We start from the raw sequence: 72,089 nt of genomic DNA on the forward strand, positions 1-72,089 counted from the left end.
ACCTGGATTCTCATATTGGCTCCTGATACGTCTCCAATGTATCTATAATTTTTGATTGTTCCATGCTATATTATATTCTGTTTTGGACATTATTGGGCTTTATTATACACTTTTATATTATTTTTGGGACTAACCTATTAACCGGAGGCCCAGCCCAGAATTGTTGTTTTTTGCCTATTTCAGAGTTTCACAGAAAAAGAATATCAAACGGAGTCCAAACGGAATGAAACCTTCGGGAACGTGATTTTTGGAACGAACGTGATCCAGAGGACTTGGACCCTACATCAAGAAAGCAACCAGGAAGGCACGGGGTAGGGGGGCGCGCCTACCCCCCCCCCCCCCAGGCGCGCCCTCCACCCTCGTGGGGCCCACGTTACTCCACTGACGTACTTCTTCCTCCTATATATACCTACGTACCCCCAAACTACCAGATACGGAGCCAAAACCCTAATTCCACCGCCGCAACCTTCTATACCCGTGAGATCCCATCTTGGGGACTTTTCCGGAGCCCCGCCGGAGGGGGCATCGATCATGGAGGGCTTCTACATCAACACCATAGCCTCTCCGATGATGTGTGAGTAGTTTACCTCAGACCTTCGGGTCCATAGTTATTAGCTAGATGGCTTCTTCTCTCTTTTTGGATCTCAATACAATGTTCTCCCCCTCTCTTGTGGAGATCTATTCGATGTAATCTCTTTTGCGGTGTGTTTGTTGAGACCGATGAATTGTGGGTTTATGATCAAGTTTATCTATGAAAAATATTTGAATCTTCTCTAAATTCTTTTATGTATGATTGGTTATCTTTGCAAGTCTCTTCGAATTATCAGTTTGGTTTGGCCTACTAGATTGGTCTTTCTTGCAATGGGAGAAGCACTTAGCTTAGGGTTCAATCTTGCGGTGTCCTTTCCTAGTGACAATAGGCGCAGCAAGGCACGTATTGTATTGTTGCCATCGAGAATAACAAGATGGGGTTTATATCATATTGCATGAGTTTATCCCTCTACATCATGTCATCTTGCTTAAAGCGTTACTCTGTTCTTTTGAACTTAATACTCTAGATGCATGCTGGATAGCGGTCGATGTGTGGAGTAATAGTAGTAGATGCAGGTAGGAGTCGGTCTACTTGTCTCAGACATGATGCCTATATACATGATCATGCCTAGATATTCTCATAACTATGCTCAATTCTGTAAATTGCTCAACAGTAATTTGTTTACCCACCGTAATACTTATGCTCTCGAGAGAAGCCACTAGTGAAACCTATGGCCCCCGGGTCTATTTTCTATCATATTAATCTTCCATCAACAAGCTATTTCTTGCACCGTTTTTATTTTGCTTTATTTACTTTGTATCTTTATCATAAAACTACCAAAAATATTATCTTATCATATCTATCAGATCTCACTTTCGTAAGTGACCGTGAAGGGATTGACAACCCCTTTATTGCGTTGGTTGCGAGGATTTTATTTGTTTGTGTAGATGCGAGGGACTCGTGTGTGGCCTCCTACTGGATTGATACCTTGGTTCTCAAAAACTGAGGGAAATACTTACGCTACTTTGCCGCATCATCCTTTCCTCTTCAAGGGAAAACTAACGCAGTGCTCAAGAGGTAGCAGCTCCTACATATTCTACGAAGATCTTTATCGGTCAAACCGCACGACAACATACGTTGTTCCCTTTGTCATCGGTATGTTACTTTCCCGAGATTCAATCGTCGGTATCATCATACCTAGTTCAATCTCGTTTCTGGCAAGTCTCTTTACTCATTCCTTAATGCACCATCCCGTAACTAACTCATTAGTCACATTGCTTGCAAGGCTTATAGTGATGTGCATTACCGAGAGGGCCCAGAGATACCTCTCCGATACAAGGAGTGACAAATCCTAATCTTGATCTATGCCAACCCAACAAACACCTTTGGAGACACCTGTAGAGCATCTTTATGATCACCCAATTACACTGTGACGTTTGATAGCACACAAGGTGTTCCTCCTGTATTCGGGAGTTGCATAATCTCGTAGTCAGAGGAATATGTATAAGTCATGAAGAAAGTGATAGCAATAAAACTAAATGATCATAATGCTAAGCTAACGGATGGGTCTTGTCCATCACATCATTCTCTAATGATGTGATCCCGTTCATCAAATGACCACACATGTCTATGGTTAGGAAACTTAACCATCTTTGATTAACGAGCTAATCAAGTAGAGGCATCCTAGGGACAGTCTGTTTGTCTATGTATTCACATGTACTAAGTTTCCGGTTAATACAATTCTGGCATTAATAATAAACATTTATCATGATATAAGGAAATATAAATAACAACTTTATTATTTCCTTCCTTCAACCCCAATTCCACTCGACCAAGATAGAGTCACTCGACCACACGAAGAAACACTCGGAGTACAGAAGGTCTAAGGTCACCCGTGGATGGCAACGGTCAGGCGTTCACTCCGTAGCTTTAAAGATCATTTATAGTCATTCATAGCTAGCGTTACCAGTAACGCCCCTGCCTTAATGTACATTGAACCATGTGTAACTGAGGGCTGGAGAGGTTTGGTATGCTCTATATAAGCCACCCGCCTCCTCTGGCACAAGGGTTCACACCCCCTGTAACTCTCACGCATAATCCAGTCGACAAAGCCTCCGAGCACCGAGAGGTAGGGCTATTACTTCCTCCGAGAAGGGCATGAACTCGTAAATCTTGCGTGCACAACCTTGTCGTAGCTAGGGCCTTGCCTCCTCCTACGTACCCCCTATTCTTACTGTCAGACTTGCTCCCACGACATCACCCTAACAAATTCACTACCAATTGAATCCATATCAATCTCGATGACTGTTCCAAAGGGAGGTCCCCAATTCACACATTCCACCACTTGATATTCAGCGTGAATTACATGTCTATATGGGGAGCTTATATAGTCTAGGCGTACCCGACAAATGATCATGGCTACCCTTAAAAAGAGGAGGTGGGTGGGTAGAGAGCTAGGTCATTTTGTGTCCTTTAAAGGCCTCTAGTTGGGCTTGGAGGTGAGTTGTAGTCCATTAATGAGGGCATTTCATATACGGCGTGTTAAGCACCAATTAAAGTGTATTTCATACTTGGCGCACACCCCCTTCGCTCCGGGCTGGTCCATCTACTCCTTTTTTTCTTCTGTTTTTAACCCCAAAAAGGGCACTAGGTATGATTCGAACCCACGACCTCCGCGTCTAGTTTAGCTAAGTAGTCAACCAAACACACACTCCGATGTGATTAGTTACATCCTTTTTACTATTTTCTTCTTTCTTTTGCTTTTTTTCTTCTTCCTTATTTCTTCTATTCAAAATGCATGAACTTTTTTTTAATCAAAATCAACGACCTTTCTCAAATCCATGAACTTTTTTTCCAAATCCATTGAACTATCTTCAAATTTCCTGATTTTTTTAAATGGTGATTTTTAAATTCATGAGATATTTTTAAAAAACCATGAACTTTTTAAAATTTGATGAACTTTTTTAAAATTTGATGAACTATTTTTTTCAAAATCGATGAATTTTTTTCTCAAATTTGTGAACTTTTTTCCCTAAATCCGTGAATTTTTTTGGAATTTTCTTCGTGTTTTACATTTTTGCATTATTTTCAAAAGTCAATGGTTGACTGGTGAAATGCGATCGATTGCTCGCCTTCTACATAGGCCGGCCCAGTTGATTATGTGTGTGGGCACCAAGAAACTCAACCGGCGCCTAAGATGCCCAATAGGAGGTTCCATTAATGTAAAAATCCCCACATACTATTTGAAGGCCTCCTTGCTTGGAGTTGGGGCTCATGTTTGCCACAATTATTTTTTTAGAATTTTTTTAAAATATTACTGTTCATGCTAAGATCATAGGAGCTCAAACTTAGATGGTCACTTTCCAACAGTTTTGCCATGAATGCTAATGACATGCACATATAGGTGATGTTTTTCTGAACATTTTGGTATCTTATTTGAATTTTCCTGAGTTAGTATGACTTTGTTATGAAGTTTTGACAGTGACGGTCAAACGATCAGAACTGAGCTTTTTCTAGAAATTAGAGGTAAAACTGTCGAGTGGGACACAACGAAGGACATAAAATTAATTATTCCTTTTCTTTTAGGACCCTAATATGTGCCACACATGTGGCACGAACACATTGCAACTCCAAACGTTTTTGATATATTTAAGGGAGTTGGCACAAGTTCAAGCGTTTTAGGACTCTGATAATGCTTTATACCGTGACCCTTGTTTGGCACAAGTTCTGTATAGATTAAATCGTACGAATGGAGCTTCGAACTTCAAATGTGCAAATTGTCAACCGATTTCCTCTGCCTGTGACAGTCAACATTGCTAGAGTGCTACTCCCTCTGTAAACTAACATAAACGTTACAAGGGGAGTGCATTTGTTAGCCACATAAGAGAATTCCACGCAACCATAACTCTGTCCTTTATACTGGTGTTAATTTACATCTCTGACGCTAAGAGAGAGCTCAACTTGCTACGTATGTACAACCTCAGAAACTTTGTTTCCGAGAGAAAGAATATACTCCCTCTGTCTCATAATGTAATGTAAGAAACGTCATACATTATGGGACGGAGGGAGTAGCTACCGACAAAGAGCAAAAACGCAGCAACTGTAGCTTGCCATACTTGCTTTATCTACAGAAACAATTGATCGGGACAACGAAACCTTTTGGCTAAAACAGCAGCCCTAGCTCTGTGCAATGACAGAAAATTGATCAATCCTGCGACGTTGCCGAGTACTCGAAGAGAAGCCGATTGGACGGTGTGGATTGGAAGATGACGCGGAGTCTACTGGTTAGCTGGTATATCAGCGACCACTGCATCGCCATTTCTGAATCTTTCATTTGCCTCACAACAGAGGCCTGCATAACGACGGTGGTAATTCAGATCAGTTTCTATTCATGCAGCACACCGCGCAGTTCGGCTCAAATTGTTTATTAAGCTTTCAGGAAGACATAAAAGAACCATACCTGAACACGTTTTCCAAGCTGCACTTCGACCTCCGTAGCAAAAGAGATATTGTTTGCCAGTGATTTGAGTGGATCAACCGTTGGATCTACGGACAACAAACTTGGAATCTGCGGAGCATAAACCATCCGCCACCTTGCTTGTCCAAACTCACCCTTGCCTTCGATTCTTGGCATCAAAGTTTCTAGTGTTGCAGTTGCGAGTTTCTTGAATGCAAGCTGTCCGTCACCTTCCAATAGCGATTCCGCAAGCTGCGACTCAAAAACCTTTGCCGCCTATACCACAGCAAGAAACCAGAGTTGCAAGAGTTACACATAATTAGAAAAACAAAATAACTCAGGCTCAGTTAAGTCAATGTTTTAATCTCCTTATTCCACTCTTGAGTAGAGAACTGGCAAGCAACCAGCAAAAGGTTCACCAGGCAAAGGCAGATTTTAGCTAATCATAAAAACTGTTCAATTTTTAAGACAAGAAACTAAATCATGAGATTATCAGGACTACAACAAAGTTAAGCTGTAACTCATTTGTAGATGTATCTTACCTCACTAGGTGACAGAACATCCTGGTCCACGGAGCGAGTCGAGGTTACAACCAGATTATCTTGCCACATGCTGGCTCGACTCATGATTTTGAATTGCCATTCAGATCCAACAAGGACGAGATCCAGAACAGGATCTAAACCAAGATCAGGCTCAAACTTTGCTACATTTAAATGATCACTTTTAAGTCTAACCTGCAATCAGGTACAGAAATGTGAAACAACCCATTATAAACCATTTTCAAACTGGAAAAGAAAAAAGAACTTGTGCCAAACAAGGGTCACGCTATAAAGCTTACCTGAGTAGCTACCAAGTTGACCTCACCGTTTTCAAATGTTAATATACCCTTCGGTCTTATGTACTTTGGATGTACCATGCCATTAAGCTCAAGGTCACCACTGACAGCAAAGTTCAGAATTAAGGGATAAACAATTCTTAATTCTGGTCCCAGTGTGAGCTTCAAGTCATTGAGTCGGGCATCAATGTTTGGCTTAAAACTTCCATTCTCAAGAGTCCTTTCTGTTTCTGTTTGTTGACCAACGATGCAAAAAATTGAAAGCTCCAGTAAGCCCATAAAGAAAATTAGAAAAACAGCAGGACAGAGAGAGGGAGAAGCATACGCTTCTTTTAGATATTCACATCAAACGTAACGAATTGTCACATGTAACCAGTTAACTAGTTAAGCTATATGTATCGGTCAAGAACACTTGACCGATATTAGTCAATGTCAAATTAATGGAATACGTACTATCTTGCGAAGTTGACAATGCACCCAGGAAACGTGAGACATCCTGCGAAGTAGTTGTTTGACCAAAACCAGCAAGAAGATAGCTGGACTTGTTTGAAGCCAACCTAGTCGCCACAGCACCATTGCCTTTATCATGAGGCAAATATGCTTCACCATGGCTTAACCGGATCATCCCAGAGACATCTGGCCGCAATATTGAGCCTGTAACCTGCAGCTGGCTGTCTACTTGGCCACTGTACAAATCAAAACAAAAACAGTTTAGCAAATGATAAGAAGACATAATTTGGGATCCTACATATTGCATGTTCAATATGATTTTATGAGATGCTTTTCAGGTTTTGGCACAGTACTGTTAACTGTTTCCAAAAACCAGCTTTAGAAAACAATCAACCAGATCGTGGGGTGCTTTACATCACTCAGAAGCCGCTAGTCAGAAATTAAGCTTCTACATATAGTACAGAAATCTAAAAGGATAAAGTAGAAATAATTACCTTAAAACATTTTTTGCTCGTATATCCAGAACTTCACATTTCAACTCAATCTTATCACTAGCTGATGGCTCACTATTTTGCAGAGGTAGAGTCCCTTTCATTGACAATTTTCCTTTCCTCCCAACCCTGCTTTCCATGGAATTGATGAATAGTCTGTTGGATATAACATTAACATTACCAGCGAAATTCGTAAGCGGCGTCCGAAGGAAAGGAGAAGTCACAGTTGCTCGGTGAAATGATGCAGACCCATCAACAACAGGCTGATCAACAGTGCCTTTAACCTTCCATCCAAATGGCAAACAAAACAAGAGGAAAATGTTAATCAACTGCTTCATGTTATATCCAAAATAAAATAAAAAACTGTGGATTGCACAGGTGGAACAAAGAACTACCTATAAAACACAACATTTATGCTTCATAGTTTAAATCAACAGATATTTTCATCAATCACAGTTAATCTATGAAAAAATGTATGAAAAAAGAGCAATATGTTACGTTGTCCTTAGTGGAATTATGGGAATTAAAAAAGGATGGGCCACCTGAAGGAGCACATCAGCATAGCCTTGAAGCCAGTTTGCATAAGGACTAAGTGCAGTTATCAACATCATGCCACCATCCTTTATGTCTGCATTTACCCTCACTTCACCTGGTTCTAGCAAATTCCAACTTAAACCTTTTAGACTTTCAGCTAACTGAAATTCCCAACCATCCTCTGGCTTGTCCCTCACGATTCTTGTTTCACTGATATCATTAGATGATCCTCTGTCTTTCGCCCAAACAGGGATTCTTATAATACCCTGTTTACCATCTCCAGCTTCCAAATTTTCGTCCGTGGAGCTGCTGTCGACGTAAGTCACAGGAATACTACCTTGAATGTTTACATGTCCACTTTGTATAGTTGGTTCGAAATTTGCATCAAAAACAAAACGGCTTGTTGGGGTTACAGAAGCCAATACTTCAGCTCTTCCCAGATCAATGCCTCCAATGGTGCCATCAAGAAGTCTAATTTGAACATCACATTCTGGTTTTGCTAGAGTGCCTCTCAAATCTCCCTCCATGTGTAAAATACCTTTTATTGGTGTCACCCATTGCCTCAGAAAGTGAATTGAATCTGTAGTTGATGATTCTAGAGCCTGAACTAGAGCTGGTATAAGACCAACTGGGAAATTAAGCACAGCAAAGTGAAGATTTGTTAGCGGGCCAAGAATTGATCCGTCAGCATGAAGGGTGGCGTTATCCTTCTGAATAAATAACTTATCAAGACGCAGGCCATCATTATTGCTATAAGAACCAGATGCCAGAACGCGCTGTGTCTTGTATGTGCCCCATTCCCAATCTTCACCATTGAAATCAAAATCAGCCTGTATATATACATAAAGCCATTAGGAATCATGTTTACATATAATTCAGAGAAGATTGTCTTGCTGATAGTGTCATTTACAAAGTCAAGCTTCTGAGAAGTGTTAGTGTAAAGACCACTATTAGGAGTTCATCAATAATTACCGGGACAAAAGTCTGATAGAGTTAATATTTGAACATGCTCACCATAGTATCTCCATTCCCTCCTCCACTGGCATCAAGAGAACCACGCCAGTAACCTCTCAATTCAGCTAAGGCCGGAAGAGTTATATCTTCAATTGTATCATCATCCAACCAGTCGTGATACATTTCAACTGCCTGTTGCAAGCAATGGGATGAAGTTAATATAAGTAGCATGTCATAATAACAAGGGAACACACTAATAAGGGAAACCATAACTCTATGCCTGTGATACAATATTCCTAAACTCACTATCTTTAGTACCTTTATCTGGTCACGTAAACTTTCAGCATTGAACCCAACAGAATGCAAGCATTGCATGAAAAGTTCCTGCAAACAAATATAGGATCAAATGGCTGCTACCATCTAGCAGACCATAAACACCAACGAATATTATATCCAACAAAGGAAAAGAAAGATAGAATCACAAATACAGAACAAACTGCACACCTTCGATCTAGAACGAATAACTGGATCTGTACTTCGTGAAAGAAGTCTTGCCAGGGGAAGTATTTCAGCTACTTCAGCATCAGGAACTTCTAGTCTCATCCTCCACCTGCCCATTGAAGACATAATGCTACCAAGATGCCCTCCCATTGCTTTCTGTATGAATCCATTACCATGATTTTCCATAGGAAATCTATCACGTGTTCCTGGAAACACATACTCCCCTTGAAGCTCATACTTGCTATTAGGTTGCTCTAGGACTGACTTTTCCATTGTAATCTGGGTATTGAAAATACAAAGAATAGCTAGTAAGTCAACACAGCGAGGACTCACAACTAGCTATTAAAAATAAGATAAGAACCTCACTGGAATGTATAACTAGTGTCAAGAAAAACAACCAAAGCATGCTATACATCAATTGTTTTATGTTTGTCATCTGGGAAAGGCTAACATGGGGGATGCTAGGAACCATGAAACTGAGTTATAACAGTGTTTGAAGTTTCCTTACTCCAAAAATTCTACTAAACTACCAAAGAGGTGGCAAAATTCTTGATTACAAGTAATACCAAACGCCTGCTAAAGGTAACACATGAGATGTGGCTTCAACCACACAAAACAAGAAAATATATGTGGGAGAAAAAAAACTCACAACATCACCACTCCATCGAGCAGCTATATCAAGTGCTTCACCAAACACACCACTAAATTTGGGACGGACCACTGATAACAAACCATGACCTCTTCTTTTCTGGAAATTAAGCTGAACTTCTGCCTGTAACAACAAAAGATCTGTTACATTAGACATCATTGGTGGATTCTCCATTTAGCAATTGATCACAATTGATTTACAACAAATACTGGAGAATGGAGCCTCCACATTTATTTATTTTTTGAGCAGAATTGGAGCCTCCACATTCGATATATACAACTTCTCATGAAATGAAAGAAAAAAAAAAGGAAAATAGTATGACTACTTAGTTGTTACTTTAGGAGCAGAAGACCACGTTGTAGTTCAAAAAAGTTTACATCAATTACAGAAAATTTATACGGCACAGAATACATAAGCTATGGACAAATAGCATAGCATTAAATAGCAGAACAACAGAAGGTGCAGCACAGAAAATGACTGATGCACATTTTCAATCCAAAAACTCCATTAACTTAACATCAGCATAATATAACATTTTATTAGACTGCATCATGTAGTTAATTGAACTAACATCTCTCCTGCGAATTTAAATTGCAGAAGTGCTTTACTATCTGACGGTATGCAAGCATCATGACTAATTACAACTCACGTGTATGAGACATAGAATCAACCAACCAGAGCTACCAACAATACAGAACCTGAAAACAGATTACCTAACCAAAAAAACACGGAGTATACCATACTCTCATCTAGGAAAATATTACCTTCTGAACAAATCCACGTAATGAAGCAAGCTCCAGCTCGTCAAGTGGCAAATTCCGAACCTTTACGACCAGAAGAAAAGTATCAACAATATCGAAATGGACTCTACAAGTCTTATAATGTTCAAGAAAGATTGCTGGCAAGGAAAATACACACACTAACACAACACTAACACAACACTAACAGTAGTAGAGTACCTCCAAATTAGTCAAACTTTCAGGATGATAACATATATTAGACTTCAGCTGCCCCTTTTGGAGGAAAATTGATAGAAGCCTTTCATCTTGAATGGCCTCATTTGTACCAAAAAACAATGGCCCGTTCACTTCTATGGAAATCTTTTCATCAGGCCTGCCGGTAGCATTTAACTATGTTGCAGGGGAATAGAGATAGTAAGAGGAAGATGGAAGATGGAAGGGAAAGAGAACATGTAGTCTATGCAGATAAAAAATAATAAAAATCAACATAAATACCAAATGCATACAGCACTCTCTTCAATTATTTGGAAGGTACGCTTGACATAGAAAATCATCACATCATATATATCCAAGGAGAAAATCTTTATATCGTGTCGAACCGTGGAGTTAGAATTAAAGCCTCTTAAAGAGTTAAAGTTACTGAAATTATGCCCGTTGCTCGCATAAGTAAAATAGTTGCTGCCACAATAATTTACTTGGGTGAAAAATTGCTATAGTTTGTCAGAGTATGCTATTATTGCAATGCAATCTGTTAAGCAGCATAAAATGGTAACAGAAGTGAATCAATTTGGATAGCAAAGTGTACCTTTAAGTGGACGAATGGCCCTCAAGCCTTGGAAAAAATAGTGAATGTATTAAGTAGACATCCATTCTTTCTATTTTTATTTGGTTCTCGTTTTGTATTGCAAGGTAATGGGCACACATTTTAGTAATTTGAAGAAGTAAAAGACGGGAAGTGTTTAAATCCAAAATTCCACTTTACAGACTGTTGAGATCTGTCTCTGTGCATGTTACTATTGATGATCCAAATTATAGCACTTAGTGCACACAACCGAGGCATGTACAAACAAATTGAATTAGGCTATAAAATCACATACAAGCAATGCAAGTCAAATTCAGAGGACGAAACAACAAAACAGCAACTTACCATCACAGAATCTCGTGACAAGGAAAGAAAACCAGTAGACTGAGGTGCCAGCATGAGTTGGTTAAGTTTTATTCCTGACAGAGAAATCTCCCCAACAAGCCTTGACACATCACTCTCAAGCTTACTTTGGTCCATGATACTTTGTAAAGCACCATAAATCTTGTCCTCAACTACCTGGCTAGGTTTCACCACTTTTCCTTGAAATTTGACCCTTCCAGATGCTTTCAAATGTAATGGCCTTGGTGTATCAAAAGGTATTGAAGAAGCTATATGAGCAAATTCGAAGCCTCGCATACGTAAATCCAAATCAACACTCTCCACAACTAGTGGCATAATCTTTTTCATTTGATACATCTCCTTGTACAGCGAGTAGTCATCAATATATGATGTTTGAATACGAGTATTTAAGTCAAAGGAAACTGATGATGAGTTAACCATGATATAATCATGTGCAATAACAATATTGCCCCGTGCATCAGAAAAGGAATCTTCTGCATTTGGTGCAGCCCATTTGATATCAAATTTCCTGTCATAAGTTTTTGTTGTCATTAGAATACCAGAAAATACATAGCTTACTTGGCCATTAGGACTCCAGATGATAGATGTAAGATACTCACGGTCTAATAAGGGGGCCAGAAAGTCTAGTCTCTCCGTTGAGCTCCCCAATTTTCAGTGGGATCAGCTGAATGCCTCCAGGTATGTACCGATGCAAAACCTTATCAAGTAAAATGCTCCCAGATAAATTAATATCCATAGCAGAATCGTCACCTTCCCCCTGCAGAGATCTAAATATGTATTATACTTGCATAAGGTGGTAAATTTATTTTGCATCATAAGAACAGCAGAGTATCTATTGGATTTGTACAGCTGGTACAGCAAATTTGTGTGTAAGCTCTTAGGAATACGCTGCGAGTATTCCATTTATTTCGGTAGAGTACAGACTGATAAGTTATACACCCTCCGTCCCAAAATAAGTGCCGCTGATTTAGTACAAAGGACACTTATGTTGGGACGGAGGGAGTAGTTGCTATTTCCAATGTTCCAGGGGCTCAATAGTAGACATTCACTGTAAGCCCAGAGAAATAAACAAACAAATGGTTTAGCTAGGATGTAATTATCATGGCCGAAGTTGTGAATAATAGACCTAAGAGTTTGGAAGGTTCCTCATGAATGCATTTGCATAGTTTGTTTCCATATGTATTTTCAATTTACGAAGTCCTGATGTCTACTCTACGTTTTCGAATATCATTGTGATCTGAGATCTTCCATCTTATTCTTGATAATGATACAGAGAGAACAAATGCTTGGATGACTATAGATGTAGAAAAAAGTTGGCTGAAAATTAGCGCAAACATGAAAAGATGACTGGGTGGAAGTGTAATCAAATAATCAATAATCACAATACCTCTGGGCAAATCCATGCATTACCAGCCCCTCGAATTTCTCCACCATCCAAAAGGCATGCTCTAATACCATATAAGTCTGCAACCTGTAGCCAGTGATAACAAAGAGAAATTAGTTGTTCGAATTTCACAAATTTCAATAATGGAAAAAAAAATAGTGGCTCTATTTCTACTCACACAGTTGTCAAGGTTGAAAGTGAAATTCGCTGATACATGAGAGAAAGGAATATGATCAAACGCAGCAACTGCACCAGCCTCCTTGTTTTGAATCACAGCTTCAGAAGCTGCAGATGGAGGCATACCAGATACTGAAAGGGACTTCCTTGAGACAATACCACTTCCAACAAAAACAGGAGCATCAAGAGGTCCTTGACAATTAAATACAGCAGTAACAGCACCAGCCACCTAAATAAGATAAGAAGTGTACCAGCAGTTAAGTCTTAAAGGATGAACATCAAAATTTAGCCAAAAGATTTTTCTAAGCACATAGATCACTGATAGAGATCATCCTAAGCTATTGCTAAGAAACAAATGAGACAGAACTGCTTAAATGGTATTTCAGGCACAGTTTGCGGTTGCTGAACTGCGATGTGTGATCATATTTTAATATTTTATATGTACTGCAGTAAATAGCTCGCTTAAGAAGAATGACAAGCGTGACCAAAAATCAGTTTGGTTTCATGCCTGGGAGGTCGACCATGGAAGCCATTTTCTTGGTACGACAACTTATGGAGAGATATAGGGAGCAAAAGAAGGACTTGCATATGGTGTTCATTGACTTGGAGAAGGCCTATGATAAGATACCGCGGAATGTCATGTGGTGGGCCTTGGAGAAACACAAAGTCCCAGCAAAGTACATTACCCTCATCAAGGACATGTACGATAATGTTGTGACAAGTGTTCGAACAAGTGATGTCAACACCGATGACTTCCCGATTAAGATAGGACTGCATTAGGGGTCAGCTTTGAGCCCTTATCTTTTTGCATTGGTGATGGATGAGGTCACAAGGGATATACAAGGAGATATCCCATGGTGTATGCTCTTTGCAGATGATGTGGTGCTAGTTGACGATAGTCGGACGGGGGTAAATAGGAAGTTAGAGTTATGGAGACAAACCTTGGAATCGAAAGGGTTTAGGCTTAGTAGAACTAAAACCGAGTACATGATGTGCGGTTTCAGTACTACTAGGTGTGAGGAGGAGGTTAGCCTTGATGGCCAGGTGGTACCTCGGAAGGACACCTTTCGGTATTTGGGGTCAATGTTGCAGGAGGATGGGGGTATTGATGAAGATGTGAACCATCGAATCAAAGCCGGATGGATGAAGTGGCGCCAAGCTTCTGGCATTCTCTGTGACAAGAGAGTGCCACAAAAGCTAAAAGGCAAGTTCTACAGGACGGCGGTTCGACCCGCAATGTTGTATAGCGCGGAGTGTTGGCCGACTAAAAGGCGACATGTTCAACAGTTAGGTGTAGCGGAGATGCGTATGTTGAGATGGATGTGTGGCCACACGAGGAAGGATCGAGTCCGGAATGATGATATGCGAGATAGAGTTGGGGTAGCACCAATTGAGGAGAAGCTTGTCCAACATCGTCTGAGATGGTTTGGGCATATTCAGCGCAGGCCTCCAGAAGCTCCAGTGCATAGCGGACGGCTAAAGCGTGCGGAGTATGTCAAGAGAGGGCGGGGTAGACCGAATTTGACATGGGAGGAGTCCGTTAAGAGAGACCTGAAGGATTGGAGTATCACCAAAGAGCTAGCTATGGACAGGGGTGCGTGGAAGCTTGCTATCCATGTGCCAGAGCCATGAGTTGGTTGCGAGATCTTATGGGTTTCACCTCTAGCCTACCCCAACTTGTTTGAGACTAAAGGCTTTGTTATTGTTGTTGTTGTTGTTACTGCAGTAAATAGCTACAGAAAAAAGAAATGGTAATATTAAGCTGGTCAGACAAACGGGATTATCACTATCCACACGAGAGTGGTCATTTTGCTTCATCAAGAAGTTGATTTTTAATGCTAAGAACCATGATAACTGGTATTTTAAGATAAATCACAAGTGTCATTGTCGGGCAATTCAGATGAGTGGAATAAACCATCTATCATACACCTACATACAAAAGTCAGGTTGTGCAGTGCATTTTATATTAAAGTCAAACTTATTTTTCGTGTTGTGCCATATATGCAGTTTCAGTATAGCTAACTCCAGATATGAGTTCAGATGGATCATCACATTGAATCGGCTGTACAAAACAGAGTCTATTGTTTTTCGCTGCATGCAGGAATCTAGTATTTCCAAATAAGTCAAGTATGTCGAACCGGAAACATCAGAGGCTTCATTTTCACTGACTTCATAAGCGCGTTAACTTCAACAGATGGAACCTGGAAAAAAAAAGATATCAAGTAAATGTATGAGTTGCTTTTTAGGGGACTACATGTATATACAATGTAATTAGCAACTTAAAGATACCTGGCACATTAGATGGAACTCTCCATCCTCAGGATTTAAACCAAAATCGCCGGAAGTTTCAACCGGAACATCACCAAACCAACCACTTGCATTATGCAGAAATACTCTTTGACCACGGAATGACAGAGTTGCCACTATTTCCTGAATATGTTCAGGCTTCCATTAAAACTATAATCACTTGGAATGTTTGCAGCAGTAATATTTGGAAAGTAGTTACTGTTTGCATATCAAAGTACGGAAATTCGGAAGACATCTGAGCACATGTGGCCTAGTTTTCACATCAGAGCCAAATGTCAGCGTCTGAAATAGATGCTTAATTTGAAATGCTAATGACTGATCTGTTTCTTACTACACTGCAGATCAACAGCACCCACCCTGAGGCGCCCTGAGAACACGCTATATAGCAGGAGCAGCCGCTAATATGACAATATCGCTTCTCCAACACCTCATTCTTCAGTCTCTTTCTCCCTTAGCTAATACATTATGCCAGAAACTTGTGCATCCAGCATACATGTGTTGAAGTGTATGCCTAGCCCTTTCTGGCTTTCCATCAGTTCAGACTTTTGGTTGCGTTGGCTAGTGCATGAAGCTTAACATGGTATATGTGGATTGCCTAGCCCTTTCCATGAGTTCGGACTTTTGGTTGTGTTGGCTAGTGCACGAAGCTCAACACCATGGATATCATTTGTCAATACTGGAAACCATAAGTATAAAATGTTGCTTATAATGAAGTATGGCCAATTGTTGCACATCAAAATCCAAATGTTGGGTAGTCGATAAAATTTCCACGTTTTAGAAAATGCTAGGCAAACCCACATAGTACAGAAGTTCTTTCCAGGAAATTCAACAACAATTAAACTGGCCCACCTGATGATTCATCTATTATTCCTGGAAACCCTCATGAATTTCTAGATATACCCCTGATTCTAGTCATTTCAACAATATTCACCAGCGACCAATTGTGTTTACTTCTAAAGAAGTAACTAGGCACTCATTTTTCACCCGCAACACAACACTGTAGTTATTGGTAAAGTAAGGGGTCAATGACCTACGAGAATATTGGTAGCTCAGGTTAATGGCAAATCAACAAGAAGGCATTAAAGCCATGTTAATCTGTCTTGTGCCTATGAAAACTGATTCCTTGCAAGACCCTACTTATTACAAACATGCAGAATTGGAAAAACAAATGAGGTAAGGCATAAGTATACCGAAAATGATGAGGGAGCATCTAATATCTGAAAACCTAGGCCTTTCACATCAAGCTGGCCATGAATGCTCGGAAAGCTATCACCTTTCGACATACAGATATGCACCTGGAGAAGGAAAAGGAGAAATATTGATGTCTGCATTTAGTATCTCCAAGCATGAAAAAAAGCAGTTCTCATGAGGCATGTATGTCTAGAACTCTAGATGTAGCAATGTAGCATGAACCTTGTGGCAAGTTCAGTTATTCATTAAGTGCATGTGAAAGTCATGTCCAGGTATTGTCTAAATTGTATGCACAAGTGGCTGATATTAATAGTGAAATTGAACATGTAAGAGATTAAGTTTAGAAAAGCACCTCACCAGTTGCTCTTCCTTTGTGCCAGACAACTGGTATTTCTAGGATACGCTCAAACAGCTGCACATGAAAATTGTCCTTCAACACAAGAACTAAGAACTGTAGCATCTTGTATACATAATAAAAGTAGGTGCATTACCGGGGCAAAAGCATTGACTACATTTAGATTAGCATGCCATGTTTGCTCCGCTATGTCAACAAAGACATCTGTAGAAAGATAACCCCCTCCTTGAGAAGTTTGATCTTGTCTCCACTCCATGCAGTTCCCAGTGACATGCACATGTACACGATTATAAGAGTTTTTGAACTTGACGTGTCCATTAGCCTGTTTCATTTCCCTACAATAGTAAGGCAACGACTACAAACTTAGTTGACGTTCATTTATAATGCCGCAGTTGCACCGCAACCCCCTTTTGAAAGAGCCTATAATAATGCACTGAATAATACGAGTAAGATAAGTTGAAATATACTGTACCCTCATTACAGTAATTTACTTGACAATATAACTCCTGAAAATAAGAATTAACAATATAAATCCGAACACCGGTTATGAGAATATTTATTGTTCACAGAAATTTAATTGTTGGGGAATGCAGTAAATTCATGGGAAGGGACAGATGATCACAAAAATACCCCAATATAAGTTCCAACAGTGATACACTAATAGTCTAATACATTTTGAAAATGCACAAGAAAGGACAGAAGAGCATATATTTGCAATAGAAATGGCAAATGATGAGGTCAAACCTTGGTTCCTCATCACCGTATCCTAGAAGCATCAAGTTCCCTCCACTGAAATAAACAGAATCCAGTGTGATAGGAAGCATATGCTGAGCCCCACCAGGATTTATCTGGTCAACCCCTTCTACGAGTCCAGCAGGGGCGTCTTCAAGACCGATAGCAAATCGCGACTTCAACTTTTGAATTTCAACACCCAGAGAAGCATATGGTGCATTGAAGTTAACACGGGAGCCCTTTGCCTGCAAAGGCCAAAATGACTGACCAATATTATCTTCAGAAAGACTCTCAAATTCCTCCAACATGTGGCCTTGGTACAAGTTGCCCTTGCGATGCTGCACATCTTCCAAATGGTTGCATACCAACATTTTGTTATCGGAGTGATGCAAACTATGCTGTCTAGGTTGTTGATTATGAGAATGCTCCGCATACACATCATTTGCATCGATGATTGGCATTGCACTTGCAGATTTTCCTTCACCTAGACAGTCCAGACAACGACTACTATTTGGTGGCAATTCACCAGAATTCTCTGGTGCCGTATCAGAGCTGACAATTGGTGCATCATTTGAAGTGGCTTTGCCAGAACCAGCATTTGCATGACCTCCTCCGTTAAATGAATTATTATTCCCAGAACCAGGGGATGAGTTATCAGGATTACCACCATCCATGTTTTCAAAATATGCCACAGCAGCCTGTGCACTACGCCGAAGGATCCTTTCCTGAGAGGAATTGTCGATGCCCGATACCACCTTGCTGTGACCTTTTCTCCTGTACCTTCGCTTGGTAGGGTTCGGGATCATCCTAGACCAGAAGTTGATGCCCGGGATACGCGATTTCACACCGAACGATTTCTCCAAATCCGCATGCTTTGAGCTAGAGTCAATAATGCCTGGATCCATGTGTCGATCGTTCCTGTGCATCTCATCAGCACAGAGGGGCGGGCTACTGGATTTCCCATTTCCCACAGGCCCATCATCCTCCAGCATCTCGTCAGCCGAACGTGAAGTGGATTGGCCACTGGGAACTATGTATCCCCTTTGAGCAGACTCCCGAGCAGCTTTGTCCCTCTCCTCGTCCCACTGCCCCCCAGCCTTCTCCCTGGCGAGCCTCCTGGTCTTGGTACGGTAGTCAATGCCCTCCTCCGCCGAATTCCTCGTGGGCTTCCCCTCCTCGGACGGCGCGGGGATGCCCAGCCAGGAGAAATCCTTCCTCTGCGCGACGAGCGCGGTGGGGTCGGAGAGCAGGGCGTCGACGACGACCCGCCCCCGCCTGAGGCTGGCGAAGGGCCTGACCCTGATCTTCATGACGGGCACCTCGGCGCAGGAGAACTCGTCGGCGCGCGGGCCGACGGAGCAGGTGTGGAGCGTGATCCCGAGCGGCGAGACGCTGCGCGCGCCGCCGACGCGGACCTCCCGCTGGAGGTAGTCCCCGAGCGCGGCGCAGGCGGCGGGGAGGAGGCGCGCCTCGACGAAGGCCCGCGCGCGGTGCTGCGCGTACCAGGAGAGCGCGGCGGCGACGGAGAGCACGGCGGCGAAGGCGGAGCAGCGCACGAGGAAGAGGCCCTCCCGCCATACGGAGGCCAGGGAGCCGATCAGGGCCCGCAGCGGCGGCGGGCGGTGTTCGTGGCCGTGGCTGGGGAGGCAGTTGCTCGAGTCGGAGACCCTGAGGCGGAGCAGCGGGGGCGGGTCGAGGCGAGCGAGGGTTAGGACGGGCCTCGGGACGTGGCGGCGGCAGCGCGCGCGGCGGGGCCGGCGGAGGAGGAGGGGCGGCGGCGCGAGGAAGGGCGAGACGCGGAGGCAGTGCGACATTGCGCCGGGCCTGGCCGCCTAGGTGACCATTTGCGTGCGGCGGGAGGAAGAGAGATGGGATGGGTGGGTGGAGTAGTAGTCACCGGCAGTGGGCGGGCCGAGAGAGAGAGATGGACGGGGAGAGATGCTTGCCTCTCGCTGGGGTCGTTGCCTACTTGCCGTGCTCGCTTCTTTTTGGATTTGCCGCAGATGATTTGTCTTCCCTTCGCCTCTTCTTGTCTCGCCTCCTCTTTGTGACGAAAGCGAAAGACAAGACAAGCTTATTCTTTCACTTCTCTTTTTCGTACAAAAAATGGCCTACCAGCAGCATATGGAATGAATGTTTTTCAGAGGGCAAAATAACAAAGATACTCCTACCAAAGAAGGCATCGGAAACCTAAAGACAACCATGAAGCATCATCCACAGAGAGACAGAGAAAGTACCCAAGAGGCCCTGTTGGCCATGTTGTTGTCTATCATAAGTTCAACCGGATCAACACAATTCAAAACACAATTACAACGACCGTTCTGGTGACCACGAAGGCCTTCCAGAATTCCGAAACCGAATATCAGAAAGGCGCTCCATGGTCACCATAAATACACAACTCTGGGGAGGACGGGACGGGGAAAAAGTTTATTGCGACGGGTCCAAAACGAACAAGGGGATCATTCATTATCGAAACTCAGAGCATCTCAAAACTTGGGCGGCCCGGCCCCTTTTTACCGCACGGGTTGCTGGTTGTAATGGCTCTTCTCCTTCTTCTTTGCCGCCGCGAGCCTCGCGGTCCTGGCTGCCGCCTCTGCCGCGGCGATCTTTGCAGCTGTGTCCGTCTCCTTGCCCGACTTCTTCTTCTTCATCGACGCCATCTTCTTTAGGCGCTCCTTGACATCCACAGCCGTGTCTTCCTCGGGTTCTGCACTGGCAGCCTCCTCCGACACCTCAGCTTCCTTTGCCTCCTTTGCGCTCTTGTCCTTCTTGTTCTTCTTCTTCTTGGCATTCTTGCTCTCTGAAGGGGCAGGTGTGTCTTCCTTTCTGTCTCCATCACCAGCTTGGCTCGCACCTTTCTTCTCAGCTGCAACAATGTTTATCATGTATAAGAAACAAAGTTTATAAAAGCAATGAAGCCACATATAGGTACTCAGCTTTATTAGTCCTCCACAGTGGAGCATTACCATTGTTGTTTCCATCTTGTGCAGCATCGCTTGTGTTTTCAGAAATTCCCAACTCAGCTAACACAGCATCAAGTTCAGCCAGTTCCTTCTTTTTCAACTCCTTTTTGGACAGCTGCCTTTCTGTCTCTTTAGGTGCTGCTGCAACTTTCTTCACATCAGGATCAGCAGCTTCCACTTCAAGCTCAGGTTCATCCTCAGCACCATCCTCAGCCTCATCATCATGCTCCTCATCCTCACTTTCAATTTCCTGCAGTATGTAGAAGCAATGCATCTAAGAATAGTATCACCAAGGCATACAGACACAACTATTGCCATGTTCCAACATCATGCGAACCTCTGGCCAACAAAGTTCAAACAAGATAAATTCTGGTAGAAATCTAGCAAGTAGAGGCAGTTCCTTATGACTTGCCTAGACAAGCTGAACAGAAACTTGGACCAAATTACTATCAATCAATTTTGAATATATGTTCTCATTGTGTCTGGGGTGCTTGAACTCAAAAAGAATTACAGGGGCCATAACCTCTCCCTGACTTCAATTGCTCCAAAAACACCTATGTCAAAACTCTCAACAACTATCCATAAAAACTACCAAAAGAACAGCATGACATCGTCAATAAAGAATAAGTGAGAGATACTGATGGCATCAAATAGGTAGTCTTTCATTGCATTTTTTTGTGGGCATTATGTGCCTCTACACACTAGTCACAAAGTTGTTATATCTAGTGTGCAACGTGGATAAAAACACTAGTACATCAATGAGTGGTAAGTACAGGAAATGCTACAATGTTAATGCATAACATGCCTACACTTACCATGTGCAATAATAAATTAACAAATAATATACTGACAAAAAAGTAATATCACATCAATGCAAATAGAAATTCACAGGCCGTAAATGCACCAAAAGGCCGAAGTAAATACACTCACTTATAACCCATTTGTCGCACTGAACATCCATTCCGAAATAACAGGGGATACCGTTCACAAAATTAATCTGGCAGGAATTAGTACAGCACAGCCTACAGGATGCCCCCTGACCTCACTTCGACAACTCTCCCACCATACAGACAGTGTAAAAATTCTTGTCACGACGCACCACTTCCATAACAAGACCTAACTTGAAACTCCTTGCCCGCTGAACATACGTCACATGGCGATGGGGATACCGTTATCAATAATCCCCCAGTCACTGAACATATGTTACACAACGATGGGGATGCCGTTATCAATAATCCCAGGAGTCATTGAACATACGTCACACAACGATGGGGATACCATTATCAATAATCCCAGTATCCCACAGTCACTGAACATACGTCACACAACAATGGGGATACCGTTATCAATAATCCCACAGTCACTGAACATACGTTACAGAACGATCGAGATACTGTTTTCAATAATCCCGCAGTCTTGTCCCCTGCCTCAACTCAACCAAACAAGCACACACCAATACGAACACCATACGGAATACAGCTAAGCCGCTTCCGATTCGGATTCGCTGCTTCAAATAATAACTACAGACATAATTCAAAGCCCAATTGTCCACTGGGCACACATTGTGAATCAATGGTTGAAAGCGTTCACAATTAACCCAGCAGGCATCAGTATACTCAATAGTCTACAGATGCCTCCCTGCCCCACTCAATCCAACATCTGCATATCAACACTACCACCATAGGCAAACTAATCAGCAATCATATGGGCGTTGCACAACAGCACAGTTCTCATCTCGAGCAAAATAAACAGATCATGAACAGCACAAACAGATAAACATGGGCGTGCGTAACAGGGAGAGAGAATAGACCTCAGGCAGGGCGGCGTGGACAGCATCGACCTCGTCCTCCTCCTCCTCCTTGGCCGTCTTGGCGGCGGCGTGGTCGTTCCCCCAGATGGGCGCGGGGGGCGCGGTGGTGGCGAAGTAGTCGTCGTCGTCGTCGTCCTCGACGTCGGCCCACGACTTGGTGTTGAGCGGGGCGGGGGCCCAGAAGAGCTCCTTCTGCTGCTGCGGCGTGGGGTCGTCGCCCTGCTTCCCTCCCTTGGAGGAGCCCCCCTTGGCCTTGTCGCCCTTCTTCTTCTTCTTGAGGGTCTCGAGCGCCGCGAACACGTTGCCGGTGTTGAGCTTGGCCTCGTCCGCCGCGCCTCCCCTCCTGCCTCCGCCCACCATGCTCACTCCTACCTTGCCCGGGGACGCGAGGAAAATCCCGGCGGCTGGGGGCCCCGAAATCGGAATCTAAATCTAACCCCCCGGCGGCCCACGGTCGCGGTGGACGGCCGCCGATCTGCGCGCGACGGGCCGGGGCGGGCGTGCGTACGGAGCGGCGGCCGGATAGGGGGGCTGCCTGTCGTCGGCTTGATCGGCGGCGCCGCGGCGGCGTTGGGATTAGGGTTTTGAGACGGGAGGGTGGGGTGGGGTGGGGTGGGGTTGGGTTGGGTTGCGGTGGTGTGTCGAGAGAGGTAAAACGGCGTGTGCTCTGTTGCTGGTTTATAGAGAGCGAGGGGTGGGATGGGATGAGACGGACGGACGGGTAGCCGTTTCTGGTCTGCGCTGCGCTCCTGCAGGGGGGTTGTGGCCTGCCCGCCCGCCCAGCTTATCTTTCCGCAGCGAGCGAGCGAGCTGAGGTCTATCCGTCCGGCCACGCGCAAGCGCGACCCGGAGCCGTGTCGTGGGATGCCTGCCTACGTCCTCGTGTTTTTGTTACGGTCTGCAGCGTCTGCACGTGTACTCCGTCCGATGCACAGGGCACGGTGAAACCGGTTTCAGCTGCTGCTGCTGTTGGGAAATCTGCCACCGTTCTCTTCGACTGGCACCGGACGTACTGGAAAGTGGAAAGGGGGTTCGAAACAGGACGCGGCAGGCAGAACCGGCGCTGCCTATACTAGTACATCGTTTGAACCAAAACAGAAAAGGTTTCTGAGCCAAAAGGACGACTAAGGGGGCAGATTTGGCGACACATGGAGAGCCGGAATTAGAGAGACAGAGAGCGCAAAAGAGCAGGACCGACAGAGGATTTTATTATCAGCAACAAACATTTTCAGCAAAGATTACACGACCTATATCACCGCACGCCATGAGACCGTATCATAAAACATACTGTAATAAAAATATAATACCACCGCCCGGTCGGTAGTAACAACAGATCCATCCTGGATGTTCCTCCCAATTTACATGACCACAGAGGCTACTAGACTGCCTGACGCTTATCATCATCATCATCCCAGTGAAAATTGTGTACATGGTGTATGTAGTTCGGTAAAAATTAAAGAATATACTTGCACACAACATGCGTTACAAGGGGTGGGGATCATGCCACGAAGAATATGAAGATCATGAGGAACACCATCAGCACGAAGAATATCTTCATCATCAGCCACCTGTTTGACGAGATGCTGTTGAGGTACTTCAGGAGTTGACCCTGCGCTCCCTCGACGTTGGCTACCGTCTCCTCCATGTTCTCATCGATTCTGCCATACATAGCACATGAGCACACATTTAAGGGAAGACTCTTAACCCAATTGGAATAAAAGAAAAGAAAAACATGAACTAAGTTTGGCGCACAAAACCTAGTCTCCTCCATCTGAGATAATTTTACCATGAACAAAGGACTCCCTCCGTTTCATAATGTAGTGCGTATAGATTTTTTGACTTGTTAAACTTTGCAAACTTTGACCAAGTTTATAGAGAAAACCATTTATATGTACAATACCAAATATATAAAATATGAAACTACATCTTATGATGAATCTAATGATATGTGTTTTGTATTCTAGATGTAAATGTTTTTCTCCCAAAATTTGGTCAAAGTTTATGAGGTTTGACTTTTCAGAAAATCTATATGCGCTACATTATGGAATGGAGGGAGTATTGGCACAGAAAACATAGTCTACTGGAGATAATCCATCTGAACTAATTTTATCATGAATAATAAAGAATATTTATGCCTAGCTAGCTTAATAATACTTGATCAACAGATCAGGGACCAGAATCTTGTGCTGCGGTAGGGGGCATACTAAAGTAGTCAATTAAGAAATCAGGAGAAGCGCCTACACAAACATTACATACTCCCTCCAATCCATATTAATCAGCGCTCAAGCGGATGTATCTAACACTAAAACATGTCTAGGTACATCCATTTCAGCGACAACTAATATGGATCAGAGGGAGTACCATGTATCCTTCTGATTTAAAGATAACTCAAGTGAGACCATCATGCAAAACAACTAAGATTCATCACTATTTTAAGAAAATGCATTATAATGGGATTCTCTAGGGTGTGATCAAGTCCGACATCTTGAAGCTGTAAATAATTATTCAAAATGAAATATGAATACGACTCAAAGTCTAAGATTGCCTACTCCTGAAAATATATACAACAAACTTAGTTTGCGTAAAGTTCACCTGATTGCTAGCTCTCCCTGCTGAGACACCATGGTTGCCAGCTGGGTAAAGATGTTGCTCAGCTCATGGATGGTTGATTCCACATTTTGAAGAGCCTCAGCTCTGCTCTGCATGTAACTATCCTGCTGTACTGCCAATTGCTGCTGCTGCATGAAAGCAGGAGACGACGACGACGATGATGATGCTCCATGATCTCCATTAGTCTTCTTCCTGGTGAACAGAAGCAGAAGATTCAAAACCAAACTCGTGAAGCACGCTGCAATACTTGCAGAGCTTTATATGGTTAAGCAACAGTAACGCAAGAGTAGTCCAATTCGATTGCATTAGTTCGTTAAGGTCAGATCTGCGTGTATATATTTGTTGGTTTAGTATTCCATTGTTTAACAGACAGTTATATGAGCCTTGGAGTATTGCATTTCTAATATAGAAATGGAATAACTGTTCTATCATGCTACCCTTGCATGACAACATCCTTTTCCTACCTTCCTTCTCCTTGGACACCATTCAGTCAAGGTTCCATCATGGCACGTGGGCATCAGGGTTCAGGGTCTCAACCCCATAATACTCATAAGTATTAATAAAGGTGCAATTTCAAAATACTACTGGCTCTATTAGGGGCAGGGAATTGTTTTGCAAAACTTTGTCTATACCATTTATTAGGAGTGTCATGTTCTGCAAAACAGACACCTAACAATAAGAAGCACCAAGCGTTTGGCGGTGCAATCTCTGACTAGCATAGCATGTGAAGGCCTAAGCTAAGGTGGTTGTGCATAACTGCTCACAATGTTAGTACACACTGATCAAACTGAATGCTTGCAATGGTACCTCTGAAACAATGGCGTAGTTGCAGAGTCACTGGCCCATGGTGCTGGGGGTGCAGCGTCGGATGCCTCTCTGGGAACAAGGGGCCGCTGACGAATGAATGGATTTGATGCATCTTTTGCAGCTGAGGACGAGAACATTTGCCTTCTGTTTTCATGGACCTTTAAATTCTGCACATTCAGGGAGAAACACATTTAGTGTGCCATTTATAATGAAGACACTATCCAAAGAAAAAGGAAACATGGTGACAATATATTTGAATCAGGAAAGCATTTACTATTTTTATCTGACCTCTGTCCGCATTGTAAGGACTTCTTTGAATTCTTTCGTTGCACTCATCAGTCGATTTTTCAGGTTGTCCACAACGGTAGTGGAATGATTTGTTGTATCCTTGGAAAGATTGCCACTCTCATTTTGTGAATTGCACAGAACTTGTAAGTCCATAACAGCATTATTCAAAGCACCAATATCCTTCTTAACAACTGCAGTCAACTCTTGTATCTCTAAGGTAGGGTCATCAAAAACAGATGTCTTCTTTGCCACTGTAAACAATCATGCTGTAAAATCAGCAACGATCCATACTTTATACTGTAAATATACACAGAGCAAGTGTTGACATAATTGGTACTAGTGTAACTAGATCTCAAGTTAGCACCTTACCAGATCAACACTTCATAGTTCAATATGGTAACTTGCTGACGGGTGAAATAAAAAAGCAGTACATAACTATGAATGTTACTTTCTCAGTCAATAGTATCAAGAGGTCATTTAGAAAATTTGAACTGATAGTACTTGTAAATTTTACAACCAATAACTTTGCATCAAAGTGCGAGGAAGCAGCTAAGCCATCACACTGCTATTAAGATACTACTTAGGTGGGAGGCCAAACTGATAAAAAAATGGTAAGCTTCATCCAGTGCTTATGAATACAAAGAAGGTGCAAATAAGTAGAAACTATGTTCAATGCACATTTGGCAGTGGTAGGCATACATCTATCTACATTTTCTACCTTCATGCAGTGTTACCAATGCAATGCAATGCAGAAAGTGCAGTCAAATCTTCTGAGGAAGGTATTAACCAACCAAAGACATCTAAAGCGGAGACAAGCACTCTAAAAGTGGCAACAGAATGAGTAGTACAGGCATACATACTAGTACAAATGATTATAAAAAAGGAACAATCAGTGAGCCCTCACTGCACAGCACTTGAGAAGATATGCAGACATTTCATATATCACTGAGAGACCAAGGTACCAGTTTACATTCAATACACATGCACATCGCTGATGCATATAATCCCATTGAGACTGCTATTCTCTATCTAACTTCATTCTTCAGTACATGGTAATGGCCAAAAGAAGCATCTTACTAGCAAGTACTAGAATATATCAGATGTAGTAATTCATAAACAGGCACAAAATGAGGCAGATGTGATCACTGCTATCATCGCAACAGGTGCAGAACAACCATCCGGATATCAACAAAGCAAACTACATGGCAGCGCAATTTCAGTAAGTACACAAACACTGAAAGATTAAGAAAAATGGCACGCATCTAATCCAAATGTCATAGGAGCACTAGGTAAGAAACAAGCATGCTTCGTACAATATACTATATACATGGCCATTCATGCACGTTGACATCTCCTCAGGCTACGACTTAATCAAGCATGAGCTCTACAGTCTACACCTCGGGCGTTCCGAGATCCCAACCAAACAGCCCGGAGGGGGCACAACGCAAACACGAAGGTAGTTTGGTATAGGAGTAAATGGAAATGCAACAAAGGGGGGGAGCTAGTTAGTTATACATTTGGCGAGGCGGGCGAGCTTCTGGGAGGTCTGGTGGATCCCGAGCCCGATCTTGGAGGCGCGGCGGTTGAACTCGGAGTGCGCCGACGCGGCGGAGCGCGAGTCGTCGAGGGGCCCGGCGCTGCCGCTGGCCGACGCGGCGGCCGGGGAGGGTGCGACGTGGCGGCGTGCGCTCTCGACGGCGGAGCGGAACTCGTTGGTGCGGTCCCGGAACGACGCCGGGGCGGACCGCGACGGGTTCATGGCCGCCGCCGACGCCGGATCTGGATCTGGGCCGCCGCGTCGGTTGGGCTCGGGGGCGCGGGCGGGCGGGTGGGTGAGAGGGGGATTGATGGCGGGTGAGGTCGCGGTGCTGCTTTTCCCCACCGAGGATTATTGGGGGGGAGGGGGGAGACGCGGTGGAGGGGATGGGGGATTTGGTGGGAAGGAATGGGGAATCGAGCTGGAAACTGGGCAGAGGGATCGGTGGCTTGATTGTTTTCCCCTTCTTGTGACGAGAGACGAGACGAAGGGAGAGATGAGTCTGAGATTCGCCGGGTCCAGACTTCACCGCGTTTCTCTTCTTCTGGTCGCGTTGCTGCGACGGTTCAGATCGAGCCGTAGCAGCATCCACGGTTGTGGCCAACCTGGTGACGAAGGTACGATCGAGTCGTCCACCTGTCGAGCGTGGGCCCTGTTCACTATTTCATTGTTTATTTTCTCTTATTTTTAGCATATACTTCCTATGTTCCAAAATGTAGTGTTTCCTCTATTCCCGTGCTTCAACTCTGACCATAGATTTAACCAACGAGACGGACTACGGCGGGAGCAAAAGTTATACCAGTGAATTCGTATTCAAATGAAGTGTTCAATTATATAAAAATTTTCTCCCGCCGCAGTCAATCTCGTTGGTTAAATTTATGGTCAAAGTTGGATCTCGGAAAGCGCGGACGCATTATATTTTGAAATGAAGGGAGTATGTTCGTGCTTTACAACGGGAGAGAAATTATTGTGTCCATCGAAACAACCGCCAGCTGACATAATAGCATTCGAATTACCACAGAGGTAATATGTTTGTGCGTTGCAACGGGTTAAAAAATCACCACACTCTCCTATCCCAGTAAGCAAGTGAGGACTTAAGCCTAAACACGGCCTCAAACATAGGTGATGATCTGATAAATGTTTTGTGTGCTTGTAGAAATTTATCATGAAATAATACTTGTAGAAGGCGTGGTAAAAAAAACAATGGTCCTAAAATGCTACTTCCTCCGTTTGGGTTTATTAGACCAAGTTTCACCATTTATTTTACTAACAAAACGTAAATTACATGATACAAAAAGCATACTTTTGAAAGAGACTTTCAATGGTATAATTTTTGTGACATGTAGTTCAAATTTTATTAATTAAATCTATGATCAAAATTTAGCCCAAGATGAGAGGAGACCAAATAAACCCGGACAGAGGGGGTATTTTTTAAAGCATTTTGGAATTAAAAAAATCTGCCATGACTTCCACGGATGTCATTGCATGAGGAAAATTTTCAAACAGTCAAAACATTTGTCAAAGTTTATCACAAAAAACTTCAGTTTTTTAGTTTTTTCATTCTTTTTTGGGTTTTACCCTTCATCACGAGCTCATTTGAAATCGGGAGCAGAAGAGGAGCTTCGGAAGGTTTTAGACTTGTGTTACACAAGTACTACATTACTAAGTACCACCCATTTTCTTTTGAGCATCATTTTTTTATATGTTTTTTCCATGGCAAATCAATCCGCATTCCAAGCAATAAACTTCTTCAGTAACCTGCTTTTTGCGATCATTGTCAAACCAAGTTTGATAGTCATTTTCTGACTATCTTTTTGTTTTTCTGCAAATGTCATGCCTTATCTACAAGTGTTGTGATAGAAATTCTTTAGGTTTATTGGGTCATCGGGTTTATTTACATTTGTCATGGGAAGGGTAAGGCGACCTTGTTTGTTCATTTATTTTTGTTGATTGCTTCAAAAGTTCTTCCAATGTTTTGACACATGGGACGACACTAGCTCTGTGTTATTTTTGTTTTTTATTTCTGATCGTTTTTTGGGTACAAACAAATCTCATTCACCACACTCTCACAAATGGCATGCCAAGTTTGCTTCTCGAATACACCAACAATGATGCAACAAAGCGCATCATATTAGCTGGTGACTTTGAAAAATCTATGCTAATAATTTGCGCAAATACTCATGTTTTTGTACTCCCCCTTTTAAACTCTCATCACTTTATTCTTGTTGCACAAAAAGAATTTGTAGGATCAAAGTTGTCGACCACAAGAGGGTGAATGGGAAATTTTAACAAATTCCCCAAAAAATCTAAATGCTTGGGTAACTGGTGGCGCACAGGCTTTGTCCGGCGATGCACCATTGAGGTTTATGACGACCAATTAGCATATTTTACACCAATAATAGGTGTTTCAAAATCAATGCTCGAAATCTCCTACTTCTTTGGGATTCTGATGAAATTAGTCAATAAGGGGCGCGTGAATGTTGTAGTATATGAAAAATCATACATCTACAATGCAAAATGATAAGGAAAATGTAAGTGCATTTAGTGCCCCTTAGTGATTTTGGTGTATTGAAGACTTATAGGTTAAGTGACTGATGCGTTTGTGAGTATACACAGGTCTATAAGTCTATGAGAAGTTTGATATTTACAGAGAAAGTCGACCCTTAAAAATGAAGTCTTCGACTGAAGACTTTGGATTTCTGAAGACTTTCTGAAAACTTTGAAAGTGAAAAAATTGGTGTGATCCTGAAGACGTGGTATTCATTCAAGGAACATGAAGCATGAAGAATTTTGTTTTCGTAATTTCATTTTCTCTTTCTTGAGTCATAGAAAACACCGTACTGTTAAAGGGGGTCGAGGAAATACTAAGAAAAAATTTCCAAGTGATGCTCAACTCAAATCCTACATCTACCAATCCCTTAGAGTGAAGTCATTGGAAATCTCATACAGCTCAGTCAATTTCTTCAGTGACGGAGACGAAGTTCTTCTGGTCCCTGAGGAATTTGTTCTGACTGAGGAGTTAGGAATTCGCCAGTGCGGATTGCCTACACAGTGAGGAACATGATAGCCCTGAGAAATTTGCTACTCAAAATTCCAACCGTTGATGTGCTATGCGCCAGCTGTCCCAAAATATTTACCCACCTAACGGTCATATCATTGAAGGGCATTTATGTCTTATCATGTCGGGCTGCTCCCTAGGCTATAAATAGCCGCCCCCTACAACCACTAGTTGGTTGGCTGCTCTGAGAGAAACTGACACTTGTCATTTCAGAGCATCCCATCCTCCAAGGACTTTGAGTGAAAATCATCAAGTGAGGAAAACCCAAACCCAAACACCTACAAACCCAAAGTGATTAAGCATCACTGAAGAGATTGATCATGCGTGGATCTGACACTTGTTACCTTTGAAGACTGTGCATCTTCCAGACAGTTAGGCATCATGGTCTAGAGTATCCAAAAGGAAATTGTGGATCGCCGAGTGACCGAGTCTGTGAAGGTTTGGAAGTCACCTGAAGACTTACCATGAGTGATTGGGCGAGGTCTGTGTGACCTTAGCTTAAGGGGAATACGGTGAGGACTGAGTGTCCTGAGCTGCGTGTTCAGGACTAGGTGTCCGGGACTGTGTGTCCTCATGTTTAAATACCTAGCCGCCCTAACCAGACGTACTACTGCCACAATAGTTGGAACTGGTCTACCAAATCCTTGTCTTCACCAAGCTACCTGGTTCCAATTCCTCAACCCTTCTATTTCCTCATCTCTCTGTTGTGTGCTTGTTCATATCTGTTTGAAGACTTTGGCTGAAGACTTTCTTTATTTCCTCAGCTCAATTTCTTCAGCCTGTTTGTCTTCATTCTGTTTATCCTGTGTTTACGCTTTCTGTACCATGTGCTTGTTTTCATTTCATCATGAAGACCATGCTCTTATTCTGTTATGTTTACTTCTGAGTACTTATTCCGCTGCAAGTAGTTCTTCACTCAGGAATTTTCTCACCCGCAAATTCCTCAGTGAAGAATTCATAAAAATCGCCTATTCACCCCCCTCTAGTCGATATAACGCACTTTCAGAAAACATGATGCAAAATGCACTCATCATTCAAGCGTAGGTCTCATGTCGCCACACACGACAACGCTAAGCCAGCCACAAGAAACTGATGGAGAACGTAGTAATTTCAAAAATTTCCTACGCACACGCAAGATCATGGTGATGCATAGCAACGAAAGGGGAGAGTGTTGTCTACGTACCCTCGTAGACCGTTCGCGGAAGCGTTATATCTATGCGGTTGATGTAGTCGTACGTCTTCACGATCCGACCGATCCAAGTACCGAAAGCACGGCACCTCCGAGTTCTGCACACGTTCGGCTCGGTGACGTCCTCGCCTTCTCGATCCAACAAGAGGGGCGAAGTAGTAGATGAGTTCCGGCAGCACGACGGCGTGGTGATGGTGTTGGTGAAGAACAATCTTCGCAGGGCTTCGCCTAAGCACTACGAAAACTATGACGGAGGATAAACTAGAGGAGACGGGGTAGCCGGCACATGGCTTGGTGTTTCTTGATGTGTCTTTGGTGCTAGCCCTACCCCTCTATTTATATGTTGAGCCCTGGGGTCGAAACTTGGAGTAAAAGCCTCCTCAAAGTCGGTTTCACCCGAAAGGCAAGAGTCCTTCTCGGACTCGAGGGCTAGACGCCAGGGTTCCCGGCGTCTACCCCCTAGACGCCAGGGTTCCTGGCGTCTAGCCTCTGGTCTCCGCAAAACTTCCTTTTGCACTTTCCAAAAGCCTCGTGGGCTTTCCCCTTTGGCCCAGATAAAGTGTTCTCATGCCTAAACATTTCGGGAAACATCCGGAACCCCTTCTGGTGAATTCTGGAACCCTTCCGAAGATCAAACACTACTATCCACATATCAATCTTTACTTCCGGACCATTCCGGAGTTCCTCGTCATATCTGTGATCTCATCCAAAACTCCGAACAACATTCGGTCACCAACATACATAACTCATAGTACTATATCGTCAATGAAGTTAAGCGTGCGGACCCTACAGGTTCGAGAACTATGTAGACATGACCGAGACACCTCTCTGGTCAATAACCAATAGCGGGACCTAGATGCCCATATTGGCTCCTACATATTCTACGAAGATCTTTATCAGTGAGACCGCATAACAACATACTTGTTCCCTTTGTCATCGGTATGTTACTTGCCCGAGATTCGATCGTCGGTATCTCAATACCTAGTTCAATCTCGTTACCGGCAAGTCTCTTTACTCGTTCTGTAATACATCATCCCGAAACTAACTCATTAGCTACAATGCTTGCAAGGCTTATAGTGATGTGCATTATCAAGTGGGCCCAGAGATACCTCTCCGACAATCGGAGTGACAAATCCTAATCTCGAAATACGCCAACCCAACAAGTACCTTTGGAGACACCTGTAGAGCACCTTTATAATCACCCAGTTACGTTGTGACGTTTGGTGGCACACAAAGTGTTCCTCCGGTAAACGGGAGTTGCATAATCTTATAGTCATAGGAACATGTATAAGTCATGAAGAAAGCAATAGCAACAAACTAAACGATCAAGTGCTAAGCTAACGGAATGGGTCAAGTCAATCACATCATTCTCCTAATGATGTGATCTCGTTAATCAAATGACAACTCATGTCTATGGTTAGGAAACGTAACCATCTTTGATCAACGAGCTAGTCAAGTAGAGGCATACTAGTGACACTCTGTTTGTCTATGTATTCACACATGTATTATGTTTCCGGTTAATACAATTCTATCATGAATAATAAACATTTATCATGAAATAAGGAAATAAATAATAACTTTATTATTGCCTCTAGGGCATATTTCCTTCAGTCTCCCACTTGCACTAGAGTCAATAATCTAGATCACATCGCCATGTGATTTAACATCAATAGTTCACATCACCATGTGATTAACACCCATAGTTCACATCGTCATGTGACCAACACCCAAAGGGTTTACTTAGAGTCAATAATCTAGTTCACATCGCTATGTGATTAACACCCAAAGAGTACTAAGGTATGATCATGTTTTGCTTGTGAGAGAAGTTTAGTCAACGGGTCTGCAACATTCAGATCCGTATGTATTTTGCAAATTTCTATGTCAACAATGCTCTGCACGGAGCTACTCTAGCTAATTGCTCCCACTTTCAATATGTATCCAGATTGAGACTTAGAGTCATCTGGATCAGTGTTAAAACTTGCATCGTCGTAACCCTTTACGACGAACCTTTTGTCACCTCCATAATCGAGAAACATATCCTTACTCCAGTAAGGATAATTTTGACCAATGTCCAGTGATCTACTCCTAGATCACTATTGCACTCCCTTGCCAAACTCAGGGCAGGGTATACAATAGGTCTGGTACACAGCATGGCATATTTTATAGAACCTATGGCTAAGGCATAGGGAATGACTTTCATTCTCTCTCTATCTTCTGCCGTGGTCGGGTTTTGAGTCTTACTCAACTTCACACCTTTGTAACACAGGCAAGAACTCCTTCTTTGACTGTTCCATTTTGAACTACTTCAAAATCTTGTCAAGGTATGTACTCATTGAAAAATTTATCAAGCGTCTTGATCTATTTCTATAGATCTTGATGCTCAATATGTAAGCAGCTTCACCAAGGTCTTTCTTTGAAAAACTCCTTTCAAACATTCCTTTATGCTTTGTAGAATAATTCTACATTATCTCCGTATACTTATCAGAAATGATGTAGTGCTCCCACTAACTTTCTTGTAAATACATGCTTCACCGCAAGTCTGTATAAAACTATATGCTTTGATCAACTTATCAAAGCGTATATTCCAACTCCGAGATGCTTGCACCAGTCCATAGATGGATCGCTGGAGCTTGCATATTTTGTTAGTACCTTTAGGATTGATAAAACCTTCTGGTTGCATCATATATAACTCTTCTTTAATAAATCCATTAAGGAATGTAGTTTTGTTTATCCATTTGCCAGATTACATAAAATGCGGCAATTGCTAACATGATTCGGACAGACTTAAGCATAGATACGAGTGAGAAACTCTCATCGTAGTCAACACCTTGAACTTGTCGAAAATCTTTTTGCGACAATTCTAGCTTTGTAGATAGTAACACTACTATCAGCGTCCGTCTTCCTCTTGAAGATCCATTTAATCTCAATGGCTCGCCGATGAATGGGCAAGTCAATCAAAGTCCATACTTTGTTCTCATACATGGATCTCATCTTAGACTTCATGGCCTCAAGCCAATTCGCGGAATCTGGGCTCATCATCGCTTCTTCATAGTTCGTAGGTTCATCATGGTCAAGTAACATGACCTCCAGAACAGGATTACCGTACCACTCTGGTGCGGATCTCACTCTGGTTTACCTACGAGGTTCGGTGGTAACTTGATCTGAAGTTACATGATCATCATCATTAGCTTCCTCACTAATTGGTGTAGTAGTCACAGGAACAGATTTCTGTGATGAACTACTTTCCAATAAGGGAGCAGGTACAGTTACCTCATCAAGTTCTACTTTCCTCCCACTCATTTCTTTCGAGAGAAACTCCTTCTCTAGAAAGGATCCATTCTCAGCAACAAATATCTTGCCTTCGGATCTGTGATAGAAGGTGTACCCAACAGTTACTTTTGGGTATCCTATGAAGATGCACTTCTCCGACTTGGGTTTGAGCTTATCAAGATGAAACTTTTTCACATAAGCATTGCAACCCCACACTTTAAGAAACGACAGCTTAGGTTTCTCGCTAAACCATAGTTCATACGGTGTCGTCTCAACGGATTTAGATGGTGCCCTTTTTAATGTGAATGCAGCTGTCTTTAATGCATAACCCCAAAATGATAGTGGTAAATCGGTAAGAGACATCATAGATTGCACTATATCAAATAAAGTACGGTTATGATGTTCGGACACACCATTACGATGTGGTGTTCCAGGTGGCGTGAGTAGTGAAACTATTTCACATTGTTTTAACTGAAGGCCAAACTCGTAACTCAAATATTTTACTTCTGCGATCATATCGTAGAAACTTTTATTTTTGTTACGATGATTCTCCACTTCACTCTGAAATTCTTTAAACTTTTCAAATATTTCAGACTTGTGTTTCATCAAGTAGATATACTCATATCTGCTCAAATCATCTATGAAGACCAGAAAATAATGATACCTGTCGCGAGCCTCAATATTCATCGGACCACATACATCAGTATGTATGATTTCCAACAAATCTATTGCTCGCTCCATTGTTCTGGAGAACAGAGTTTTAGTCATCTTGCCCATGAGGCATGGTTTGCAAGCATCAACTGATTCATAATCAAGTGATTCCAAAAGCCCATCAGCATGGATTTTCTTCATGAGCTTTACACCAATATGACCTAAACGGAAGTGCCACAAATAAGTCGCATTATCATTATTAACTTTGCATCTTTTGGCTTCAATATTATGAAAATGTGTATCACCACGATCGAGATCCAACAAACCATTTTCATTGGGTGTATGACCATAGAAGGTTTTATTCATGTAAACAGAACAACAATTATTCTCTAACTTACATGAATAACCGTATTGCAATAAACATGATCCAATCATATTTATGCTCAACGCAAACACCAAATAACATTTATTTAGGTTCAACACTAATCCCAAAAGTATAGGGAGTGTGCGATGATGATCATATCAATCTTGGAATCACTTCCAACACACATCGTCACTTCACCCTTAACTAGTCTCTGTTTATTTTGCAACTCCCATTTCGAGTTACTACTCTTTAGCAACTGAACCAGTATCAAATACCGAGGGGTTGCTACGAACACTAGTAAAATACACATCAATAATCTGTATATCAAATATGCCTTTGTTCACTTTGCCATCCTTCTTATCCGCCAAATACTTGGGGCAGTTCCGCTTCCAGTGACCAGTCCCTTTGCAGTAGAAGCACTTAGTCTCAGGCTTAGGACCAGACTTGGGCTTCTTCACTTGAGAAGCAACTTGCTTGCCGTTCTTCTTGAAGTTCCCTTTTCTTTCCCTTTGCCCTTTTCTTGAAACTAGTGGTCTTGTTAATCATCAACACTTGATGCTCATTATTGATTTCTACCTTCATTGATTTCATCATCATGAAAAGCTCGGGAATCGTTTTCATCATCCCTTGCATACTATAGTTCATGACGAAGTTATACTAACTTGGTGATGGTGACTAGAGAATTCTGTCAATCACTATTTATCTGGAAGATTAACTCCCACTTGATTCAAGCGATTGTAGTACCCAGACAATCTGAACACATGCTCACTGCTTGAGCTATTCTCCTCCATCTTTTAGCTATAGAACTTGTTGGAGACTTCATATCTCTCAACTCGGGTATTTGCTTGAAATATTAACTTCAACTCCTGGAACATCCATATGATCCATGACGTTCAAAACGTCTTTGCAGTCCCGATTCTAAGCCGTTTAAGCATGGTGCACTAAATATCAAGTAGTCATCATATTGAGCTAGCCAAACATTCATAACGTCTGCATCTGCTCCTGCAATAGGTCTGTCATCTAGCGGTGCATTAAGGACATAATTCTTCTGTGCAGCAATGAGGATAATCCTCAGATCATGGATCCAATCCGCATCATTGCTACTAACATCTTTCAACTTAATTTTCTCTAGGAACATATCAAAAATAAAACAGGGAGCTAAACGCGAGCTATTGATCTACAACATAGATATGCTAATACTATCAGGACTAAGTTCATGATAAATTAAAGTTCAATTAATCATATTACTTAAGAACTCCCACTTATAAAGACATCCCTCTAATCTTCTAAGTGATCACGTGATCCAAATCAACTAAACCATAACCGATCATCACGTGAAATGGAGTAGCTTTCAATGGTGAACATCAATATGTTGATCATATCTACTATATGATTCATGCTTGACCTTTCGGTCTCAGTGTTCCGAGGCCATATCTGCATATGCTAGGCTCGTCAAGTTTAACCTCAGTATTCTGCGTGTGCAAAAACTGGCTTGCACCCGTTGTAGATGGACGTAGAGCTTATCACACCCGATCATCACGTGGCGTCTGGGCACGACGAACTTTGGCAACAGTGCATACTCAGGGAGAACACTTTTATCTTGAAATTTAGTGAGAGATCATCTTATAATGCTACCGTCAATCAAAGCAAGATAAGATGCATAAAAGATAAACATCACATGCAATCAATATAAGTGATATGATATGGCCATCATCATCTTGTGCTTGTGATCTCCATCTCCGAAGCACCTTCATGATCACCATCGTCACCGGCGTGACACCTTGATCTCCATCGTAGCATCGTTGTCGTCTCGCCAATCTTATGCTTCCACGACTATCGCTACCGCTTAGTGATAAAGTAAAGCATTACAGGGCGATTGCATTGCATACAATAAAGCGACAACCATATGGCTCCTGCCAGTTGCCGATAACTCGGTTACAAAACATGATCATCTCATACAATAAAATTTAGCATCATGTCTTGACCATATCACATCACAACATGCCCTGCAAAAAACAAGTTAGACATCCTCTACTTTGTTGTTGCAAGTTTTATGTGGCTGCTACGGGCTTAGCAAGAACCGTTCTTACCTACGCATCAAAACCACAATGATAGTTTGTCAAGTTGGTGCTGTTTTAACCTTCGCAAGGACCGGGCGTAGCCACACTCGGTTCAACTAAAGTTGGAGAAACTGACACCCGCCAGTCACCTGTGTGCAAAGCACATCGGTAGAACCAGTCTCGCGTAAGCGTACGCGTAATGTCGGTCCAGGCCGCTTCATCCAACAATACCGCCGAACCAAAGTATGACATGCTGGTAAGCAGTATGACTTATATCGCCTGCAACTCACTTGTGTTCTACTCGTGCATATTACATCAACGCATAAAACCTGGCTCTGATGCCACTGATGGAGAACGTAGTAATTTCAAAATTTTCCTACGCACACGCAAGATCATGGTGATGCATAGCAACGAGAGGGGAGAGTGTTGTCTATGTACCCTCGTAGACCGTTCGCGGAAGCGTTATATCAACGCGGTTGATGTAGTCGTACGTCTTCACGATCCGATCGATCCAAGTACCGAAAGCACGGCACCTCCGAGTTCTGCACACGTTCGGCTTGGTGACGTCCTCACCTTCCCGATCCAGCAAGAGGGGCAAAGTAGTAGATGAGTTCCGGCAGCACGACGGCGTGGCGATGGTGTTGGTGAAGAACAATCTTCGCAGGGCTTCGCCTAAGCACTACGAAAACTATGACAGAGGATAAACTAGAGGATACGGGGTAGCCGGCACACGGCTTGGTGTTTCTTGATGTGTCTTTGGTGCTAGCCCTACCCCTCTATTTATATGTTGAGCCCTGGGGTCGAAACTTGGAGTAAAAGCCTCCTCAAAGTCGGTTTCACCCGAAAGGCAAGAGTCCTTCTCGGACTCCAGGGCTAGACGCCAGGGTTCCCGGCGTCTACCCCCTAGACACCAGGGTTCCTGGCGTCTAGCCTCTGGTCTTCGCAAAACTTCCTTTTGCACTTTCCAAAAGCCTCGTGGGCTTTCCCCTTTGGCCCAGATAAAGTGTTCTCGTGCCCAAACATTTCGGGAAACATCCGGAACCCCTTCCGGTGAATTCCGGAACCCTTCCGGAGATCAAACACTACTATCCACATATCAATCTTTACTTCCGGACCATTCCGGAGTTCCTCGTCATATCTGTGATCTCATCCAAAACTCTGAACAACATTCGGTCACCAACATACATAACTCATAGTACTATATCGTCAATGAACGTTAAGCGTGCGGACCCTACGGGTTCGAGAACTATGTAGACATGACCGAGACACCTCTCTGGTCAATAACCAATAGCGGGACCTGGATGCCCATACTGGCTCCTACATATTCTACGAAGATCTTTATCGGTCAGACCGCATAACAACATACGTTGTTCATTTGTCATCGGTATGTTACTTGCCCGAGATTCGATCGTCGGTATCTCAATACCTAGTTCAATCTCGTTACCGGCAAGTCTCTTTACTCGTTCCGTAATACATCATCCCGCAACTAACTCATTATTTGCAATGCTTGCAAGGCTTATAGTGATGTGCATTACCGAGTGGGCCCAGAGATACCTCTCCGACAATCGGAGTGACAAATCCTAATCTCAAAATACGCCAACCCAACAAGTACCTTTGGAGACACCTGTAGAGCACCTTTATAATCACCCAGTTACGTTGTGACGTTTGGTGGCACACAAAGTGTTCCTCCGATAAACGGGAGTTGCATAATCTCATAGTCATAGGAACTTGTATAAGTCATGAAGAAAGCAATAGCAACAAACTAAACGATCAAGTGCTAAGCTAATGGAATGGGTCAAGTCAATCACATCATTCTCCTAATGATGTGATCCCGTTAATCAAATGACAACTCATGTCTATGGTTAGGAAACTTAACCATCTTTGATCAACAAGCTAGTCAAGTAGAGGCATACTAGTGACACTCTATTTGTCTATGTATTCACACATGTATTATGTTTCCGGTTAATACAATTCTAGCATGAATAATAAACATTTATCATGAAATAAGGAAAAAAAATAATAACTTTATTATTGCCTCTAGGGCATATTTTCTTCAGAAACCATGCCTTTGTGCCTTGATCCCGCACCACAGACATGAAGGCACTAGTTGCGCGTAGGGTTTGTCCGGCGATGCAATCTTGCGGCGGCGAGGCAAGCGGAAGAATGGGTAGCGGGGGTGGCCAGTGATTGAATTTTGCCCGAGTTGCTTCATGGGAGTGACGCGGAGGCTGGGGTTACTAACTCCCCCATTAGGCCGCTTTTCATAATAAACTTAGTTATCCTATTGTAATTCATTAGCCGGTTAGACTCTAAATAAATTCAAACAATAATTATAAAATGGAGGAGGGTAAGCATGTTCCCTCGATTATCATCGAAGCAGCTTCATCGTCCCTAACTATGTTAGCCGCCATGGATTCTTTGCTAGCGATGGTAGCCGCCATCGCACATAGAGGCATCAAATCAAATCGTGCAAGGAGGTTTTCTCAGCATCGTCATGCAGATAGACAACTCTATGAAATCGTGTGGCTGAGCTATGTTGAAGGCGGACGTGTTTTTGCAACATACACTGACTCCAACCCGTTGCTGAAACACAACTTTGATTGAACAAATGACTACGATGGGATTGATGGATGCACCAACACATATGGGTTCATTGAATACGACGCCCCATAAAAGCGTGCACATAAGTAAATCTAGAACGTCATGGAGATGCATACAAAATAAATTGTATGTATGGCTAAGCACCAAGATTTATTATTGGAGAGTGAAAACCATGATAATATTGAAGAGTATACTTGATACATATGCTATATATATAGTCGGTACAGAATATATATCGCAATGCTTTACAAAAAAGAGAAATATATAACGGTGAAGATTAATTATTGGAGAGTGAAAACCACGACAATATCGAAGAGTACACTCGATACATATGCTATATATATAGTCGGTACAGAATATATATCACAATGCTTTATCGAGAAAAGAGAGAAATATATCGCAATAATGGTGCAAGTTCAACCGCTGAATTACATCACAAAGTCGTACACATATTGCTAGAATTTTGTTTATTTTGGGCCTAGCCCAATAGCAGTTTCAGAAATTCTTAATAAATTCTAGAGGCCCACGCAACCCATTCGTGCAAGGCAAGAGGTGGAACTAAAGTTTAGTCCCACATTGCTAGTTTAGAGGGAGTTGGACCTCTTTATAAAGGAGGTTCTTTCTCCACATGTATAAACAAGAGAGACATCCACGCGCTTCTCCTCCGCCCCCGCCACGCCACGTCTCGTCACGACATGCCGCGAGTTGCGGGAATGACCAGAGCCGATGTCTAAATTTTTGTCACGCACGACAGGTATACGAAAGGTCACGCGGAAGCTGAAACGTTTTGCTACAGTGGAGATTGAATACGAACATCGCACCTCTTCACCTGCTGCCTGTTCATTTCGTCTTCCTCGTTCCCTTCAGTTCCGGGCGCAGCCTCTCGCCTCCTTCTCTTGCACCTATAAAAGGGAGGTCGCTCCTCTTAGAGAGACACACCAGAAAATTCTCTTCCTTTCGACACAAAGTTCCTGAGCACTACGCTGCTGCTACGATCTTCTCCATCCCGGCTTGCAGCGTGCACCGCAGGTCGGGACAGTAGGCCTCTGAAACTCCACCTCTTTGAGTCCTGTACGGGAGAAGGGTGATAAGGTTTTTGGGGAGCACTCAGCGCGACTACTGACTTCTTCGTCACGGATGCTCCGGACTCCGACGACTACTTCCTCGATGACGACTTCTTCCCCGGCGTCGACAACCTCCTCGACGACATGGCTGGCGAGGACACCGACCCCAAGTCCAGCGCTACTGCTGCTGCCATCCTGTACGTGTTCTTCCTCTTTCTATTAGAGGCCCTGCTACAGTTCTTTGTTCTAGTGTTTGCCCTAGATATGTTAGACTCTGTTTCATATATGCAACTTGTTATACTGTCTGCTCTAGATGTGTTTAGTTACAGTACATATATGAAGATGTTGTTTACCTTCTCTTTGTCAAATCGCATGACTTGTTTAATCGCTGCTATATGAGTCGTGCTTTATCTAGTATTTTTGTTAATAAAATCATTCGATAAATTGCTCATTGATACGTCTCCAACCTATCTATAATTTTTGATTGCTCCATGCTATTATATTATCTATTTTGGATGTTAATGGGTTTTATTTTACACTTTTATATCATTTTTGGGACTAACCTACTAACCGGAGGCCCAGCCCAAATTGCTGTTTTTTTGCCTATTTTAGGGTTTCGAAGAAAAGAAATATTAAATGGAGTCCAAACGGAATGAAACCTTCGGGAACGTGATTTTCTCAACAAACGTGATCCAGGAGACTTGCAGTGGGCGTCAAGAAACAACGGAGGAAGCCACGAGGCAGGGGGCGCGCCCTCCACCCTCATGGGCCCCTCGATGCTCCACCGACGTACTTCTTCCTCCTATATATATCCACGTATCCCCCAAACATCCAGGAGCACCATGAAAACCTAATTCCACCGTCGCAACCTTTTGTACCCGAGAGATCCCATCTCGGGGCCTTTTCCAGAGCTCCGCCAGAGGGGGCATTGATCACGGAGGGCCTCTACATCAACTCCATGGCCTCTCTGGTGATGTGTGAGTAGTTTGCTTCAGACCTACGGGTCCATAGTTATTAGCTAGATGGCTTCTTCTCTCTCTTTGGATCTCAATACAAAGTTCTCCTGGATTCTCTTGGAGATCTATTCTATGTAATCTTATTTTGCGGTGTGTTTGTCGAGATCCGATGAATTGTGAATTTATGATCCAGTTTATCTATGAACAATATTTGAATCTCCTTTGAATTCTTTTATGTATGATTGGTTTATCTTTGCAAGTCTCTTCGAATTATCAGTTTGTTTTGGCCTACTAGATTGATCTTTCTTGCAATGGGAGAAGTGCTTAGCTTTGGGTTCAATCTTGCGGTGCTCGATCCCAGTGACAGAAAGGGAACCGACACGTATTGTATTGTTGCCATCAAGGATAAAAAAATGGGGTTATATCATATTGCATGAGTTTATCCCTCTACATCATGCCATCTTACTTAAAGCATTACTCTGTTCTTATGAACTTAATACTCTAGATGCATGCTGGATAGCGGTCGATGTGTGGAGTAATAGTAGTAGATGCAGAATCGTTTCGGTCTACTTGTCGCAGACGTGATGCCTATATACATGATCATACCTAGATATTCTCATAACTATGCTCAATTCTATCAATTTCTCGACAGTAATTCGTTTACCCACCATAATACTTATGCTCTTGAGAGAAGTCACTAGTGAAACCTATGGCCCCGGGTCTATCTTCCATCATATTAATCTTCCAACTCTTAGTTATTTCCTTTGGCGTTTATTTTACTCTGCATCTTTATTTCTCTTTATAATAAAAATACCAAAAATATTATCTTATCATATCTATCAGATCTCACTCTCGTAAGTGACCATGAAGGGATTGACAACCCCTTTATCGCATTGGTTGCGAGGTTCTTATTTGTTTGTGTAGGTGCGTGGGACTCGAGCATGATCTCCTACTGGATTGATACCTTGGTTCTCAAAAACCGAGGGAAATACTTACGCTACTTTGCTGCATCACCCTTTCCTCTTCAAGAGAAAACCAACGCAGTGCTCAAGAGGTAGCACTCATATTTCCAACAATCCAAAAACCTTATTATAGGCAATTTACACCAAGTGGTTTTGCTGCTTCCATGAGACATCCTATGTTTGAGGGTATCCACTATAAGAGGTGGCGCGTGACATCAGTCTTACGGTTTCAAACCATGAGTTGCTATGACGCCACTCTTAGCAAACCTGAAGGGGAGCATGATGCACATCAGGAACAAACTTTTCAGAAAATGGATACTCTGTTTAAGGCTGCTCTCTTGAGTGTTCTTGGTGAGAACATAGTTGATGCGTATGCGTCAATTGACATTGGAAAAGATATGTGGGACGCACTCGAGGCCAAGTTTGGGGTCTCGAATGCTGGCACTGAGCTGTACATCATGAAGCAATTCTATGATTACGGGATGACTGAAGAGCGCTCCATGGTTGAGCAAGCTCATGAGATATAGTCATTTACTAGAGAACTTGAGCACTTCAATTGTATGCTACCAGACAAGTTTGTTGCCGGAGGTATCATCACTAAGCTTCCTCCTTCATGGAGGAACTTTGCTACCTTACTGAAGCATAAGAGACAGGAGTTTTCCGTTCCGGATCTCATTGGTACTCTTGATGTGGAAGAAAAGGCGAGAGCAAAGGACACACGTGCTCGGGGTATTGAGGGAGGATCTAGTGCCAATCTGGTACAGAAGCAGAACTTCCAGCCCCACAAGTTCAAGAACAAGGGCAAGTTTGATGGTAAATCAAAGTTTGATGGGAAGAACAAGGCTGTGCAGCACAAGAACTTCAAGAAGAAGAATGACAAAAAGAAAGGTGTTTGTCATGTGTGTGGGGATCCTAATTATTGGGCTCCTAGTTGCCCTAATCGCTATGACAAGCGTCATCCTGGGAAAGGCGGCAAGACCGCTAATGTTGTCATTGGAGACACTGACATGAAGGATGCTGGGTATGGTATATTTTCCACTATTATTTTAGTATGTCATTCTCCTAATTGGTTGATTGACACGAGTGCTAATGTGCATGTATGCGGTGATATTTCCATGTTTTCGTCTTATCAGACCGCAGGGACTTCAACCGTGCTGATGGGTGATGTCTACTACACAGCCTTCTTCTTGTAGACGTTGTTGGGCCTCCAAGTGCAGAGGTTTGTAGGACAGTAGCAAATTTCCCTCAAGTGGATGACCTAAGGTTTATCAATCCATAGGAGGCGTAGGATGAAGATGGTCTCTCTCAAGCAACCCTGCAACCAAATAATAAAGAGTCTCTTGTGTCCCCAACACACCCAATACAATGATAAATTGTATAGGTGCACTAGTTCGGCGAAGAGATGGTGAAACAAGTGGTATATGGATGGTAGATAATAGTTTTTGTAATCTGAAATAATAAAAACAGCAAGGTAGCAAGTGATAAAAGTGAGCGTAAACGGTATTGCAATGCATGGAAATAAGGCCTAGGGTTCATACTTTAACTAGTGTAAGTTCCCTCAACAATGATAACATAATTGGATCACATAACTATCCCTCAACATGCAACAAAGAGTCACTCCAAAGTCACTAATAGCGGAGAGCGAACGAAGAGATTATGGTAGGGTACGAAACCACCTCAAAGTTATTCTTTCCAATCAATCCGTTGGGCTATTCCTATAAGTGTCACAAACAGCCCTAGAGTTCGTACTAGAATAACACCTTAAGACACAAATCAACCAACACCCTAATGTCACCTAGATACTCCAATGTCACCTCAAGTATCCGTGGGTATGATTATACGATATGCGTCACACAATCTCAGATTCATCTATTCAACCAACACAAAGGACCTCAAAGAGTGCCCCAAAGATCTACCGGAGAATCACGACGAAAACGTGTGCCAACCCCTATGCATAGGTTCATGAACCCACAAGTTGGTCACCTTAACATACATCAAGTGGCACACGGTATCCCATTGTCACCACAGATATCCACGGCAAGACATACATCAAGTGTTCTCAAGTCTTTAAAGACTCAATCTGATAAGATTACTTCAAAGGGGAAACTCGATTCATTACAAGAGAGTAGAGGGGGGAAGAAACATCATAGGATCCAAATATAATAGCAAAGCTCGCGATACATCAAGATCATATCATCTCAAGAACACGAGAGAGAGAGATCAAACACATAGCTACTGGTACATACCCTCAGCCCCGAGGGAGAACTACTCCCTCCTCGTCATGGAGAGCACCGGGATGATGAAGATGGCCACCGGTGAGGGTTCCCCCCTCCGGCAGGGTGCCGAAACGGGTCTAGATTGGTTTTTGGTGGCTACGGAGGCTTCTGGCGGCGGAACTCCCGATCTATGTTGCATTCTGGAAGTTTTAGGTCACGTGGGTATATATGGGTGTAGGGAGGACGTCGGAGGAGCCACGGGGGTCCCACGAGACAGGGGGGCACCCTCGTGAGCACCTCGTGTCTCCCCTGACGTGGGGTGCAAGTTCATCAGGTGTGTTTCCTTCCAAAAATAACTTCTCCAGTTGATTTCGTTCCGTTTCGACTCCGTCTGATATTCCTTTTCTTCAAAATACCGAAATAGGCATAAAACAGAAAATCTAGGCTGGGCCTCCGGTTAATAGGTTAGTCCCAAAAATAATATAAAAGTGGATAATAAAGCCCAATATTGCCCAAAACAGTAGATAATATAGCATGGATCAATCAAAAAATATAGATACGTTGGAGACGTATCAAGCATCCCCAAGCTTAATTCCTGCTCGTCCTCGAGTAGGTAAATGATAAAAAGATAATTTTTGATGTGGAATGCTAGTTGGCATAATTTCAATGTAATTCTTCTTACTTGTGATATGAATATTCAGATCTGAAAGATTCAAGACAAAAGTTCATATTGACATAGAAACAATAATACTTCAACCATACTAACAAAGCAATTATGTCTTCTCAAAATAACATGGCCAAAGAAGGTTATCCCTACAAAATCATATAGTCTGGCTATGCTCTATCTTCACCACACAAAATATTTAAATCATGCACAACCCCGATGACAAGCCAATCAATTGTTTCATACTTTTGATGTTCTCAAACTTTTTCAATCTTCACGCAATACATGAGCGTGAGCCATGGATATAGCACTATATGTGGAATAGAGTGGTGGTTGTGGAGAAGACAAAAAGGGAGAAGATAGTCTCACATCAACTAGGCGTATCAACGGGCTATGGAGATGCCCATCAATAGATATCAATGTGAGTGAGTAGGGATTGCCATGCAACGGATGCACTAGAGCTATAAGTATATGAAAGCTCAACAAAAGAAACTAGTGGGTGTGCATCCAACTCGCTTGCTCACGAAGACCTAGGGCATTTTGAGGAAGCCCATCATTGGAATATACAAGCCAAGTTCTATAATGAAAGATTCCCACTAGTATATGAAAGTGACAACATAGGAGACTCTCTATCATGAAGATCATGGTGCTACTTTGAAGCACAAGTGTGGTAAAAGGATAGTAGCATTGTCCCTTCTCTCTTTTTCTCTCATTTTTTTATTTTTTTATTTGGGCCTTCTCTTTTTATGGCCTCTTTTCTCTTTTTTTATTTGGGCTTCTTTGGCCTCTTTTATTTATTTATTTATTTATTTTCGTCCGGAGTCTCATCCCGACTTGTGGGGGAATCATAGTCTCCATCATCCTTTCCTCACTGGGACAATGCTCTAATAATGATGATCATCACACTTTTATTTACTTACAACTCAAGAATTACAACTCGATACTTAGAACAAGATATGACTCTATATGAATGCCTCCGGCGGTGTACCGGATATGCAATGACTCATGAGTGACATGTATGAAATAATTATGAATGGTGGCTTTGCCACAAATACGATGTCAACTACATGATCATGCTAAGCAATATGACAATGATGCAGTGTGTCATAAACGGAACGGTGGAAAGTTGCATGGCAATATAACTCAGAATGGCTATGGAAATGCCATAATAGGTAGGTATGGTGGCTGTTTTGAGGAAGGTATATGGTGGGTTTATGGTACCGGCGAAAGTCGCGCGGTACTAGAGAGGCTAGCAATGATGGAAGGGTGAGAGTGCGTGTAATCCATGGACTCAACATTAGTCATAAAGAACTGAAGGAAATATGCCCTAGAGGCAATAATAAAGTTATTATTTATTTCCTTATATCATGATAAATGTTTATTATTCATGCTAGAATTGTATTAATCGGAAACATAATACATGTGTGAATACATAGACAAACAAAGTGTCACTAGTATGCCTCTACTTGACTAGCTCGTTAATCAAAGATGGTTATGTTTCCTAACCATGAACAATGAGTTGTTATTTGATTAACGGGATCACATCATTAAGTGAATGATCTGATTGACATGACCCATTCCATTAGCTTAGCACCCGATCGTTTAGTATGTTGCTATTGCTTTCTTCATGACTTATACATGTTCCTATAACTATGAGATTATGCAACTCCCGTTTGCCGGAGGAACACTTTGGGTGCTACCAAACGTCACAACGTAACTGGGTGATTATAAAGGAGTACTACAGGTGTCTCCAAAGGTACATGTTGGGTTGGCGTATTTCGAGATTAGGATTTGTCACTCTGATTGTCGGAGAGGTATCTCTGGGCCCTCTCGGTAATGCACATCACTTAAGCCTTGCAAGCATTGCAACTAATAAGTTAGTTGCGGGATGATGTATTACAGAACGAGTAAAGAGACTTGCCGGTAACGAGATTGAACTAGGTATTTGGAATACCGACGATCGAATCTCGGGCAAGTAACATACCGATGACAAAGGGAACGACGTATGTTGTTATGCGGTCTGACCGATAAAGATCTTCGTAGAATATGTAGGAGCCAATATGGGAATCCAGGTCCCGCTATTGGTTATTGACCGGAGACGTGTCTCGGTCATGTCTACATTGTTCTCGAACCCATAGGGTCCGCACGCTTAAGGTTACGATGACAATTATATTATGAGTTTATGCATTTTGATGTACCTAAGGTTGTTCGGAGTCCCGGATGTGATCACGGACATGACGAGGAGTCTCGAAATGGTCGAGACATAAAGATTGATATATTGAAAGCCTATGTTTGGATATCGGAAGTGTTCCGGGTGAAATCGGGATTTTACCGGAGTACCGGGAGGTTACCGGAACCCCCCGGGAGCTATATGGGCCTTAGTGGGCTTTAGTGGAAAAGAGAAGGGGCAGCCCTAGATGGGCCGCGCGCCTCCCCCCTCCCCTAGTCCTATTAGGACAAGGAGAGGTGGCCGCCCCCCCTCTCTCTTTCCCCCCTCCGCGAATCCTATTCCAACTAGGATTGGGGGGGGGGGGAATCCTACTCCCAGAGGGAGTAGGACTCTCCTGGCGCGCCCTCCTTGGCCGGCCAGCCTCCCCCCTCTAGTCCTTTATATACAGAGGCAGGAGCACCCCAGAGACACACAAGTTGATCCACGTGATCTTCTCCTTAGCCGTGTGCGGCGCCCCCAGCCACCATAGTCCTCGATAATATTGTAGCGGTGCTTAGGCGAAGCCCTGCTGCAGTAGCACATCAAGATCGTCACCACGCCGTCGTGCTAACGGAACTCTTCCCCGACACTTTGCTGGATCGGAGTCCGGGGATCATCATCGAGCTGAACGTGTGCTAGAACTCGGAGGTGTCGTAGTTTCGGTGCTTGATCGGTCGGATCGTGAAGACGTATGACTACATCAACCAAACGCTTCCGTTGTCGATCTACTAGGTATGTAGATCATACTCTCCCCTCTCGTTGCTATGCATCACATGATCTTGCGTGTGCGTAGGAATTTTTTTGAAATTACTATGAAACCCAACAGTGGCATCCGAGCCTAGGTTTTATATGTTGATGTTATGTGCACGAGTAGAACACAAGTGAGTTGTGGGCGATATAAGTCATACTGCCTACCAGCATGTCATACTTTGGTTCGGCGGTATTGTTGGATGAAGCGGCCCAGACCGACATTACGCGTACGCTTACGCGAGACCGGTTCTCCCGACGTGCTTTGCACAGAGGTGGCTTGTGGGTGACAGTTTCTCCAACTTTAGTTGAACCGAGTATGGCTACGCCCGGTCCTTGCGAAGGTTAAAACGGAGTCAAATTGACAAACTATCGTTATGGTTTTGATGCGTAGGTGAGATTAGTTCTTAATTAAGCCCGTAGCAGCCACGTAAAACTTGCAACAACAAAGTAGAGGACGTCTAACTTGTTTTTGCAGGGCATGTTGTGATGTGATATGGTCAAGGCATGATGCTGAATTTTATTGTATGAGATGATCATGTTTTGTAACCGAGTTATGGCAACCGGCAGGAGCCATATGGTTGTCGCTTTATTGTATGCAATGCAATCGCGATGTAATGCTTTACTTTATCACTAAATGGTAGCGATAGTCGTGGAAGCATAAGCTTGGCGAGATGACAACGATGCTACGATGGAGATCAAGGTGTCACGCCGATGACGATGGTGATCACGACGGTGCTTCGGAGATGGAGATCACAAGCACAAGATGATGATGGCCATATCATATCACTTATATTGATTGCATGTGATGTTTATCTTTTATGCATCTTATCTTGCTTTGATTGACGGTAGCATTATAAGATGATCTCTCACTAAATTATCAAGTAGTGTTCTCCCTGAGTATGCACCGTTGCGAAAGTTCTTCGTGCTGAGACACCACGTGATGATCGGGTGTGATAGGTTCTACGTTCAAATACAACGGGTGCAAAACAGTTGCACACACAGAATATTCAGGTTAAACTTGATGAGCCAAGCATATACATATATGGCCTCAGAACACGGAGACCGAAAGGTCGAGCATGAATCATATAGTAGATATGATCAACATAAAGATGTTCACCAATGAAACTACTCCATCTCACATGATGATCGGACATGGTTTAGTTGATTTGGATCACGTGATCACTTAGAGGATTAGAGGGATGTCTATCTAAGTGGGAGTTCTTAAGTAATATGATTAATTGAACTTAAATTTATCATGAACTTAGTCCCTGATAGTATCTTGCTTGTTTATGTTGATTGTAGATAGATGGCTCGTGCTGTTGTTCCGTTGAATTTTAATGCATTCCTTGAGAAAGCAAAGTTGAAAGATGATGGTAGCAATTACACGGACTGGGTCCGTAACTTGAGGATTATCCTCATTGCTGCACAGAAGAATTACGTCCTGGAAGCACCGCTGGGTGCCAGGCCTGCTGCAGGAGCAACGCCGGATGTTATGAACGTCTGGCAGAGCAAAGCTGATGACTACTCGATAGTTCAGTGTGCCATGCTTTACGGCTTAGAATCGGGACTTCAACGACGTTTTGAATGTCATGGAGCATATGAGATGTTCCAGGAGTTGAAGTTAATATTTCAAGCAAATGCCCGGATTGAGAGATACGAAGTCTCCAATAAGTTCTATAGCTGCAAGATGGAGGAGAACAGTTCTGTCAGTGAGCATATACTCAAAATGTCTGGGTATAATAATCACTTGATTCAGTTGGGAGTTAATCTTCCGGATGACTGCGTCATTGACAGAATTCTCCAATCACTACCACCAAGCTACAAGAGCTTCGTGATGAACTATAATATGCAAGGGATGAATAAGACTACTCCCGAGCTCTTCGCGATGCTGAAAGCTGCGGAGGTAGAAATCAAGAAGGAGCATCAAGTGTTGATGGTCAACAAGACCACTAGTTTCAAGAAAAAGGGCAAAGGGAAGAAGAAGGGGAACTTCAAAAAGAACGGCAAGCAAGTTGCTACTCAAGAGAAGAAACCCAAACCTGGACCTAAGCCTGAAACTGAGTGCTTCTATTGCAAGCAGACTGGTCACTGGAAGCGAAACTACCCCAAGTATTTGGCGGATAAGAAGGATGGCAAGGTGAACAAAGGTATATGTGATATACATGTTATTGATGTGTACCTTACTAATGCTCGCAGTAGCACCTGGGTATTTGATACTGGTTCTGTTGCTAATATTTGCAACTCGAAACAAGGACTACAGATTAAGCGAAGATTGGCTAAGGACGAGGTGACGATGCGCGTGGGAAACGGTTCCAAAGTCGATGTGATCGCAATCGGCACGCTACCTCTACATCTACCTTCGGGATTAATATTAGACCTGAATAATTGTTATTTGGTGCCAGCGTTGAGCATGAACATTGTATCTGGATCTTGTTTGATGTGAGACGGTTATTCATTTAAATCGGAGAATAATGGTTGTTCTATTTATATGAGTAATATCTTTTATGGTCATGCACCCTTGAAGAGTGGTCTATTCTTGTTAAATCTCGATAGTAGTAATACACATATTCATAATGTTGAAGCCAAAAGATGTAGAGTTGATAATGATAGTGCAACTTATTTGTGGCACTGCCGTTTAGGTCATATCGGTGTAAAGCGCATGAAGAAACTCCATACTGATGGACTTTTGGAACCACTTGATTATGAATCACTTGGTACTTGCGAACCGTGCCTCATAGGCAAGATGACTAAAACACCGTTCTCTGGTACTATGGAGAGAGCAACAGATTTGTTGGAAATCATACATACAGATGTATGTGGTCCGATGAATATTGAGGCTCGTGGCGGATATCGTTATTTTCTCACCTTCACAGATGATTTAAGCAGATATGGGTATATCTACTTAATGAAACATAAGTCTGAAACGTTTGAAAAGTTCAAGGAATTTCAGAGTGAAGTTGAAAATCATCATAACAAGAAAATAAAGTTTCTATGATCTGATCGTGGAGGAGAATATTTGAGTTACGAGTTTGGTGTACATTTGAAAAATTGTGGAATAGTTTCGCAACTCACGCCACCCGAAACACCACAGCGTAATGGTGTATCCCAACATCGTAATCGTACTTTACTGGATATGGTGCGATCTATGATGTCTCTTACTGATTTACCGCTATCCTTTTGGGGATACGCTCTAGAGACGGCCACATTCACGTTAAATAGGGCACCATCAAAATCCGTTGAGACGACGCCTTATGAACTGTGGTTTGGCAAGAAACCAAAGTTGTCATTTCTGAAAGTTTGGGGCTGCGATGCTTATGTGAAAAAGCTTCAACCTGATAAGCTCGAACCCAAATCGGAGAAATGTGACTTCATAGGATATCCAAAGGAGACTATTGGATACACCTTCTATCACAGATCCGAAGGCAAGACTTTTGTTGCTAAATTCGGATCCTTTCTAGAGAAGGAGTTTCTCTCGAAAGAAGTGAGTGGGAGGAAAGTAGAACTTGATGAGGTAATTGTACTTGCTCCCTTATTGGAAAGTAGTACATCACAGAAAACTGTTTCTGCGACACCTATACCAATTAGTGAGGAAGCTAATGATGATGATCATGAAACTTCAAAACAAGATACTACTGAACCTCGTAGATCAACCAGAGCGAGATCCGCACCAGAGTGGTACGGTAATCCTGTTCTAGAAATCATGCTACTAGATCATGATGAACCTACGAACTATGAAGAAGCGATGGTGAGCCCAGATTCTGCAAAGTGGCTTGAAGCAATGAAATCTGAGATGGGATCCATGTATGAGAACAAAGTATGGACTTTGGTTGACTTGCCCGATGATCGGCAAGCAATTGAGAATAAATGGATCTTCAAGAAGAAGACTGACGCTGACGGTAATATTACTGTCTACAAAGCTCGACTTGTCGCAAAAGGTTTTCGGCAAGTTCAAGGGATTGACTACGATGAGACCTTCTCACCCGTAGCGATGCTTAAGTCTGTCCGAATCATGTTAGCAATTGCCGCATTTTATGATTATGAAATTTGGCAGATGGATGTCAAAACTGCATTCCTGAATGGATTTCTGGAAGAAGAGTTGTATATGATGCAACCAGAAGGTTTTGTCGATCCAAAGGGAGCTAACAAAGTGTGCAAGCTCCAGCGATCCATTTATGGACTGGTGCAAGCCTCTCGGAGTTGGAATAAACGTTTTGATAGTGTGATCAAAGCATTTGGTTTTATACAGACTTTTGGAGAAGCCTGTATTTACAAGAAAGTGAGTGGGAGCTCTGTAGCATTTCTGATATTATATGTGGATGACATATTACTAATTGGAAATGATGTAGAATTTCTGGATAGCATAAAGGGATACTTGAATAAGAGTTTTTCAATGAAAGACCTTGGTGAAGCTGCTTACATATTAGGCATTAAGATCTATAGAGATAGATCAAAACGCTTAATTGGACTTTCACAAACCACATACCTTGACAAAATTTTGAAGAAGTTCAAAATGGATCAAGCAAAGAAAGGGTTCTTGCCTGTGTTACAAGGTGTGAAGTTGAGTAAGACTCAATGCCCGACCACTGCAGAAGATAGAGAGAATATGAAAGATGTTCACTATGCATCAGCCATAGGATCTATCATGTATGCAATGCTGTGTACCAGACCTGATGTGTGCCTTGCTATAAGTTTAGCAGGGAGGTACCAAAGTAATCCAGGAGTGGATCACTGGACGGCGGTCAAGAACATCCTGAAATACCTGAAAAGGACTAAGGATATGTTTCTCGTATATGGAGGTGACAAAGAGCTCATCGTAAATGGTTACGTTGATGCAAGCTTTGACACTGATCCGGACGATTCTAAATCGCAAACCGGATATGTGTTTACATTAAACGGTGAAGCTGTCAGTTGGTGCAGTTCTAAACAAAGCGTCGTAGCGGGATCTACATGTGAAGCGGAGTACATAGCTGCTTCGGAAGCAGCAAATGAAGGAGTCTGGATGAAGGAGTTCATATCCGATCTAGGTGTCATACCTAGTGCATCGGGTCCAATGAAAATCTTTTGTGACAATACTGGTGCAATTGCCTTGGCAAAGGAATCCAGATTTCACAAGAGAACCAAGCACATCAAGAGACGCTTCAATTCCACCCGGGATCTAGTCCAGGTGGGAGACATAGAGATTTGCAAGATACATACGGATCTGAATGTGGCAGACCCATTGACTAAGCCTCTTCCACGAGCAAAACATGATCAGCACCAAGACTCCATGGGTGTTAGAATCATTACTGTGTAATCTAGATTATTGACTCTAGTGCAAGTGGGAGACTGAAGGAAATATGCCCTAGAGGCAATAATAAAGTTATTATTTATTTCCTTATATCATGATAAATGTTTATTATTCATGCTAGAATTGTATTAACCGGAAACATAATACATGTGTGAATACATAGACAAACAAAGTGTCACTAGTATGCCTCTACTTGACTAGCTCATTAATCAAAGATGGTTATGTTTCCTAACCATGAACAATGAGTTGTTATTTGATTAACGGGATCACATCATTAAGTGAATGATCTGATTGACATGACCCATTCCATTAGCTTAGCACCCGATCGTTTAGTATGTTGCTATTGCTTTCTTCATGACTTATACATGTTCCTATAACTATGAGATTATGCAACTCCCGTTTGCCGGAGGAACACTTTGGGTGCTACCAAACGTCACAACATAACTGGGTGATTATAAAGGAGTACTACAGGTGTCTCCAAAGGTACATGTTAGGTTGGCGTATTTCGAGATTAGGATTTGTCACTCCGATTGTCGGAGAGGTATCTCTGGGCCCTCTCGGTAATGCACATCACTTAAGCCTTGCAAGCATTGCAACTAATAAGTTAGTTGCGGGATGATGTATTACAGAACGAGTAAAGAGACTTGCCGGTAACGAGATTGAACTAGGTATTTGGAATACCGACGATCGAATCTCGGGCAAGTAACATACCGATGACAAAGGGAACGACGTATGTTGTTATGCGGTCTGACCGATAAAGATCTTCGTAGAATATGTAGGAGCCAATATGGGCATCCAGGTCCCGCTATTGGTTATTGACCGGAGACGTGTCTCGGTCATGTCTACATTGTTCTCGAACCCGTAGGGTCCGCACGCTTAAGGTTACGATGACAGTTATATTATGAGTTTATGCATTTTGATGTACCGAAGGTTGTTCGGAGTCCCGGATGTGATCACGGACATGACGAGGAGTCTCGAAATGGTCGAGACATAAAGATTGATATATTGGAAGCCTATGTTTGGATATCGGAAGTGTTCCGGGTGAAATCGGGATTTTACCGGAGTACCGGGAGGTTACCGGAACCCCCCGGGAGCTATATGGGCCTTAGTGGGCTTTAGTGGAAAAGAGAAGGGGCAGCCCAAGATGGGCCGCGCGCCTCCCCCCTCCCCTAGTCCTATTAGGACAAGGAGAGGTGGCCGGCCCCCCCTCTCTCTTTTCCCCCTCCGCGAATCCTATTCCAACTAGGATTGGGGGGGGGGGAATCCTACTCCCAGAGGGAGTAGGACTCTCCTGGCGCTCCCTCCTTGGCCGGCCAGCCTCCCCCCTCTAGTCCTTTATATACGGAGGCAGGAGCACCCTAGAGACACACAAGTTGATCCACGTGATCTTCTCCTTAGCCTGTGCGGCGCCCCCAGCCACCATAGTCCTTGATAATATTGTAGCGGTGCTTAGGCAAAGCCCTGCTGCAGTAGCACGTCAAGATCGTCACCACGCCGTCGTGCTGACGGAACTCTTCCCCGACACTTTACTGGATCGGAGTCCGGGGATCGTCATCGAGCTGAACGTGTGCTAGAACTCGGAGGTGCCGTAGTTTCGGTGCTTGATCGGTCGGATCGTGAAGACGTACGACTACATCAACCAAACACTTCCGTTGTCGATCTACTAGGTATGTAGATCATACTCTCCCCTCTCGTTGCTATGCATCACATGATCTTGCGTGTGCGTAGGAATTTTTTTGAAATTACTACGAAACCCAACAAGAACTCACATACTTATTGCAAAAATCTATTAGTTATCGAAACAAAGTACTACGCGCATGCTCCTAGGGGGATAGATTGGTAGGAAAAGACCATCACTCGTCCCCGACCGCCACTCATAAGGAGGACAATCAATAAATAAATCATGCTCCGACTTCATCACATAACGGTTCACTATACGTGCATGCTACGGGAATCACAAACTTCAACACAAGTATTTCTCAAATTCATAACCACTCAACTAGCATGACTCTAATATCACCATCTCTATATCTCAAAACAATCATCAAGCATCAAACTTCTCATAGTATTCAACACACTCATAAGAGAATTTTATTATTCTTGAATACCTAGCATATTAGGATTTTAAGAAAATTACCATGCTATTTAAGACTCTCAAAATAATATAAGTGAAGCATGATAGTTCATCTATTTCTTCAAAATAAAACTACCACCATGCTCTAAAAGATATAAGTGAAGCACTAGAGCAAACGACAAACTACTCCGAAAGATATAAGTGAAGATCAATGAGTAGTTGAATAATTATGCAACTATGTGAAGACTCTCTAACATTTAATAATTTCAGATCTTGGTATTTTATTCAGACATCAAGCAAAGCAAAAGAAAATGACATGACGCTCCAAGCAAAACACATACCATGTGGCGAATAAAAATATAGCTCCAAGTAAAGTTACCGATGAACGAAGACGAAAGAGGGGATGCCACCCGGGGCATCCCCAAGCTTAGACGCTTGGTTATCCTTGAATATTACCTTGGGGTGCCTTGGGCATCCCCAAGCTTAGGCTCTTGCCATTCCTTATTCCATAGTCCATCGAATCCTTACCCAAAACTTGAAAACTTCACAACACAAAACTTAAAGTAGAAAACTCGTCAGCTCCGTTAGTATAAGAAAATAAATCACCACTTCAAGGTACTGTAATGAACTCATTCTTTATTTATATTGGTGTTAAACCTACTGTATTCCAACTTCTCTATGGTTTATAAACAATTTTACTAGCCATAGATTCATCAAAATAAGTAAACAACACATGAAAAACAGAATCTGTTAAAAACAGAACAGTCTGTAGTAATCTGGATCAAATGTATACTTCTGGAACTCATAAAATTCTCAAATAAATTGCTGGACCTGAGGAATTTATCTATTAATCATCTGCGAAATGAATTAACTAAATATCACTCTCCAATAAAAAATGGCAGCAATTCTCGTGAGCGGTAAAGTTTCTGTTTTTGACAGCATGATCAACAAGACTTCCCCCAAGTCTTCCCAAAGGTTCTACTTGGCACAAACACTAATTAAACACATAAAACCACATCTAAACAGAGTCTACATGAATTATTTATTACTAAACTGGAACAAAAATCAAGGAATAAAAATAAAGTTGGGTTGCCTCCCAACAAGCGCTATCGTTTAATGCCCCTAGCTAGGCTTGATGATTTCAATGATGCTCACATAAAGGATAAGAATTCAAACATAAAGAGATCATCATGAAGAATATTACTAGCACATTTAAGTATAACACACTTCCTATGCATAGGGATTTTGTGAGCAAACAACTTGTGGGAACAATGATCAACTTGCATAGGAAGGTAAAACAAGCACAACTTCAAAATTTTAAGCACATAGAGAGGAAACTTGATATTATTGCAATTCCTACAAGCATATGTTCCTCCCTCCTAATAATTTTCAGTAGCATAAAGAATGAATTCAACAATATAACCAGCACCTAAAGCATTCTTTTCATGATCTACAAGCATAGAAATTTTATTACTCTCCATATAAGCAAAATTCTTCTCATTCGGGATAGTGGAAGTATCATAAAAGACTTGGATACTATAAATTGGTTCCACATTAAAAGAGTAATGTTCAGAGAAGGGGTGATAATAATCATGACAAGTTTTATAAATATAATCACTACTTTTTATAGCATATGTATCATCACAATAATTATCATAAGTAGGAGGCATGCTATCATCATTATAAACTTGCATATCAAAACTTGGGAGACTAAAAATATCATCTTCATTAATCATAGCTTCCCCAAGCTTGGGACAAACATTAATTGCAGAAAATATATTTTCAAATATGTCATCCTCATCAAACATAGCTTCCCCAAGCTTGGGCCTTTTCATATCATAAGCATAATCACTCTCATAATTAATAGTATGGATAGCACCAATAGTATAGCAATTATTATATTCTTCTAAGCAAGTGCCAAAAAGATTTTCAAGATCATAAGAAGTATCATTATCTTCTACAATTATATTTTCATGAGTCACAATAGTAATAGGAGCAACTTTATTTGGGAGAGATACCTTTTTACCTCTCTTCCTTTTTCTTTTCTTCTTCTTCACCACATCATGTGTGGGTTCAATCCTCTTTTTGGAGCTCCTTATTAATGAGATTGGTTGAATAGGAGGCTCCTCCTCATTTCCTGATTCATCATAAGAAATAATAGGAGGATATTGGGAAGTCTCTTCCCTTTCATTAGTATTCTCTTCATCTTCTAATTGTTTTCTTTTCTTTATGTAGTTGGCAATATAAGGATTATCAATGCAATTCACCGCACAATACATATAAATTTTTTCTAGATCAAAATCAAGAACTTTATCAAGGGAAAATTTTGGAATATCCTTAGTTATACGTTTCATTTCTTCATAACCCAAAAGAAGGCTAAGCTCTTTATGATGCTCAAGGGTAATCAAATTATCACAATATTTGGACACGACTTGATCATGAAACAAATAGCATTGGAGCTTTAAATGACCATGTTCATTGAAAAGTTCACAAGGAGCACGAAAAATATTGAATCTTTCAGCACATTCATCTAGCTCTTCTTGCAACAATTTAGTTTCTAAACACTTATGCCTCTTGCAATATCTATCTTCCCTATTTGGTGTGTACTTGCAAACATAATCTACTCCACAAAAATTGACATGTTTATAGGAGGCATTTTCATCATAACTAGTGCAATCATCATTAGCATCATGGATATTCAAAGAATTCATACTAACAACATTGCAATCATGCTCATCATTCAAATATTTAGTGCCAAACATTTTATAGATTTCTTCTTCTAGCACTTGAGCACAATTATCATTTCCATCATACTTATGAAAGATATTAAAAAGGTGAAGCATATGAGACAAACTTAATTCCATTTTTTTGTAATTTTATTTTATAAACTAAACTAGTGATAAAACAAGAAACTAAAAGACTCGATTGCAAGATCTAAAGATATACCTTCAAGCACTCACCTCCCCGGCAACGGCGCCAGAAAAGAGCTTGATGTGTACTACACAACCTTCTTCTTGTAGACGTTGTTGGGCCTCCAAGTGCAGAGGTTTGTAGGACAGTAGAAAATTTCCCTCAAGTGGATGACCTAAGGTTTATCAATCCGTAGGAGGCGTAGGATGAAGATGGTCTCTCTCAAGCAACCCTGCAACCAAATAATAAAGAGTCTCTTGTGTCCCCAACACACCCAATACAATGGTAAATTGTATAGGTGCACTAGTTCGGCGAAGAGATGGTGAAACAAGTGGTATATGGATGGTAGATAATAGTTTTTGTAATCTGAAATAATAAAAACAGCAAGGTAGCAAGTGATAAAAGTGAGCGTAAACGGTATTGCAATGCGTGGAAATAAGGCCTAGGGTTCATACTTTCACTAGTGTAAGTTCCCTCAACAATGATAACATAATTGGATCACATAACTATCCCTTAACAGGCAACAAAGACTCACTCCAAAGTCACTAATAGCGGAGAACGAACGAAGAGATTATGGTAGGGTACGAAACCACCTCAAAGTTATTCTTTCCAATCAATCCGTTGGGCTATTCCTATAAGTGTCACAAACAGCCCTAGAGTTCGTACTAGAATAACACCTTAAGACACAAATCAACCAAAACCCTAATGTCACCTAGATACTCCAATGTCACCTCAAGTATCCGTGGGTATGATTATACGATATGCGTCACACAATCTCAGATTCATCTATTCAACCAACACAAAGGACCTCAAAGAGTGCCCCAAAGATCTACCGGAGAATCACGACGAAAACGTGTGCCAACCCCTATGCATAGGTTCATGAACCCGCAAGTTGGTCACCTTAACATACATCAAGTGGCACGCGGATCCCATTGTCACCACAGATATCCACGGCAAGACATACATCAAGTGTTCTCAAGTCTTTAAAGACTCAATCCGATAAGATTACTTCAAAGGGGAAACTCGATTCATTACAAGAGAGTAGAGGGGGGAAGAAACATCATAGGATCCAAATATAATAGCAAAGCTCGCGATACATCAAGATCGTATCATCTCAAGAACATGAGAGAGAGATCAAACACATAGCTACTGGTACATACCCTCAGCCCCGAGGGAGAACTACTCCCTCCTCGTCATGGAGAGCACCGGGATGATGAAGATGGCCACCGGTGAGGGTTCCCCCCTCCGGCAGGGTGCCGGAACGGGTCTAGATTGGTTTTTGGTGGCTACGGAGGCTTCTGGCGGCGGAACTCCCGATCTATGTTGCATTCTGGAAGTTTTAGGTCACGTGGGTATATATGGGTGCAGGGAGGACGTCGGAGGAGCCACGGGGGTCCCACGAGACAGGGGGCGCGCCCTAGGGGGGCGCCCCCACCCTCATGAGCACCTCGTGTCTCCCCTGACGTGGGGTCCAAGTTCATCAGGTGTGTTTCCTTCCAAAAATAACTTCTCCAGTTGATTTCGTTCCGTTTAGACTCCGTCTGATATTCCTTTTCTTCAAAATACTAAAATAGGCATAAAACAGCAAATCTGGGCTGGGCCTCTAGTTAATAGGTTAGTCCCAAAAATAATATAAAAGTGGATAATAAAGCCCAATATTGCCCAAAACAGTAGATAATATAGCATGGAGCAATCAAAAATTATAGATACGTTGGAAACGTATCAATGGGCAACGATTCAAGTGCTTCTGTTCATGGTGTTGGCATGGTCAATCTGAAGTTTACTCCGGGGAAGATCGTGCGGCTGAAGAACGTGCATTATGTCCCCTCCGTCAATAAAAATCTTGTTAGCAGATCTCTTCTGTGTAGAGATGGCTACAAGCTTGTCTTTGAATCGAATAAATTTGTAATATCCTAGTATGGAACCTTTTTTTGGTGAAGGCTATGAGTCAGGAGGCCTGTTTCATTTATCCTTATCAGACGTTTGCAATAAAGTTGTTAATCATATCTGCAACAATAGTAAATCAAATGTGTGGCATTCACGTCTTTGTCATGTTAACTTTGGTTGCATGTCACGACTAGCCAAATTGAACTTAATCCCTAGTTTCACCACTGTCAAGGGATCTAAGTGTCAAGTTTGTGTGCAAGCTAAGCAACCTCGTAAGTCTCACACGACTACAGAAATGAGAAATCTTGCACCACTAGAACTCATACATTCAGATCTATGTGAAATGAATGGTGTTTTGACAAAAGGTGGAAAGAAATATTTCATGATGTTAATTGACGACTCCACTAGGTACTGCCGTGTTTATCTTCTGAAATATAAGGATGCGGCTTTGAACTTTTCCAAGATCTATAAAGCTGAAGTGGAAAACCAACTTGATCGGAAAATCAAGAGGCTTAGGTCCGACCGTGGTGGAGAGTATTTTTCCAATGAATTTGATGCTTTTTGTGTGGAACATGGTATAATCCATGAGAGGACGCCTCCCTATTCACCTCAGTCAAATGGGGTGGCCGAAAGAAAGAACCATACTCTAACAGATTTGGTTAATGCCATGTTAGACACATTGGGTCTCTCCAAGGCATGGTGGGGGGAGGCGATATTGACTGCATGTCATGTCCTAAACCGAGTTCCCACAAAGAATAAAGAGATAACTCCATTTGAGGAATGGGAGAAGAAAAGATTAAAACTCTCTTATCTACGAACCTGGGTTGTTTGGCGAAAGTCAATGTGCCAATTCCAAAGAAGCGCAAGCTTGGACCAAAGACCGTGGATTGTGTTTTCCTGGGATATGCTTTTCATAGCATTAGTTATAGATTCTTGGTTGTAAAATCTGAGGTACCTGACATACATGTCGGTACGATCATGGAGTTGAATGATGCGACTTTCTTTGAAGATATGTTTCCAACGAAGGATATGGCTACCTCATCTAATCAGGAGATGCCTAGTTCATCGAATCAGGAACCAATTACAATTACTGAACCTGCCATTTCGATGGAACACTTTGAAAATCCCGTGGAGGAGAACAATAAAGTTCCTACTAGGAGCAAGAGATAGAGGACTTCAAAGTCCTTTTGTGATGATTTTCTTGTGTATCTCATATATGACACTCCTAGTTCTATTTCAGAGGCCTATGCATCTGACGATGCTGACTACTGGAAGGAAGCAGTTCGTAGCGATATGAATTCCATCTTGGCGTATGAAACTTGGGAGATAACTGATCGTCCTTATGGGTGCAAACCTATAGGATGCTGATACGTCTCCAACGTATCTATAATTTTTGATTATTCCATGCTATTATATTATCCATCTAGGATGTTTTATATGTATTTTATATGATTTTTGGGACTAACCTATTAACCTAGAGCCCAGTGCCAATTTCTGTTTTTTCCTTGTTTTTGAGTATCACAGAAAAGGAAAACCAAACAAAGTCCAATGACCTGAAATTTCACGGAGATTATTTTTGGACCAGAACAAGCCCATGGAGTATCGGAGATGGGCCAGAAGAGTCCCGAGGCACCCACGAGGGTGGGGCGCGCGCCCTACCCCCTGGGCACGCCCCCTACCTCGTGGCCGCCTTGGAGGCCCCGTGACTTTTTCCCGACACCAACACCTATTATATATACCCAAACTTCCAGAACATAACCTAGATCGGGAGTTCCGCCACCGCAAACCTCTGTATCCACCGAAAACCAATCTAGACCCGTTCCGGCACCCTGCCGGAGGGGGGAATCCCTCTCCGGTGGCCATCTTCATCATCCCGGCGCTCTCCATGACGAGGAGGGAGTAGTTCACCCTCGGGGCTAAGGGTATGTACCAGTAGCTATGTGTTTGATCTCTCTCTCTCTCTCTCTCTCTCTCTCGTGTTCTTGATTCGGAACGATCTTGATGTATCACGAGCTTTGCTATTATAGTTGGATCTTATGATGTTTGTCCCCCTCTACTCTCTTGTGATAAATTGAGTTTTCCCTTTGAAGTTATCTTATCGGATTGAGTCTTTAAGGATTTGAGAACACTTGATGTATGTCTTGCATGTGCTTATCTGTGGTGACAATGGGATATCACGTGATCCACTTGATGTATGTTTTGGTGATCAACTTGTGAGTTCCGTGACCTCGTGAACTTATGCATAGGGGTTGGCCCATGTTTTCGTCTTGACTCTCTGGTAGAAACTTTGAGGCACTCTTTGAAGTTCTTTGTGTTGGTTGAATAGATGAATATGAGATTCTGTGATGCATATCGTATACTCATACCCACAGATACTTGAGGTGGTATTGGAGTACCTAGGTGACATTAGGGTTTTGGTTGATTTGTGTCTTAAGGTGTTATTCTAGTACGAACTCTAGGATAGATTGAACGGAAAGAATAGCTTCGTTTTATTTTACTACGGACTCTTGAATAGATCGATCAGAAAGGATAACTTTGAGGTGGTTTCGTACCCTACAATAATCTCTTTGTTTGTTCTCCGCTATTAGTGACTTTGGAGTGACTCTTTGTTGCATGTTGAGGGATTGTTATATGATCCAATTATGTTATTATTGTTGAGAGAACTTGCGCTAGTGAAAGTATGGACCCTAGGCCTTGTTTCGAAGCATTGCAATACCGTTTTTGCTTACTTTTGTCATTAGTTACCTTGCTGTTTTTATATTTTCAGATTACAAAAACCTTTGTCTACCATCCATATTGCACTTGTATCACCATCTCTTCACCGAACTAGTGCACCTATACAATTTACCATTGTATTGGGTGTGTTGGGGACACAAGAGACTCTTTGTTATTTGGTTGCAGGGTTGTTTGAGAGAGACCATCTTCATCCTACGCCTCCCACGGATTGATAAACCTTAAGTCATCCACTTGACACTACTAGGGAAAAGCCTATACGTAGAGGTATAGCAGTAGCGCTGGTTAAAATAGGGCTCTATTGCTACTTTATAGTAGCGCGTTCCAGGAAAGCATGCTATAGCTACAACTATAGCAGTAGCGCGTGTGCAGCAAAAAGCGCTACCACTATAAATCCCATTGTGTTGGCGGTAGGCTAGGAATAGTAGTAGCGGTTCCGCGCAAAGCGCGCTACCACTATGGTCGTTGTTGCAGCGCGTTTCCTGCGTAGAGCGCTACTGCTAAGAAAGAAAAGAAAAATAAAAAAATAGAAAAGTAAATGAAAATGAAGAAGTAGGAAACAGAGAAATGAAAAAAATAAAATGTAAGGATAAACAAAAGAAATAACTGAAGGAAATATGCCCTAGAGGCAATAATAAAGTTATTATTTATTTCCTTATATCATGATAAATGTTTATTATTCGTGCTAGAATTGTATTAACCGGAAACATAATACATGTGTGAATACATAGACAAACAAAGTGTCACTAGTATGCCTCTACTTGACTAGCTCGTTAATCAAAGATGGTTATGTTTCCTAACCATGAACAATGAGTTGTTATTTGATTAACGGGATCACATCATTAAGTGAATGATCTGATTGACATGACCCATTCCATTAGCTTAGCACCCGATCGTTTAGTATGTTGCTATTGCTTTCTTCATGACTTATACATGTTCCTATAACTATGAGATTATGCAACTCCCGTTTACCGAAGGAACACTTTGGGTACTACCAAACGTCACAACGTAACTGGGTGATTATAAAGGAGTACTACAGGTGTCTCCAAAGGTACATGTTGGGTTGGCGTATTTCGAGATTAGGATTTGTCACTCTGATTGTCGGAGAGGTATCTCTGGGCCCTCTCGGTAATGCACATCACTTAAGCCTTGCAAGCATTGCAACTAATAAGTTAGTTGCGGGATGATGTATTACAGAACGAGTAAAGAGACTTGCCGGTAACGAGATTGAACTAGGTATTTGGAATACCGACGATCGAATCTCGGGCAAGTAACATACCGATGACAAAGGGAACGACGTATGTTGTTATGCGGTCTGACCGATAAAGATCTTCGTAGAATATGTAGGAGCCAATATGGGCATCCAGGTCCCGCTATTGGTTATTGACCGGAGACGTGTCTCGGTCATGTCTACATTGTTCTCGAACCCGTAGGGTCCGCACGCTTAAGGTTACGATGACAGTTATATTATGAGTTTATGCATTTTGATGTACCAAAGGTTGTTCGGAGTCCCGGATGTGATCACAGACATGACGAGGAGTCTCGAAATGGTCGAGACATAAAGATTGATATATTGGAAGCCTATGTTTGGATATCGGAAGTGTTCCGGGTGAAATCGGGATTTTACCGGAGTACCGGGAGGTTACCGGAACCCCCCGGGAGCTAAATGGGCCTTAGTGGGCTTTAGTGGAAAAGAGAAGGGGCAGCCCAAGATGGGCCGCGCCTCCCCCCTCCCCTAGTCCTATTAGGACAAGGAGAGGTGGCCGGCCCCCCTCTCTCTTTTCCCCCTCCGTGAATCCTATTCCAACTAGGATTGGGGGGGGGAATCCTACTCCCAGAGGGAGTAGGACTCTCCTGGCGCGCCCTCCTTGGCCGGCCAGCCTCCCCCCTTAGTCCTTTATATACGGAGGCAGGGGCACCCCAGAGACACACAAGTTGATCCACGTGATCTATTCCTTAGCCGTGTGCGGCGCCCCCAGCCACCATAGTCCTCGATAATATTGTAGCGGTGCTTAGGCGAAGCCCTGCTGCAGTAGCACGTCAAGATCGTCACCACGCCGTCGTGCTGACGGAACTCTTCCCCGACACTTTGCTGGATCGGAGTCCGGGGATCGTCATCGAGCTGAACGTGTGCTAGAACTCGGAGGTGCCGTAGTTTCGGTGCTTGATCGTTCGGATCATGAAGACGTACGACTACATCAACCAAACGCTTCCGTTGTCGATCTACTAGGTATGTAGATCATACTCTCCCCTCTCGTTGCTATGCATCACATGATCTTGCGTGTGCGTAGGAAATTTTTTGAAATTACTATGAAACCCAACAGTGGTATCAGAGCCTAGGTTTTATATGTTGATGTTATTTGCACGAGTAGAACACAAGTGAGTTGTGGGCGATATAAGTCATACTGCCTACCAGCATGTCATACTTTGGTTCGGCGGTATTGTTGGATGAAGCGGCCCAGACCGACATTACGCGTACGCTTACGCGAGACCGGTTCTCCCGACGTGCTTTGCACAGAGGTGGCTTGTGGGTGACAGTTTCTCCAACTTTAGTTGAACCGAGTATGGCTACTCCCGGTCCTTACGAAGGTTAAAATGGAGTAAAATTGACAAACTATCGTTGTGGTTTTGATGCGTAGGCGAGATTGGTTCTTACTTAAGCCCGTAGCAGCCACATAAAACTTGCAACAACAAAGTAGAGGACGTCTAACTTGTTTTTGCAGGGCATGTTGTGATGTGATATGGTCAAGGCATGATGCTGAATTTTATTGTATGAGATGATCATGTTTTGTAACCGAGTTATCGGCAACCGGCAGGAGCCATATGGTTGTCGCTTTATTGTATGCAATGCAATCGCGATGTAATGCTTTACTTTATCACTAAACGGTAGCGATAGTCGTGGAAGCATAAGCTTGGCGAGACGACAACGATGCTACGATGGAGATCAAGGTGTCACGCCGATGACGATGGTGATCACGACGGTGCTTCGGAGATGGAGATCACAAGCACAAGATGATGATGGCCATATCATATCACTTATATTGATTGCATGTGATGTGTATCTTTTATGCATCTTATCTTGCTTTGATTGACGGTAGCATTATAAGATGATCTCTCACTAAATTATCAAGTAGTGTTCTCCCTGAGTATGCACCGTTGCGAAAGTTCTTCGTGCTGTGAAACCACGCGATGATCTGGTGTGATAGGTTCTACGTTCAAATACAACGGGTGCAAAACAGTTGCACACGCGGAATACTCAGGTTAAACTTGACGAGCCAAGCATATACAGATATGGCCTCGGAACACGGAGACCGAAAGGTCGAGCGTGAATCATATAGTAGATATGATCAACATAGTGATGTTCACCAATGAAACTACTCCATCTCACGTGATGATCGGACATGGTTTAGTTGATTTGGATCACGTGATCACTTAGAGGATTAGAGGGATGTCTATCTAAGTGGGAGTTCTTAAGTAATATGATTAAATTGAACTTAAATTTATCATGAATTTAGTCCTGGTAGTATTTTGCAAATTATGTTATAGATCAATAGCTCTCGTTGTTGCTTCCCTGTGTTTATTTTGATATGTTCCTAGAGAAAATTGTGTTGAAAGATGTTAGTAGCAATGATGCGGATTGGATCCGTAATCTGAGGTTTATCCTCATTGCTGCACAGAAGAATTATGTCCTTGATGCACCGCTAGGTGACGGACCTATTGCAGGAGCAGATGCAGATGTTATGAACGTTTGGCTAGCTCAATATGATGACTACTTGATAGTTTAGTGCACCATGCTTAATGGCTTAGAATCGGGACTTCAAAGACGTTTTGAACGTCATGGAGCATATGAGATGTTCCAGGAGTTGAAGTTAATATTTCAAGCAAATACCTGAGTTGAGAGATATGAAGTCTCAAGTTCTATAGCTAAAAGATGGAGGTGAATCGCTCAACTAGTGATCGTGTGCCCAGATTGTTTGAGTACTACAATCGCTTGAATCAAGTGGGAGTTAATCTTCCAGATAAGATAGTGATTGACAGAATTCTCTAGTCACCATCACCAAGTTAGTAGAACTTCGTGATGAACTATAATATGCAAGGGATGACAAAATAATTCCCAAGCTCTTCGTGATGCTGAAATCGACGAAGGTAGAAATCAAGAAAAACATCAAGTGTTGATGGTTAACAAGACCACTAGTTTCAAGAAAAGGACAAAGGGAAGTAGGGGAACTTCAAGAAGAACGGCAAGCAAGTTGCTGCTCAAGTGAAGAAGCCCAAGTCTGGTCCTAAGCCTGAGACTAAGTGCTTCTACTGCAAAGGGACTGGTCACTAGATGTGGAACTACCCCAAGTGATTGGCGGATAAGAAGGATGCCAAACTGAACATAAGTATATTTGATATACATCTTATTGATGTGTACTTTACTAGTGTTTATAGCAACCCCTCAGTATTTGATACTAGTTCAGTTGCTAGGATTAGTAACTAGAAACGGGAGTTGCAGAATAAACAGAGACTAGTTAAGGGTGAAGTGACGATGTGTGTTGGAAGTGGTTCCAAGATTGATATGATCATCATCGCACACTCCCTATAATTTCGGGATTAGTGTTGAACCTAATTAAGTGTTATTTGGTGTTTGCGTTCAGCATGCATATGATTTGATCATGTTTATTGCAATACGGTTATTCATTTAAGTAAGAGAATAAATTGTTGTTCTGTTTACATGAATAAAACCTTATATGGTTACACACCCAATGAAAATAGTTCGTTGGATCTCGATCGTAGTGATACACATAATCATAATATTGAAACCAAAAGATGCGAAGTTAATAATGATAGTGCAACTTATTTGTGGCACTGCCGTTTAGGTCATATTGGTGTAAAGCGCATGAAGAAACTCCATGCTGATGGGTTTTTGGAAACACTTGATTATGAATCAGTTGATGCTTGCGAACCATGCCTCATGGGCAAGATGACTAAGACTCCGTTCTTCGAAACAATGGAGCGAGCAACAGATTTGTTGGAAATCATACATACTGATGTATGTGGTCCGATGAATATTGAGGCTCGCGACAGGTATCATTATTTTCTGATCTTCACAGATGATTTAAGCAGATATGGGTATATCTACTTAATGAAACATAAGTCTGAAACATTTGAAAAGTTCAAAGAATTTCAGAGTGAAGTTGAAAATCATCGTAACAAGAAAATAAAGTTTCTACGATCTGATCATGGAGAAGAGTATTTGAGTTACGAGTTTGGCTTTCAGTTAAAAAACAATGTGAAATAGTTTCACTACTCACGCCACCTGGAACACCACAATGTAATGGTGTGTCCGAACGTCATAACCGTACTTTATTAGATATGGTGCGATCTATGATGTCTCTTACCGATCTACCACTATCGTTTTGGGGTTATGCATTAGAGACAGCCGCATTCACGTTAAATAGGGCACCATCAAAATCCGTTGAGACGACACAATCTGAACTATGGTTTGGCAAGAAACCAAAGTTGTCGTTTCTTAAAGTTTGGGATTGTGATGCTTATATGAAAAAGTTTCAGCCTGATAAGCTCCAACCCAAATCGGAGAAATATGTCTTCATAGGATACCAAAAGGAGACTATTGGGTACACCTTCTATCACAGATCCGAAGGCAAGACATTCGTTGCTAAGAATGGATCCTTTCCAGAGAAGGAGTTTCTCTCGAAAGAAGTGAGTGGGAGGAAAGTAGAACTTGATAAGGTAATTGTACCATCTCCCTTATTGGAAAGTAGTTCATCATAGAAATCTGTTCTTGTGACTACTACACCAATTAGTGAGGAAGATAATGATGATGATCATGTAACTTCAGATCAAATTACTACCGAATCTCGTAGGTAAACCAGAGTGAGATCCGCACCAGAGTGGTACGGTAATCCTATTCTGGAAGTCATGTTACTAGACCATGACGAACTTGCGAACTATGAAGAAGCGATGGTGAGCCCAGATTCCGCAAAATGGCTTGAGGCCATGAAATCTGAGATGAGATCCATGTATAAGAACAAAGTATGGACTTTGGTTGACTTGCCAGATGATCGGCAAGCCATAGAAAATAAATGGATTTTCAAGAGGAAGACGGACGCTGATAGTAGTGTTACTATCTACAAAGCTAGAATTGTCACAAAAGGTTTTCGACAAGTTCAAGGTGTTGACTACGGTGAGAGTTTCTCACTCGTATCTATGCTTAAGTCTGTCCGAATCATGTTAGCAATTGCCGCATTTTATGAAATCTGGCAAATGGATAAACAAAACTGCATTCCTTAATAGATTTATTAAAGAAGAGTTGTATATGATACAACCAGAAGGTTTTGTCAATCCTAAAGGTGCTAACAAAATATGCAAGCTCCAGGGATCCATCTATGGACTGGTGCAAGCATCTCGGAGTTGGAATATACGCTTTGATAAGTTGATCAAAGAATATAGTTTTATACAGACTTGCGATGAAGCCTGTATTTACAAGAAAGTGAGTGGGAGCACTACAGCATTTCTGATAAGTATATATGTATGACATATTGTTGATCGGAAATAATGTAGAATTAATCTGCAAAGCATAAAGGAGTGTTTTTAAAGAAGTTTTTCAAAGAAAGACCTCGGTAAAGCTGCTTACATATTGAGCATCAAGATCTATAGAGATAGATCAAGACGCTTGATAAGTTTTTTCAATGAGTACATACCTTGACAAGATTTTGAAGTAGTTCAAAATGGAACAGTCAAAGAAAGAGTTCTTGCCTGTGTTGCAAGGTGTGAAATTGAGTAAGACTCAAAGCCCGACCACGGCAGAAGATAGAAATAGAATGAAAGTCATTCCCTATGCCTCAGCCATAGGTTCTATAAAGTATGCCATGCTGTGTACCAGATCTATTGTATACCCTACACTGTGTTAAGCAAGGGAGTACAATAGTGATCTAAGAGTAGATCACTTGACAACGGTCAAAATTATCCTTAGTGGAATAAGGAAATATTTCTCAGTTATGGAGGTGACAAAAAGGTTCGTCGTAAAAAGTTACGTCGATGCAAGTTTTGACACAGATCTGGATGACTCTAAGTCTCGATCTAGATACATATTGAAAGTGGGAGCAATAAGCTAGAGTAGCTCCATGCAGAGCATTGTTGACATAGAAATTTGCAAAATACTTACGGATCTGAATGTGACAGACCCATTGACTAAAATTATCTCACAAGCAAAACAAGATCACACCTTAGTACTCTTTGGGTGTTAATCACATAGCGATGTGAACTAGATTATTGACTCTAGTAAACCCTTTTGGGTGTTGATCACATATCGATGTGAACTATGGGTGTTAATCACATGGTGATGTGAACTATTGCTGTTAAATCACATGGCGATGTGAACTAGATTATTGACTCTAGTGCAAGTGGGAGACTGAAGGAAATATGCCCTAGAGGCAATAATAAAGTTATTATTTATTTCCTTATATCATGATAAATGTTTATTATTCATGCTAGAATTGTATTAACCGGAAACATAATACATGTGTGAATACATAGACAAACAAAGTGTCACTAGTATTCCTCTACTTGACTAGCTCGTTAATCAAAGATGGTTATGTTTCCTAACCATGAACAATGAGTTGTTATTTGATTAACGGGATCACATCATTAGAAGACTGATGTGATTGACTTGACCCATTCCATTAGCTTAGCACCCGATCGTTTAGTATG

General features: G+C 42.3%; 3 protein-coding genes across 3 annotated transcripts; all 3 read right to left on the reverse strand.

Moving 5' to 3' along the window:
• Window positions 1-4,420: 4,420 nt before the first annotated feature.
• On the reverse strand, window positions 4,421-19,449 carry EMB2410 (embryo defective 2410). Its single transcript, XM_048706256.2, has 23 exons — window positions 17,466-19,449; window positions 16,858-17,056; window positions 16,719-16,778; window positions 16,366-16,470; window positions 15,158-15,298; window positions 15,007-15,069; window positions 12,870-13,097; window positions 12,695-12,778; window positions 11,907-12,064; window positions 11,290-11,815; window positions 10,362-10,532; window positions 10,167-10,226; window positions 9,403-9,525; window positions 8,757-9,032; window positions 8,571-8,636; window positions 8,313-8,444; window positions 7,307-8,128; window positions 6,768-7,048; window positions 6,277-6,509; window positions 5,827-6,053; window positions 5,531-5,722; window positions 4,992-5,264; window positions 4,421-4,883 (listed from the first exon to the last, which is right to left on the reverse strand). Exons 1-23 carry the CDS (start codon window positions 19,265-19,267, stop codon window positions 4,737-4,739), a joined length of 6,369 nt encoding a protein of 2,122 aa, XP_048562213.1. The 5' UTR covers window positions 19,268-19,449; the 3' UTR covers window positions 4,421-4,736.
• A 238-nt stretch (window positions 19,450-19,687) lies between these two features.
• LOC125543013 (uncharacterized) lies at window positions 19,688-23,000 on the reverse strand. The gene is made up of 3 exons (XM_048706258.2): window positions 22,227-23,000; window positions 20,420-20,666; window positions 19,688-20,319 (listed from the first exon to the last, which is right to left on the reverse strand). Exons 1-3 carry the CDS (start codon window positions 22,584-22,586, stop codon window positions 19,967-19,969), a joined length of 960 nt encoding a protein of 319 aa, XP_048562215.1. The 5' UTR covers window positions 22,587-23,000; the 3' UTR covers window positions 19,688-19,966.
• Window positions 23,001-23,499: 499 nt separating this feature from the next.
• Window positions 23,500-27,939, reverse strand: SYP32 (syntaxin of plants 32). Its single transcript, XM_048706257.2, has 5 exons — window positions 27,447-27,939; window positions 25,932-26,182; window positions 25,644-25,810; window positions 24,819-25,028; window positions 23,500-23,884 (listed from the first exon to the last, which is right to left on the reverse strand). The coding sequence occupies exons 1-5, from the start codon at window positions 27,688-27,690 to the stop codon at window positions 23,725-23,727; spliced, it is 1,032 nt and encodes a 343-aa protein (XP_048562214.1). The 5' UTR covers window positions 27,691-27,939; the 3' UTR covers window positions 23,500-23,724.
• Window positions 27,940-72,089: the final 44,150 nt, after the last annotated feature.

The sequence above is a fragment of the Triticum urartu genome, chromosome 3A, assembly GCF_056163025.1.
Source record: "Triticum urartu cultivar PI428250 chromosome 3A, HENAU_Tu73, whole genome shotgun sequence".
Classification (NCBI taxonomy): Eukaryota; Viridiplantae; Streptophyta; class Magnoliopsida; order Poales; family Poaceae; genus Triticum; species Triticum urartu.

What these genes read in the sequence shown, in the direction of transcription:
- EMB2410 (XM_048706256.2), bottom strand. Translation starts at nt 19,267, where the DNA reads ATGTCGCACTGCCTCCGCGTCTCGCCCTTCCTCGCGCCGCCGCCCCTC. An exon ending in CGAGCAAAAAATGTTTTAAG is followed by an intron (nt 6,510 to 6,767) that starts GTAATTATTTCT and finishes TGATTTGTACAG; the next exon opens with TGGCCAAGTAGACAGCCAGC. An exon ending in ATGTTCTGTCACCTAGTGAG is followed by an intron (nt 5,265 to 5,530) that starts GTAAGATACATC and finishes GCTGTGGTATAG; the next exon opens with GCGGCAAAGGTTTTTGAGTC.
- LOC125543013 (XM_048706258.2), bottom strand. Translation starts at nt 22,586, where the DNA reads ATGGTGGGCGGAGGCAGGAGGGGAGGCGCGGCGGACGAGGCCAAGCTC. An exon ending in TCCACGCCGCCCTGCCTGAG is followed by an intron (nt 20,667 to 22,226) that starts GTCTATTCTCTC and finishes TACATACTGCAG; the next exon opens with GAAATTGAAAGTGAGGATGA. An exon ending in ACAAGATGGAAACAACAATG is followed by an intron (nt 20,320 to 20,419) that starts GTAATGCTCCAC and finishes ACATTGTTGCAG; the next exon opens with CTGAGAAGAAAGGTGCGAGC.
- SYP32 (XM_048706257.2), bottom strand. Translation starts at nt 27,690, where the DNA reads ATGAACCCGTCGCGGTCCGCCCCGGCGTCGTTCCGGGACCGCACCAAC. An exon ending in TCCTTACAATGCGGACAGAG is followed by an intron (nt 25,811 to 25,931) that starts GTCAGATAAAAA and finishes CTGAATGTGCAG; the next exon opens with AATTTAAAGGTCCATGAAAA. An exon ending in CAGGGAGAGCTAGCAATCAG is followed by an intron (nt 23,885 to 24,818) that starts GTGAACTTTACG and finishes TATGTATGGCAG; the next exon opens with AATCGATGAGAACATGGAGG.